At 38.6% G+C, this 72,089-nt stretch overlaps 1 protein-coding gene across 1 annotated transcript; it reads right to left on the minus strand.

Annotated features, from left to right (window-relative positions):
* Nucleotides 1-18,075: 18,075 nt before the first annotated feature.
* LOC122015819 (protein NRT1/ PTR FAMILY 5.10-like) lies at nt 18,076-20,344 on the minus strand. Its single transcript, XM_042572875.1, has 4 exons — nt 20,099-20,344; nt 19,796-20,013; nt 18,970-19,478; nt 18,076-18,890 (listed from the first exon to the last, which is right to left on the minus strand). The coding sequence occupies exons 1-4, from the start codon at nt 20,226-20,228 to the stop codon at nt 18,125-18,127; spliced, it is 1,623 nt and encodes a 540-aa protein (XP_042428809.1). The 5' UTR covers nt 20,229-20,344; the 3' UTR covers nt 18,076-18,124.
* Nucleotides 20,345-72,089: the final 51,745 nt, after the last annotated feature.

Consider the following 72,089-nt stretch of genomic DNA (forward strand, 5'->3'; position numbering starts at 1 on the left):
TGTATTAATTTTATTTTATAAGGATAAATTGGTTTTGTAGGAACTTGGGTTCAATCAATCAAAAGATTGGTTCGGTAAACCAAACAATTTGGGCGATTGAATAATGGTATCAGATCGAATAAATACTGACATAGCACAACAGATTTGAGTTAGTCTAGAAAGGTGACATGACAATTGACGTGGGCTATGATATGATTTGGATAAGCTCCAAGATGTTGATGTGCTACAAATAAGAATCGATATGATGATGTGGAAACTGAGGTATCAAGGATAATGTTTTAGAATATTGACGGGGCAAGAGGTAGATTTTGGAATGCTGATGTGACAACTGCTCATTTAGAGATAAGTTCTGAAATGCTGATGTAGGAGGATTTGTTGGAATTTTTTATTATTTTTTAGTAAATGATTCTTTTTTGTAATTTTTTTTATTTTTTTTTGAGTATTTTAGGTATTTTGTTTTTTTTTATATTTTAGGTATTTTTGATTTTCTACTTTCTATTAGGACTTTTTCTTTTTATTAGAATTTTTTCTTTCCGTTAAGATTTTTTTTTTCTCGTGAGTCTTAGGGTTTTAGGCTTTTTTAAACAATTATCTGGATTGATATTAGAGTGTAGTTTTTCTAGATTAATAAAATTTTTGGCAATGTTATTTATTTTTTTATTTTCTTGTATTGCTCTTCGAATCAATAGGTTGTAGAAGATTGCTTATGTTATTTATGCATGAATTAACGGATTCAATAGCTCGCAGGATAATCGTTATCCTGCCTGGCGTCAGTTGGTATCAAATCTCTAAATCCCATGGATGATCATTGTTGTCGTGATCATGGTCGTGACAAGTAGGTTCTAGCTAAGGAAGCCTCACACCCAAATGAGCTCGAGGAGAAGGCCGTAGTTGGGTCTAGGTGAACTCAACTTTAGAAGGCCGAAGAATTACCCAAGCGACCGGACAAGTTAACTACTGAGTTAACTTTGTCTAGGCACCTAGACCAAGTCCAGGTGCCGGAACTCCAGGAGTCCAAATCAGGTCTAGGCGCCCGAACTCCAGGTGTCCAGACTAGGTCCAGGCGCTCGGGATGTCTCGACCAAGTCAGCGAGACGTTGTAGCGAGGATTAGCACTAGCGTGCACGTCAGCCGACTCCATGCGCTTGGGAAGCCTTGATCCCTTGGAAAGAAGTCATTATGGAGTGGACCGAGTCGACAGATTCCAGGTGCCCGGAGCGGGTCCAAGCGCCCAGGAATCGCCACATCAGCAAACGACTAGTTGCGACCAGTGATCTATAAATAAAGCTCTGGTACTCGAAGTCTAATACAACACACTATGTACTCGAATTCTTTTTAATTTTTAAGTCTACACTTTCAACGATTGCAAGAGGCTACTCCGCCTTTGTAAAAGGAGATATTTTAGTTGAGCTTTTCAACTATCTTGGATTAATAACCACCCTAGTTATAACCAAGTAAACTCCTTGTCTCATACTTTATTTTATGAATTTATTTTATTTTAATTAACATGTGTTTTATCCTTGCTAAGTTCAAATAGCAAGAGAATTGTTCTAATTTTAATTGCAGTCTATTCACCAACCCCTCTAGCCAACTTCACTAGACTTGTAATTATGGCCATATTTTCCAATTGGTGGCCAATCAGATGCAGTCCATTGAGGAAATCCTTGATCCTTGCGTGAAGTTGGTTTGTCATTTCTCCGTCCTGCATTTTTATGTTAAATAAACTATTTAATAGTAAATCTTATTTAGTTACCTTGGAGTCCTTTGTGCCTTCGTATAGCTCAATTAGTTTATCCCAAAGGCCCTTTGGATTCTCGAATGGTCCAACATGTTTGAGTTCTTCCTTCATCAGTCTACATTGGAGAGTGTTTATTGCTTTGGAATATATTTGTGTTTTTTTCTTCTCTTCTGGGTCCATTTTTCTAGGTCAAGGAGTGCACCGGATATGTTATCTATCGGAGTTGTGTATCCTCGTTGAGTGCTTAGCCATTGTTAATGTCTGTCTTCAGATACACCTCCATTCTCCTCTTCTAGTATAGAAAATCATTTTCATTAAAGAGTGGGGGTGATCGGTGCTATATCTCTCACTTTGGGCCATGAAAAAAAAACTGCACATGACAAAAAGAAAGAGAAAAAATATGTCTCAAGACTAGGTCTTAGATTAGTAGTGTAGGAGAGAATAAAGAGAAAAAGTGACTCAAGAAACTTAAACTTAAACAAAAAAGCTTATTCGAAGAGATAATTGCACCAATTTAGACTAGTCAAAAAGCTCAAAACTAGAAAAAAGAAATGAGACAAAAAATAATAAGAAGAAACCCCTTGTTCGAATGATGGTTGCACTAATTCAGAGCGAATAAGGCTCTGATACCACTTGTAGGATCATGTGCATGTGGCGGGGGGAGATGAGGGGGAATCACATGTATTTTAAAAATATTTCTTTTCTTTTGAAAGTGAGTGCGTAGCAAAAAAAAACTAAGTGAGAAAGAGAAAATATGAGAAAGCGGAACACAAGCGTTTTACTTGATTCGGAGCCTTCGACGACTCCTACTCCAAGACCCAGTCCCTTTGAACCTTTTTGACAGGTAATTCACTAATATCAATCAAATAATTATAAGGAGATAGAAAGTTAAAGTGCAAGTAATTTAATTACTTGTTTACCGATGACTTTGTGTTGAAGCTCGGGTGTAGTCATCGGAGGAGCGTTTCGGTGTCATAGAGCAGTTTTCAGAGTAGCACTTGAATATGAAAGTTGTAACGAATGATGTTCTGATGTTGCTGGTCAAAGTTTCTTTTATAGGCCTTTCCAGGTGCCTCGACCACTCTAGGACTCCTCCACTAAAGCATATTCGATCCTGCTTCGACGTTGAGTTATCCAACTCCGGGCACCTGGACCACCCCCGGGCGCTTGGACTACTGACGTGGTTGCACCTCAACGAAGCACTATCCACTCCCGAGTGCTTAGACAAGTCTCAGGTGCTTGGACCATTCCCGGGTGTTTGGATTTTGACGTGTGCTGACCAATTAGAGTGCGCCAACTCAATTGTACGCATGGCTGGGTTCGGCCCAATCCAAGCAACTGGACATAGTTGAGGTGCCCGGACCTCCGGGCGCCTGGACCTCCGAGCGCTTGAACCTCTGGGCGCCTAGACCTAGGAGTCCTTTTTCTAGCCAACTTGCAGTTTCGATTTCCTGCACCACAAAGTTAGCACAACAAGCATAATATGAAAAAATAAGTATTAATTAGATCTTGTCATATCAAGACTAGGATCTAGTTTTAGTGTCAACTTTAATTTCTAAAATGGATCTAAGTTGGACCAGCGCCTACAACGCGACTAGGGCTCATCCTCACTGGATCTCTCTCCTCCAATGCTTAACTCACTTACCAATTACATACTTACTCAACTCTTGTCCCACCAGGTCTTCCTACTAGATGCCCCATCTGGACTTTAGTCAGTTGTCAGGTTATACAGATCCAACTGGACCTTCTAGGAAATATCAACCTATCTAGGATTCCTACTAGTTATCAGGTCCTCCAAATTCTATAATTTTTTATTATTAGTAACATTTACTTTATAGTTCTTGTACCCAAATTTTGTAATTTTTTATGAACTAATATATAGTGATTGCCCAACGAAAATACTCACCAAGTGCGATCCTTGGAGTATGAGTCGTCAAAAGCTCCAAACCAAGTAAAAATTACTTGTGTTCTTTGTTCTTTCTCCTTTCTCTTTTCCATTGTGTTTGTTTTAACTCATTATAATTGAAAAGGCGACAAATACTATTCATCCCCTAAACATCTTTTCGATCCTATATCTATGCAATCATTTTGGTAAGGCAGCAAAGCATAAACAACATCTCCATGATCTATCTCATCTAAAAACCTAGATATAGAAAGCAGATTAGTAGTTTTGGCTACCTAAATTAGAGTGATTCGTTCTCACCATGGCACCAATGCAATCTTCTTTCCTTTGATGTGAAGGGTATAAGTATTCTTCCATCCTTCGTGGATAATATTGTGATCATATTGCCAAGGTCTCTCTAATAATACATGACATGTATCTATGATCACCACATCACACTAAGCACTATCAAAATATTTGTTGCCAATTAAAAAAGGTATAAGGTGTAAGTACCCTAGGTTTGTTTTCATTTGGTCAATCGAGTTAAGTTAGGTTTTGTGGATTTGATGCCTTGTGTTAAAGTGTGCAAGAACTTAGTAATATAAGAAGTCAAGAGGAAGACACAATGAGAGAGAAGGATGACATAGGAATGGAGTCAACGGATTTGTTGCATCCGAGAGATGAGGAGTTGTGGAAGAGTACACCGGTGGACAAGAAGGACGCGCATGGCATACTAGAGGAACAAGAAGCCAGAGAAGAAGCCTGCTCGAGGAGAAGGCCAGAGTTGAGCTCGGGTGAACTCAACTCTGGAAGACCGGAACATCACCTAATCGATCGGACCGGAGAATGGTCAACTTTTGAGTTGACCATTCCAAGCGCCTGGATCCATTCTAGGTGCCTGGATCCATTCCAGGCACTCGGATTCCAAGCGCCTGGATCCATTCCAAACACCCAGGAAGGGCATCCATGTTAGCAGAGCCGTTGTCGAAGCGGATCAACATGGTGTCCATGACAGCAAACTCCACGCGCCTAAATCCCTTCCAGGTGCTCGGGGAGACCAGGACCATTGGAGAGACCCGTTGCCAAGTGGATTGACTCAACCGAGTCCAGACACCTAGGAAGTGTCACGTTAGCAAATGGTCATTTTGACCAATAGGCTATAAATAGATGTCTTGTCCTCTAAGTTAGTAGAACACACTTTATATTCAATCTTGTATTTCGATTTGACCTTTTAATTATTGTAAGGGGCTTCTCTTCCTTCGACATTTCTCTAAGAAGGAGTTTTCTAAGTGCACTTTCACTGCCTTTGATTAACAACGTCCCCGACTGTAAACCAAGTATATCTTTTGAGTCCCTATTTATTTTATGTCATTTATTTTAATTAATTAATGTATGTATCCTTGCTAAATTAGAAGAAAGAGAGTTTTAATTTGATTTGTAAGCTATTCACCCCTAGTCAGTCTAACTGATCCAACACAATGCATCGCCGGTTTACTGTTACCTTACTGTCTTTGTTCAGCCATGACAATTTATACGACTTAGGATGACATTTCACCTTCAACTGTAATTTTTGGACAACCTCTTTGAATATCACATTCTCACAATTACCGCTGTCGATGATAATCTTGCAAACTTTATCCGCGATGGTGCAGGTAGTGTGAAAAATATTAGTTCTCAATCACTCATCCCTTGAATCGCCCTTGGGAGTCAGAAGACTCTTGCAAATGACTAACGTCTCATGTCCATCACCATAAAACACATCGTCATATTTATACATCGGTTTACTAATTATTGTTGTTTCCTCTTTCACATCTCCCTTGATTAATAAATTTTTGTCTTTCTGATCAGCAGGAGTAGATTTCTTGCATTGGTTTATCTTATGTCCCTGTTCACCACAATGATAACACTTGATCGGGGCCTTAGAATTAACCTATAGTGGCTGCTATTATGAAGGATGAGAATCCTGAGGGCAAACTGGTCGGATGTTTTGGTCGCCTCTAACTATTGGTTTTCGATTCTATTGTTTTTCAACAACAGTGCATGCTGTCTCGTGAGCGCTGGAACTACTCCCACCATACTGATGCTCGACCCTTGAGACTGATCGCAATCATCTTCATATTCATCCAATCCGGAACTTACTTATAGTCAAAGATCAGCTCTACTTCGTTGGTCCAATCAACGAAGCCCTCTACTTGTAACATACCAAAAAATTTGGACAGATCAATAAAAAAATTGAGGTTACCATAAGGCTCCTCCCGACCTTGATGTTCCTAGTATATAGCCTGATGGTGATCTGAGTTCTCAAAGGTAGACTTTGATCCACAATCTTAGATCTCACGATCTTTAAGATTTCGCAGCACTTCTGCTAGATGCTGGGTTAAATCTGTGACTTGCTTCTATAAATGCTCAATCGTCATCATGTCCTAAACGCTACGATCATGGTGCTTGACTTCCTCAATTGAAATCTGTCTGTTGTTGTGACCATGACCATGACAACCTTCCATTGGATCTGATCGAGTCTAATGCTAATTGACACCGAGTAGGATAATGATTATCTGCGAGTTGACAGGAAGGAGATTTAAGGAGAAGGAAAGAAGAGAAATAGTTGAAAATACAGATATATCTACCATTTTTTAGGTTTCCCCCCCAAAAAATTTATTCAATATGTTCAATACAGAGAATAATTTCTCAAACAGCTAAACGTGATGATTATATAGACAAATCCTAAACTATAAATATCTATAATACCAAAAATACTTTAAATATCATAAACTAAAAATTACTAAAAAAAGTAAAAAAAATATTCGGTGACTTAAAAAGGTACTAAACGGTATTTTTTGAATCCAAAACTTAATAGTTACGAGTTCAGCCGGTAATAAATATAAATCTTTAAAAGAGGTATATGTAAGTATAAATAAATTCTCAATCTGATATCTGAATAAAAATTTTATGACCTGTTAAGTAGAACTAAGATTCCTTGAACATAATCAAGTTGGTCATTATATGTTTGGTTTATAGATGATCCTGTCTGAAAGCGGGCGAACCGAAAGCTGGGATGTGGTGACTTCGTTGACCGAATGTGGACTCCGACCCTGTAACACCCACGAAATTATAAGATAAGTATATGGATAGTATTTTCTTTAGAGCATGAAAGTAAGAGGAATAAAAAAGAAATAATAGAAATAAGAAGAGGTGAGGTCAAGGTTTGAACCTCCCACAAATAATGAAGATAAATTGATGTATGATAACCACTAGGATAATGAATAATATTTGGATAGGAAGGAATAAAAAATTTAGTTAAAGGTGAGGAGAAAATAAAAGAAAACTAAGAAAAGAGCAAGAGAAAACCAAGTGGCTTACCTCCTCTTCCTCTTGGTTAAGAGAAGAAGCAAGCAAAAGGTGAATTGCCTTCCTCTCCTCTCTCCCTTCTCATTTTCGTGGGAATTAAAGAGAATTTAAAGGGGGGGGGGGGGGGGATGAATGGGGACAAGAATCCTTCCCATGATGAATAAAAAGGATTAGAGGAGAAAAGAGAAAGGGAAATTCTAAATCTTCTTCTTCCTCATCCTCTTTCCCTTCTCCACCGAGAACTAGAGCTCTCCTCTCTCATCTCCAAAAGCCAAGTTTAGGTTTTCTCTCTAAGGGAAAACAAATACTAGCAAGGAGTCTCAAGGTCTACCTCATACAAGAAGAAGAAAAACAAAAAGGGAAACTAGGAAGAGAAACTTCTCCTCCCTCCTCACAAGGGTACCACTTCCTTAAGGATCAACAAGCGAAAACTATGTAAGCTTCCCCTCACCTGTGGTACAATAGCTCATGTGGTTTTCATGAAGATAGATTGCTTAAAAAAAACCTAGGGTTGCTTCATGGAAATTTCGGCCAAGACAAAAAAAAAGAAGAATCTAAGAAATTTTAAGAGCTAACTAGATATGCTCATTATATTTCTTGTGACATGTATCTTATGGTAGGAGGTTAACCTAATATTTCTATACTAGAATGTTTAGTTAGAACTTAGATTCATGATCCTAGACTCTCGGCCAAGCATGAACAAAAGAACTAGGTAAGCTTAAGACTCAAACTAAACATGCTTCCTTGTTCTTATGATATGTGCCCTATGTATCTTATGGTAGGAGGTTAACCTAATGTTTCTATACTAGAATGTTTAGTTAGAACTTAGATTCATGATCCTAGACTCTCGGCCAAGCATGAACAAAAGAACTAGGTAAGCTTAAGACTCAAACTAAACATGCTCCCTTGTTCTTATGATATGTGCCCTATGATAATGGTGTTGTTAACATTTTCTCCTACTCGTATGTTGATTGGAACTTCATTTTCATGCTCATGAACATTCGGCCATGGTAGAACTAAGGGCCTAGGAGAGCTTTAAACCTAAAACTAAGCATGCCATGATTTCCTTAAGATAAGATATGAAGCTAATATGATATGCCCATGATTGTATGTTGATTTGAACTCTATTTCATGTTTATGAAGATTCGGCCATGTTAAGATTTGAGGCCTAGGAAAGTTTAAAACAAGTCTAAGATGCTCATGACCTTCTTGATGAAATGATATGAAACTAACTTGATGTTCTTATGCTTGTTTGTTGCATAGAAATTTGGTTACATGCTCTATAACTTTCGGCCACACAAGGTTTTAAGACCTAGGATGCTTAGAACTTAAACTAAGTTTGCTCATGTTGTTCCTTGTAATAAATGCCATGAAATTTGTGTAGGGTTTCCATGCTTTTATGTCACATGAAAACTAGTCTATGTCTTACATGTTTCGGCCACCATTAGTTTAAAGGCCTAGGAAACTTAGAACCCAATTTAGATATGCTCATGATGTTTCTTGTAATAAATGCTATGAAATTTGTTTATGGTTTCCATGCTCTTATGCCACTAGAAACCTAGTTTCCATGCTTAACAAGTTTCGGCCACCTTAGATTAAAGGGCTTAGGAAGTTTGGAATTTAAACTAAATGTGCTTATGATGTTCCTCATGATATGTGTTATGATATTGGTTTAAGGTTCAACACTTTCATGCTATTGTAACCTAGAATCATGCTTGCTAGGGTTCGGCCATGATAAGGTTAAAATCTTAGAGAACTTAGAATCCAAACTAAACATGCTCAAGTTGTTCCTTATGATATATGATATGACATTAGTTTAGGGTCTACATATTTGTATGTTGCTTATAACCTAATTTGATGCTTGATGAGTTTCGGCCATGATATAAGTAAAGACCTAGGAAGCTTAGAACCCAAACTAAACATGCTCAAGGTGTTTCTTATGATATAGGATATGATAAAGGTTTAGGGTTCACATGCTTTTATGTTGCTTGCTAACCTAGGCTACAACTACATGTTTCGGCCACTGCATGATATTAGGGTTAGAGACCTAATTATGATTTCCCATGTGCCTCACATGCAAAGCTTTATGATATGATAAGAATATGTCATGCTGCTATACTCATTTATGTATGCTTATGATCTATGCATGATGATGTGCTATGTGCCCAAATTTATGATGTGCTATGTGCCCAAATTTATGATATGCTATGTGCCCAAGTTCATGATGTGCTGTGTGCCCAATTATGCATGTGATCATGATGTGCTGTGTGCCCAAATTCATGATGTGTTGTGTGCCCAATTATACATGCTTTATGTTATGCCTAAGAGTTGCTTCCCTATCAGTTGGGACTAGGAGCACTCTTCATGATATGAATATGACATGAATGATAGGTTAAGAATTATGATATGTATGACATGCTACTTTACTTTTAAGGCTTGTACCAAGGGTGGGCTCCATAAGCGCCCCGGGGTCGATGGACTAAGAAACGGGTCTCGTTAGGGATGGGCTCCTAAGTGCCCCTAGGTCGATGGACTAAGAAACGGGCCTAGTATGTATGCCTTGTAGGGTTCAAGACTTGCTACCTTGGACCTACATAGGACGCGCGAATTTATGTATGTGATACAAGCCGGGGCCCCCCCTTATGTTGAGATTATGTTTAAGTATGTATATTATAAGTTTTCAAAAGACATGTTGCATATGTTTTCATGATACATGTTTAGAAATTCGCCTTGCATATACCTTATGATTATGCCATGATATTGATGATGATGTTATGATATGTCAGGGTGCATTTGATGATCATGTTATGTTATGCCATGATACCTTACGATTATGTTACGATATGTCATGATATGCTGCATGATATGATGAAATTGTCTCCACGCGTTATGTCTTGTGATTTCGATATGCTATACGATTTTTGTGAGTAGAAAAGGAACTTACTGAGCCATGAGCGCTCACAGCTTACTTTTTTGTACCACAGATAAAGGCAAGAAATGGATGAATTAGGGGAGCAGCAGGAGGGGCTAGAAGAATGTGTGTGGTAGTGGCTTGGCTAAAGGAGAAAGACCTACTTTTGTTTAATAAGAACTATGCCTAGTTTATGTTACTGCTTTATGACTCCATGACATTTAATTATGTGTTTGGGTATTATGACTTAAAAATCATGTTAAGTATGCAATGTGGTTTTATATGTCCAGGTGATTAGTCATGGTGATTTAAAAGAAAAGAAAAGTTTTTAATTTCTATAAATAAGACTTGCGCTGTAGTAAATAGGTATGTATGTGTAAAGTAACCCCCGTCGCCTTAGCAGGAGGGGCGGGGCGTTACAGGTTGGTATCAGAGCCAAGTTAGCCTTTTCACTACACACATGTCAAACCTCCATCCTACCGCTCCAAGTAAGAATCTATATACTTAATTTAATTTATTTTATGATGCTTTAATATTATGCATGTTTACTTATTCTTTTGATTTAGTTTTGGTATGCATGATGGTAGGATAGGAATAGTAATAACCTTATGACAGCCGAATAGGAATAACGATAATTTTTTGTTATTTAATGAAGATAAGCATGGCTAGGAGACGAACTACCCGAGCAGACAAGACAGTAACTCCACCAGATCTGACTCAGGTAGTTACCGACCTCCAACGTCAGATCACAGAACAACAACAGCTGATCACGACTTTGATGGGTCAACAAGGAACTCCTGCCACCCCGCCAGTAAATCAGAATGCAGTGCCCGTCGTGCCAATAGTTGCACCAGTACCACCAGTAGCCCCTGTCCCAGTGGTTCGACAGGAGACCTACTTGATACAGTGGCTGAGGCTGAAGCCGGAGAACTTCTCGGGTACTTGCGAGCCATGGGATGCCCAGGCCTGGTTCAAGACAGTAGAAAGCATAGTGGAACTACTGCACTAGCCCGAATCGGAGAAGATCAAATGCGTATCTTTCTGCTTTTCCGGAGACGCGGGAATGTGGTGGGAAAGAGTTAAAGCTAAGAGACAAATTAATCTGATTAATTGGATGGACTTCGAGACAGAGTTCTTCGAAGAGTTCTTCTATATGCAAGTGACGAACCGGCATTACGATGAGTTCACCGAGTTCCGGCAAGGTGACTTATCAGTGAACGAAGCAGTAAAGCGCTTCAACCGTCTAGCACGCCTTTGTCCAGAATTGATCAGCACAGAAAGAGAAAGGGTCAGACTGATGCTGAAAATGCTCCGACTTGAGATAACACTGAATGTGGCCGGCGAAATTAATAGGCCGCAGACTACAGAGGAACTGGTCAGCATTGCCCTAATTACAGAACACTATTAGAAAGCGATGAACGAGAATAAGAATCAGGCACGAGTAGAAGGACAGAGACCTCAGAATAACCAGAACAGGAGTGCCCCTTCACAGCTACACCAGATGCAAACTGCTATAGAAGGAACTTCGATCAGCCAAGGGAGATTGGAAGCCCAGCCAGCGACGACGAACGCCAGGGTTTTCGCGCTTACCAGAGAAGATGTGGCGAATGCCTCTACTATCGTCACAGGTCAGCCGCCTATTTCTAGCCAATATGCTAAAGTTTTAGTTAATACTGAAGGCAAACCAGTGGTCGAATCTATCGGGAAACCGAGAAACATTTCGTGTCATGGGGTCGAGATTATGTCCGGGCAACTCTCCACCCTGACCATAGCACCCACCCTATTCGACAATATATTAGAGAAGCAAATCAGTGACCAAAGCCTCCAAAGGATTAAACAAGAGATCTTAGAAGGAAAGAATGACGGATTCCGTATCGCGGACAGTGGAATATTATACCTCAGGGATCGATTATGTATTCCCGAGGATCCCGAGTTGCGAGGGAAGATATTAGAAGAAGCTCATTCAACGCCCTATGCAATGCATCCGGGATCCACCAAAATGTACCAGAATTTGAAAAAGAAATTCTGGTGGTCCGGTATGAAAAGAGATGTGGCTCAGTACGTCAGTGCCTGCCTGACCTGTCAGAGGGTTAAAGCAGAACACCAGAGGCCGGGAGGATTACTGCAGCCTGTCCAAATTCCAGAATGGAAATGGGAAGATATCTCTATGGACTTTATTTCAGGATTACCCAAGACATCAAACGGCTATGACGCTATATGGGTAATCGTGGATAGATTAACCAAATCCGCCCATTTTCTAGCAATTAAGATGACTCATTCAATTGAGCAACTGACTCAATTATATGTCAAGGAAATTATTAGACTACACGGGACCCCTAAGACCATCATCTCCGACAGAGATGGTCGCTTTGTTTCGCATTTTTGGGAATGTGTTCAGAAGGCTCTTGGCACAAAGCTATTATTCAGTACTGCCTTCCACCCTCAAACCGACGGACAGACAGAGAGGATGAACCAAGTGCTAGAAGACATGCTACGGGCTTGCGCCTTAGACTTCAAAGGAAGCTGATGCCGATATTTATGCTTAGCAGAATTCGCTTACAACAATAGCTACCAGGCTACTATTGGGATGACGCCCTACGAGGCTCTATATGGTAGAAAATGTAGATCTCCTATATGTTGGTATGAAGGTGGTGAAAAGAAAGAGATGGGATTTCAAACGGAGCTTATCGATAACACCACCCGTGTTATATAGAATATCCGCCAAAGAATAGAAACTGCTCAGAGTCGACAGAAGAATTATGCGGATAAGAGACGAAGGCCATTGGAGTTTAGTGTCAGAGACTCAGTATTCCTCAAGGTAGCTCCTATGAAAGGAGTAATGAGGTTCAGTAAGAAGGGAAAGCTAAGCCCGCGCTATGTGGGACCATACCAGGTTCTGAAAAGAATCGGCAAAGTAGCTTATGAAATAGAGTTACCTCAAGAGATGTCAGCCATTCACAACTTGTTCCACGTTTCGATGCTAAAGAAATGTATTCCGAGCACGGACCAAGTGGTCAAACCATGGACAGTACAAGTGCAAGAGGACCTAACCTACGAGAGCCGACCAATTCAGATATTGGATCGAGACGTCAAAAGACTAAGGAACAAAGAAGTACCCATAGTAAAGGTCCTGTGGCAAAATCAACAGTATGAGGAAGCCACGTGGGAACGAGAAGATGATATGAAACAAAAGTATCCGGAGTTATTTTAAGTTCGAGGACGAACTTTCTATGAGGTATGGGGTACTATAACACCCACGAAATTATAAGATAAGTATATGGATAATATTTTCTTTAGAGCATGAAAGTAGGAGGAATCAAAAAGAAATAATAGAAATAAGAAGAGGTGAGGTCAAGGTTTGAATCTTGAACCTCCCACAAATAATGAAGATAAATTGATGTATGATAACCACTAGGATAATGAATAATATTTAGATAGGAAGGAATGAAAAATTTAGTTAAAGGTGAGGAGAAAATAAAAGAAAACTAAGAAAAGAGTAAGAGAAAACTAAGTGGCTTACCTCCTCTTCCTCTTGGTTAAGAGAAGAAGCAAGCAAAAGGTGAATTGCCTTCCTCTCCTCTCTCCCTTCTCATTTTCGTGGGAATTAAAGAGAAGTTAAAGGGGGGGGGGGATGAATGGGGACAAGAATCCTTCCCATGATAAATAAAAAGGATTAGAGGAGAAAAGAGAAAGGGAAATTCTAAATCTTCTTCTTCCTCATCCTCTTTCCCTTCTCCACCGAGAACTAGAGCTCTCCTCCCTCATCTCCAAAAGCCAAGTTTAGGTTTTCTCTCTAAGGGAAAACAAATACTAGCAAGGAGTCTCAAGGTCTACCTCATACAAGAAGAAGAAAAACAAAAAGGGAAACTAGGAAGAGAAACTTCTCCTCCCTCCTCACAAGGGTACCACTTCCTTAAGGATCAACAAGCGAAAACTATGTAAGCTTCCCCTCACCTATGGTACAATAGCTCATGTGGTACAATAGCTCATGTGGTTTTCATGAAGATAGATTGCTTAAAAAAAACCTAGGGTTGCTTCATGAAAATTTCGGCCAAGACAAAAAAAAGAAGAATCTAAGAAATTTTAAGACCTAACTAGATATGCTCATTATATTTCTTGCGACATGTATCTTATGGTAGGAGGTTAACCTAATGTTTCTATACTAGAATGTTTAGTTAGAACTTAGATTCATGATCCTAGACTCTCGGCCAAGCATGAACAAAAGAACTAGGTAAGCTTAAGACTCAAACTAAACATGCTTCCTTGTTCTTATGATATGTGCCCTATGATAATGATGTTGTTAACATTTTCTCCTACTCGTATGTTGATTGGAACTTCATTTTCATGCTCATGAACATTCGGCCATGGTAGAACTAAGGGCCTAGGAGAGCATTAAACCTAAAACTAAGCATGCCATGATTTCCTTAAGATAAGATATGAAGCTAATATGATATGCCCATGATTGTATGTTGATTTGAACTCTATTTCATGTTTATGAAGATTCGGCCATGTTAAGATTTGAGGCCTAGGAAAGTTTAAAACAAGTCTAAGATGCTCATGACCTTCTTGATGAAATGATATGAAACTAACTTGATGTTCTTATGCTTGTTTGTTGCATAGAAATTTGGTTACATGCTCTATAACTTTCGTCCACACAAGGTTTTAAGACCTAGGATGTTAGAACTTAAACTAAGTTTGCTCATGTTGTTCCTTGTAATAAATGCCATGAAATTTGTGTAGGGTTTCCATGCTTTTATGTCACATGAAAACTAGTCTATGTCTTACATGTTTCGGCCACCATTAGTTTAAAGGCCTAGGAAACTTAGAACCCAACTTAGATATGCTCATGATGTTTCTTGTAATAAATGCTATGAAATTTGTTTATGGTTTCCATGCTCTTATGCCACTAGAAACCTAGTTTCCATGCTTAACAAGTTTCGGCCACCTTAGATTAAAGGGCTTAGGAAGTTTGGAATTTAAACTAAATGTGCTTATGATGTTCCTCATGATATGTGTTATGATATTGGTTTAAGGTTCAACACTTTCATGCTACTTGTAACCTAGAATCATGCTTGCTAGGGTTCGGCCATGATAAGGTTAAAAGCTTAGAGAACTTAGAACCCAAACTAAACATGCTCAAGTTGTTCCTTATGATATATGATATGACATTAGTTTAGGGTCTACATGTTTGTATGTTGCTTATAACCTAATTTGATGCTTGATGAGTTTCGACCATGATATAAGTAAAGACCTAGGAAGCTTAGAACCCAAACTAAACATGCTCAAGGTGTTTCTTATGATATAGGATATGATAAAGGTTTAGGGTTCACATGCTTTTATGTTGCTTGCTAACCTAGGCTACAACTACATATTTCGGCCACTACATGATATTAGGGTTAGAGACCTAATTATGATTTCCCATGTGTCTCACATGCAAAGCTTTATGATATGATAAGAATATGCCATGCTGCTATACTCATTTATGTATGCTTATGATCTATGCATGATGATGTGCTATGTGCCCAAATTTATGATGTGTTATGTGCCCAAATTTATGATATGCTATGTGCCCAAGTTCATGATGTGTTGTGTGCCCAATTATGCATGTGATCATGATGTGCTGTGTGCCCAAATTCATGATGTGCTGTGTGTCCAATTATACATGCTTTATGTTATGCCTAAGAGTTGCTTCCCTATCAGTTGGGACTAGGAGCACTCTTCATGATATGAATATGACATGAATGATAGGTTAAGAATTATGATATGTATGACATGCTACTTTACTTTTAAGGCTTGTACCAAGGGTGGGCTCCATAAACGCCCCGGTGTTGATGGACTAAGAAACGACCCTCGTTAGGGATGGGCTCCTAAGTGCCCCTAGGTCGATGGACTAAGAAACAGACCTAGTATGTATGCCTTGTAGGGTTCAAGACTTGCTACCTTGGACCTACATAGGACGTGCGCATTTATGTATGTGGTACAAGCCGGGGCCCCCCTTATGTTGAGATTATGTTTAAGTATGTATATTATAAGTTTTCAAAAGACATGTTGCATATGTTTTCATGATACATGTTTAGAAATTCGCCTTGCATATACCTTATGATTATGCCATGATATTGATGATGATGTTATGATATGTCAGGGTGCATTTGATGATCATGTTATGTTATGCCATGATACCTTACGATTATGTTACGATATGCCATGATATGCTGCATGATATGATGAAATTGTCTCCACGCATTATGTCTTGTGATTTCGATATGCTATACGGTTTTTGTGAGTAGGAAAGGAACTTACTGAGTCATGAGTGCTCACAGCTTACTTTCTTGTACCACAGATAAAGGCAAGGAATGGATGAATTATGGGAGCAGCAGGAGGGGCTAGAAGGATGTGTGTGGTAGTGGCTTGGCTAAAGGAGAAAGACCTGCTTTTGTTTAATAAGAACTATGCCCAGTTTATGTTACTGCTTTATGACTCCATGACATTTAATTATGTGTTTGGGTATTATGACTTAAAAATCATGTTAAGTATGCTATGTGGTTTTATATGTCCAGGTGATTAGTCATGGTGATTTAAAAGAAAAGAAAAGTTTTTAATTTCTATAAATAAGACTTGCGCTGTAGTAAGTAGGTATGTATGTGTAAAGTAACCCCCGTCGCCTTAGCAGGAGGGGTGGGGCGTTACAACCCCACTCTATAAAACAGATGACGTCAGTGTCGAGCCAGGGAAAGGGTCCCCGATGTTGACCCTCCGACGCTCAAGTAGTCACCGGAATGTGAAGTCAAACAGTAAATCACACGTACCTCCGCCGGTGATGGATCCCCCTTTATATAGAGCTCTGGTGGATGACGTACACACTCTTTGAGGCATGAGCACGTTCTCCGATATGTTCATGGCCACGTTCTCTAATATGTTTGTGGCCATGTTCTCCACTATGCCCTATGAAAGGATGTCGAGCGGATCGGCCGCTCGGCCAGGACTTCGCTATGTCCACGATTAGGTCCTGTTGCTTGGCCGAACGGGTAGCCGCTCAACCGGGAGTCATCCGCTCTGTCCACTTCAGTGGCTCTTCCGTGCGGTGTCTATGTAGTAACCTACCTCTCTCCGTTTGGACAAACTATCCGGTCTCCCTCAACTTCTTTATAATTTGACTCAAGCGTCTGTCTATGATATTCTCCCGATTCGAAAGGATTGTTCACTCGGACATATCTCTCATCGATTGAGACCTATTTGTCTCGACCGGTCATTACATTTATCCTCCATTCGGCCCTCTGACACTTGGGCATTGACCATCTTGACTTTGACATTTATTCTGGTGGTTGACTCCGTACTAGGTGGACCTTCTCCTATCACCGTATAAATAGAATTGAGTGAGAGACGAATTTTATAAAAAAATAAGAAAATTTTTTTTGTATATGATGACTAATTTTAATTTCCTAATTTACAAATAGTGGATTTTATCTTTTACGGATCAAAATGGAAGTAAGAAACGGGAGCTCTCGATGATACTACAGAACGGGACGTAAGAGCATCCACATCAATTTCTCTATTACTATATCTAAAATTTAGGGTAAATGACTTACTTTATTAAATTTAGATAATCACTTTTCACTACACATTACATCAATTACCCTAAAATTTCCATCATCCTTAATTTTTTATTATTATCTTCTCTTTTTTCTATTGTTTTTATTATTATATTTATGGAATGAGTGGAAGAAGAGAAATTGAAAATATTGAGTGGAAGGAAAAATTAAAAAGAAATATTATTTTATTTTTAGGATAGAGATTTCATTCCCTAAATTTAGAGAATCACTATTTATCAAATTTAAATTTAGAAAATGAATAGGGTAACTAATACAAAAAAATTTTAATCATCTTATTTAAAATTTAAAGTAAAATTTTTAGATAGGATAATTAATATGGATACTTTAGCACAGACAATTGGTGGCGCACGAAAAGAGTGGTCCGGGGTCGGCGTTCAAGGCGTGGCGAGCTGCGAAATGGAATGAGAATTAAGTAGAACTAAACTCTGGGCTTTAATAATAGTGGTTCAAATCATTAAAAAAAAAAAAAAATCGGGAATTCTAGAGAACTTTTAAAGTTTTTTAAAAAATATATAAAATCTAAATTTTAATTAAAATTAGCAACCGTTTTACTTAAAATTACTATGTATATGAATGAACTCTACAATGCCAATTCAAATTTAAGATTTTACTAAAAAAAATAGATTACTACTATTTCAAGGCTGTAGGACGACAGAGGCTTTTTTCTGATAGACATAGGCTCGTGCAAAGTAAACGAAGAGAAGCAATTCGACGGCGCTGAGCCCGGCGAGGAGGAGGTAGAAGTAATCAAGATGGGCACGGTTGAGATTGTTGGAAAACCAGCTATCGCCTCCTTTCCTCGTAGTCTTATCGATCACTGATATCAGAAATCCACTTATGAAGCTACCAACTCCGAAGATGCTCAAGTAGAAAGCAAGGCCCAGGCTTCTCAACGCTTCAGGGACTTGATCGTAGAAGAACTCCTGCAGCCCAACCATGGTGAACACGTCCGCAATCCCGGTTAGAACGTACTGGGGAACCAGCCACCACAGGCTCATCGGAATCATGGCTTTGGGTTGATCCACCAGCCCGAATTCTCGAGCGGTGCGGAGCCTCTTCATCTCCACCACAGCCGCTATGGCCATGGAGAGTAAGGAAATTACCATCCCGGCGCCGATCCTTTGGAGCATTGTGATTCCCGACGGGAGCTTTGAGAATTTCCGAGCTGCGGGGACTAGAATTCGATCGTAGATGGGGATGAAGGCGATGATGGAGACACTAATGAAGCTCTGCAAAGCAGCCGGCGGCACCACAAATTTTGAGCCTATTCTCCGGTCCATGGTGCTGCCTTGCTTGGTGAACAGGGTCGACCACTGGGCGAATACGACGGCATAGAATAAGCACGTCGCCCATATGGGGAACAGCCGAAGCAACCCCTTCGCTTCAGCTAAATGCTCAGCGCTGCCCACAAAATCAGTCACACTTCAAATTTCATCGCGAAATTAAGATTTCGAATCCATGTACAGATCAAGGCACTCACTTGACCGCCTCATGCCGCTCACTTGAATCGCTCCACCTGTTTCTGGCGACGGCGGTGAGTGCTTTGGCTGTGCGAGCGAAAGGGCTCTGCTCTTTGAAGGGGTAGAAGCGATACGTCGTGGTTCCCATCAGGAGCAAGGCAAGGGCGCAGAGCATGACGGCGCATGGAATGCCAAAGCCGAGAGCCCAGCCGAGGTTGTCCTGGATGTAGTTGAGGATAGTGACGGTGGCGAGGGTGCCAAAGCACAAGCCGAAGTACCACCAGTTGAAGAAAGCACTCCTGGCGACGCTTTCCTGAGGGTCATTCTCGTCGAACTGGTCGGCGCCGAAAGCCTGGACGCACGGCTTGTGGCCCCCTTGGGCGACGGCCATTAGATACAAGGAGAAGTAGAAGATCGCGACTTTGAGAGCAGAAGGTGGGCAGCTTGACGACGTATCGACGGCGTCGACCCCACAGTCTGGTGGATGGAGGGATGGCAACGCAGCCGAGAAGGTTAACATGCCTAAACTCTGGAAGGAAGATTACATACAATATTAAAATCTATGATTTCCAATCATGAAACAACTACACTCATGGATCCAGACAGCATACTCTCGCACAAGCACGATAGAAGTAGAAAAGTCTCCGAAAAATTGCCAAGTATATTTTGCCGAAGAAAATAAAGTACTGAATGAAAAAGTTTGTCTGTTATTGATCGAATCAATCATGGATTTAGCAGTGAATGAGTGGGCAAGCAGAATTGTGATCGGCAGCGGGACGATTAATTGGATCGCTGGTTGCAAAAGGATATTTCTAATGTGGGAAAAGATGGAAGTGAGAATGGTACCAGTATGTAAAGAAGGGAGGCAACGACGACGGTTCGGTAGCGGCCCATGTAGGAGTCGGCAACGAAAGCGCCAAGGAGAGGTAGCATCGATGCGACGCCGCTCCACACGTTGACGGAGGCTGCTGCCGTCGCCGTCGACTCATGGAGAGGCCCCGTGAGGAAGGAGATCAGGTTTGCGGACACCCCGTAGTAGGCGAACCGCTCTGCGATCTCCACCCCTGTGCCATCGGCAGATCCAAAATAAGGGGAAACAGATCAAGATTGGGAAGAAGAGTGGAGGATCCGGAAGCAGAGAACGTGTACCTATTATGAAGAGGACGGAGGACCAGCCGCCGGAGGCAGATCTGGAGGCGGGACGGCCGCGGTAGTCAACGACGCCTTCCATTGGCTCGAGGAGCCGGCCTTGGGAGCTTAGGAGAGGATCCGTTGCCATCGCCGCCGGTTTGCGATATTAAACAGCTCCGCTCCGCTCCGCTCCCGCCCCTCTGCTCCGATCTGCCCCTTTTTACTTGACACGCTTCGCTCGTCCAGCGCCGCCTCCGGACATATTCTAGTAGGAATATCACCAGAGGGATACAGATCATGTGCATTGAGGAAAACAGGCAACACAATAAAAACTGTTAGAAAAGGGCCATTTGTTCTAATGATTTGTTGATGAAACCTCACTTACCTGCCTGCTGTTTACTGAATCATATGCGATCCCAGCGGAGTCTGTGATGATGATTTCTTTCAACTTGTTTAGTTCTTTAGTTTAAATTTTAATTATTTTAATTTTAAAAAAAATCATAAAATATATAATAGATTTTATACTCTTTTATATTTCTACATAGCCCTTTATTTATGATATTATCCATTTACCATGAGTAATACTCTGAGTTGGCATCCTTCCCTGCAAGGAAAATGGGTGAGAATGCAACTAATTCCAAAATTTTACAATGACTCAAATCACATCCATTTATCGAGATCGAATCCGTTCGTCCACTTTTTAATGAACTCAGAAATAATTCATAATATAATGATTGAATTATGATCATGATTCAATCGTAATTGGTTACGATCTTTTCATAAATTTATCTCTCATTCATATTATAATTTAGATTGAGATAGAAGACCGAAGATCATCTGAAAGTCGCCCTCCACTCGATATCCAATAACCCGATCATTTATTCACCGTCAACCCATCATCCACAATGATTAATTCCTCTAATTACTTCAAATTGTTATAGTACAACTATAATAATTTTGTCAGAACTATTCCTTTTGACTTTTCTATACTAGTCGACTGATTATAAAGTCAAATATTTTATTTATTAGCTACTTTGTCAACTCATACCTTTAGGGGGCGTTTGGTTCTTTCCTAGGAATAGGAATCGGAATGAGAATCATTGAATTGTGGAATGAGAATGAGTATGAGCATGGATATCACTCTTAAAAGCAATGTTTGGTTAGTTGTATATCTTCTATCGGAATAAATCAAAGTTTCGTTTTTTACCCTTAAAGGAAAATAAGAGAAAAAATTAGATGTGAGAGAAAGATGAATGTGAGAGAAAAATATGATGAAAGAGAATTATGAGAGAGAAAGTGTGATAAGAAAGAATGAAGAGAGAGAAAGTGTGATAAGAGAAAATGAAAAAAGAGAGTGTGATTGGAGAGAGCATGATGAGAGACAATATGATGTGAGAGAAAGTATGATAAGAGAGGATGAAGAGGGAGAAAATATAGTGAGAAAAAATGAGGAGAGAGAGTGTGATGAGAGAGATTGAGGAGAGAGAAAGTATGGTGAGAGAAAAAAGAACAGTGAATATGATGGGAGAGATTGAGGAGAGAGAAAGTATGATGAGAGAGAAAGTGTGTTGAGGAAAAAATGAGTAAGTGTGATAAGAGAGATTGAGGAGAGAGAAAGTATGATGAGAGAGAAAGTGTGATGAGAAAAAAGAGAAAAGAGAGTGTGATGGGAGAGAGAGAAAGTGTGATGAGAGAGATTAAGGAGAGAGAAAGTGTGTGATAAAATGATGAGAGAGAAACTATGATGAGAGAAAAAATATAATGAGAGAGAATAAGGAGAGATAAGTGATATGAAAGAAAAAATAAATAAATAAATTTTGATATTTGATATTAATGGAGAAAATTTTAGTTTTAAGTCAAGGGTATTTTTGGAATAAGGGAATATTTTGATTGATGAAAATAGGATAATGACTCATTGAAGGAGAGGTACATGGGAATGAGTCATTACCCAATTTCAAGGATTCATTCCCTTATTTGTATTCCTATTCCTATAATCCAAACATTAACAATGGGAATCAATGATTCCCATTCCTATTCCCCACTTCTATTACCCTAAACCAAACGCCCCCTTAGTTAATTAGACTCCGTTCTAGTCAACTATCCTAATTATTATCGTCTCAATGATCAAGTCTCCTTTAAGTTGAAGACTAACCTCACTCTAGAATATAAGTCTCTTAATTCTTTCAGCCCATAAAAAATTACTTTTGTAGATTGACTTTTCTACATGATAGCTTCTCGTCAAATTTCTCATTACTCGGATGCACCAAACTCTTATCTTACGACACTTGTCATTCTTTACACTTTACATATGAAGTATGCCTTAGCTAGATGTCATTAGCATCCTCGTTGATGCTCCTCATCCTATAGCCTGTCAGTTTTATTTTTCTAATCTTATTTGGGATCCAAAACCTATTAGTCTCAATTAGGTGTCACTAGGGACAACTTCCATTACCTTTCTAATCTTTCTAGTCCTAGAAACTTTAGTTTGTAACCCAAACTATTTTTGTTATAGGTTGTTCTTTGCCTTCCTGATATTAAATTCAAATTTCTAGATCCATGAGTAAACTTCTATAAGGTCATTCTCTAATTCTAATCCCCTAACCTTAGTGCTCTCATGCTTATGATGTATATGTCTAGAATTACCCATATAAAAACTTATTTTTCTAGTTTCATAATAAAATTAGAAGTTGGAGATATTACATAATACCTTACTTTAGGAGCATCTCCTTGACTAGAACTTCCTTTGTTGATTTTTTTTAGCTTCCTTTGTGGCCACTATCATTACATGTGTAACATATAAATGTAATCCTTAGTTTTATGGCTTGAGTAACTTTCTTGGGCTTCTTCTTTATTCTTCCGTTGGATTTTTTTTTTATTTTATCTTTCTGCATGTAAGGGCATTTATTCTTATGTTTTTCTCTACATCAGAAAAATATAATGTAATCTTTAATTTGAAATTTAGATATGCAGAGGACATGATGCTTGAAGGAATTGTCACTCGTTCTCCTAGAGGGTTGGAAGAGGTCAAGGGCTCATTACTCTATAATTCATATGTAGAAATTTAACTCTCTTAATCTTTCGGTCTTGATGGTCTTTCATCTTCAATTGTGATAAAAGGTGATCCATTCGTCTTCAGCATCTTTGTCAATCTGTCCCTAGATTAATACGGAGGAGATAAATCACAGGGGTTACTAGCCAGGACAATGACTAATATATAAGGGAGGGTAGGAACCCGACTACTAGTCGGGATTTGACCCCCAGATCTTATTATGGTAACACCCCATGCACTAACCACTAGTCCATCCCGAGAGGACTGGTCTTTCATCCTCAATGTGGCAAAAAAGGTGATTCGCTCGCCCCCAGTGCCCCCGCCAATCCGTCCCTAGGCCAACACGGAGGAGGTAAATCACGGGGGGACTACTAGCCATTAGTGCAAATGGTCAAGACATGGGAAAGGTCATGCTCGGTCACGTCGAGTTTCGACCCCAAAACTTCATGTAACAACACCCCATATTTTAATCATCGCACCATCCCGAGGGGACGTCTTTCATCCTCAATGTACTTACATGAGGTAGATGCATCCATGAATTTGGCTTTGAATTCAGATAATATCTCTCTTCCTGATATTGTGCGGGCTTGGATGATGGTTAACTTTTGTCAATCATTAAATTCTTCTGTTGATGAGAGATTCATGTGGAGGCTAACTACTTTGTCTTGCAATTCTTTTGTATTTTTGTATCCACCAATTTTGTAAAGACATGATTAAGAAAAACATTAACCAAAAGATTGGTTTAAATGTTTACCTTGAATCTTTGCATTTACTCTTTAGTCCACTTCTTTTTCTAAAATTCTTCCCTCCTTGTCCTTTGGAGGTTTGAAACTCTTCCAATCCGCATAGAATAATCCATCCTTAAATTTAAATATGAGAAGTTTGTCATGTCAAAAAGGGTGGAGTGAAGATGCCAAAACCAAATCCTATTACTACTTTAATGAGTGAAAGTTCTCAATTTGCAATTGATGCTCCACTTTCTTCTCTAGTTTTGTGCTCAATTCGTGATTAAGTCCTTCAAAAGCATCCATGCTCTAGTACCAATTATAGGGCTGATATAGCGGTTAGAGAGGATGAATAGTCGTGACTTGAAATTACAATCTCTCAACTCAAGTAATCACTTATGATGGGGTGATAAAGGCATTTTTTTTTTTTTTTGATAGGATCGATTTACTTAGTTGTTAGTTGCATAGGAAATACCTAAACAAGCAACAACACAAAAGAGACATGGCTAACACTTCTATTTTATAGGGTTAGAATCTCGCATTTTCTACTCCGTGGCCAAAGATTGTCGAGTGAGTCACTTCTCAAATCCTATCCTATTTCTCCATGTCCTACACTTTTTTTTTTGTTTTTGCTTATAATAAGAACCAAAAAAACTAAAACATATAAGTAGAATAATAACAATAGAATAAAGAAAGAAATATGTGTATAAAATTCTTCTAAGCATTTTTTACTTCATTCATTTTCACTTATAAGCTCTTTTTTTTTCAAGTCCAACTTGCAATTTACTATTCTGCTTTAGTACAGTTGAATAGATGGTTTGCAAAGTTACATAAGCTTTTATATGAATCATAAATACAAATTGTACTTATAATATACCTAATGACAATTTTCTCTTAATTCTAAGGATGATCTAATATTCGACTCGGGAGGAGAATATGAAGATTTTTTTTTAAAATCTGATTAAATAATCAGATAATCAAATATGAGTATTTGAATAATGGAGGTGAGTCTAGTAGAATCATATATATATATATATATATATATATATATATATATATATATATATATATACGGGGGCGTAGTTAGGATTTTCGATTAGGAGGGGCAATTTTCAAAAATTCATGAAACGAGAAAGGAATAACTTATAATTCTTGGAAGATCATTGCTTTTGAGAAAAATAGAGAGGAAGAAGTAAAAAAAGAAGAACTTTACTTTCTTCGTTGACAACCTTGCCTAGTTTCGGTGAGCTCGATAATAACACAAAGAGAGCAAGGTAAGATAAAACATGACTATTTTGTTGTGCCAATAAAATCCTAAAAAATACCAGAAGAGGAAGAAGATAGGGGGGTTGATGGCTGCTTGATCTTGTTGTTAGAAGAGGGCAGCAACTGGTGTTGTATTTCTTGTTTGCTGGAGAAGAGAAAGGAGAAGAAAAAAACTCGTGTGCTCTAGAAGAAGAGAGGAAAAAATTGTAGGTTTACTAACATTGGAGAAGAGAAGCAGAAGAAGCAAATGAGGAAGAAAAAAAAATAAAAGAGAGGAATGAGTGAAAGGTTGACATATGGTACGTTGGGGGAGAGAAAAAAATGAAAGGTTTCATTAAAAATATCCTAATTCTTTTTAAATCGTTCGAACTCATTTAAACATTAAACTTGGTTCGATCATAATTCAACTTCAAATCAATTTCAATTAGAACTAACATAATTCTTATCTCCATATCTACCCATTGAATTTAGTTCAAACTCGATTCAATTTTAATTTAGCTTCCTTACTTTGTACCATACGATTTATTTCATCTATTTATTATTATATATTTTATTTTTAAAATTCAATACTTAATATTTCAAATCGTGATATTTCCTCATAGAAGTGGTACTAATGGATAACTTAGATAATGAACTTTCAAAATATATGATCAATTTTAATTTTAGACATTGAATGGTGAATGACGATAAGGACTTCCACATATATATATATATATATATATATATATATATATATATTTTGATGTTTAATCTGTTTTTAATGAATATGGTTAAATTAAAGTAGACTATATAGATATTTAATATGAATTATATGTTTTTTTTGATATAATATAAATTCTAATATGTTTTTTTGTTAATATTGAAAGTTGAATGGAATGAAAAAAACTATTAGTATAGAGGATATTTGATTCTAGGCTTAGTAAAAATTTAGATAAATTGGATAAATCAATTGAATTGACTGAATTTAAAAATTCAGATATGCTAATTCGGTATTTCGATTTTTCATAAAAAATCAAATTTTCAACTAATTCGGATAGGTTTTTGTTTTAAAATTCATTTAACTGAATAAATTAAAATAAAAAAATAAACCGGTAAATCTCCCTATGGTTTCATTATTGTAAAAAAAAAAAAATCAATTTCAATTAAATTTCCCATTATTCCAAAAATTTTAGTTAATTAAATTTTTGACCGAATTAATCGATATTTTATCGGTTCAATTTTTTTTTGTTTTTATTGGAAAATTTAATTGATTTGGTTAGTTCAAAAGACTTAGGTTAATTTGGTTTCGGTTAATTCAATTTGGTTCGATGCTGATTCGATTTTAACCAATACTCACCTTTAGATTCGAGCAATATTTGTAATTTAACGTCGTTAAAATCTATGTTAAATGTTAATCTATTGGGCAATATATAGGTGATTCATATTAGTTGCAGCAAATATTTATTATATATCTTGCCTTCACTAATAACATTTATTTGTTTGAAAGTGAGATTTAGCAAATCTGCCGAGATCATGGAAGACATGTCCTTGCATGTAGGGAGGAAAAATGACAATTTTAAACTATAACTCTTTTTGTGCTACTGATTTTTAGGGTGACACCATTTAAATGAATCTTATTTTTTCCTGGAGTTTTAACTCAAAAACAAAACTTTTTTCTCTTCAAATGGTAAGAGCTTGAAAATAGAAATTACAACAAGATACTTATTTTTTTTTGATAATTGTATGATATTCAATCTCTTTTATATATAGTTATGATAGAACTTTTCTATTATACAAGTTTTTTTATTTATTTATAGTCATACAATTATATTGTGATGATTTAGATAGAAGATTACAGATTTATCCAATTATAACATACCTTGTTACTTATTATTAGCTTCTTAATTTTGGGATTGTAAATACATTTTCTTTTGATTTGAAACTAAAATATCATTAATTCTTTACTAAATTTTACAATATTAATTATTCCCAACGAGGTCTAAAACTGATCTTGACACTGAATGAAGGATATAATGACTATTTGAGTATTATTGGGGCTAGGGTAAAAGTGAGTAAAAATTCGATTAAATTGAACGAACTGTTCGAATTTAAAAATCAAGAATTTAAAATTTTTATTTTGTTAATTTGAAATTTTAATTTTTCACTAAAATTATTTTTTTTAGTTAATTTAGTTTGAGTTCAGTTTCAAAATTCCTTATTAGGTTAAATCGGATAAATAAAAAATAAATTGATAAATCTCCCATGATTCCATTATTATTAAAAAAAATCGGTTTCAGTTTCAATTAGATCTTTCATTATTCTAGAATTTTGATTAATCTGATTTTCAACCGAATTAATTAATATTTTATTGATTGGTCAATTTTTATTAGAAAATTTGATAGTTCAGTTATTTGGAAAAAATTCAATTAATTCATTTTTAATTAGTTCAATTCGATTTTAACAAAATATTCACCCTTAGATCTGACAATATTTGTAATTTAATGTCATTATAATGTATGTTAAAAATGTATGTTAAATGTTAATCTAGGACCAATATATAAGTGATTCATATTAATTGTAACAAATGTTTGTAATATATCTTACATTCACTAATAATATTTATTTGTTTGACAGTGAGATTTAGCAAATCCACCGAGATAGTGAAAAACATAACCTGATAAGAGGTAGTGGAGAAAAAATGACAATTTTAACTCTTTTGTGGTGCTGTTTTTTAGGGTTTACATTATTTAAATGAATCTTATTTTTCTTTTTTGTTAATCGTATGATATTCACTCCCTTTTATATATAGTCATTAAATAACTTTTCTATTATACTAAAAAAAGTTTATTTATTTATTTATTCATGGTCAGTATTATGATAGAAGATTAGAGATCCTGTTATAGCATACAAGGTAATTGCTTGTTACTTATTATATAATACTAACTCATTTTTTTTGTTTTTGCCATATCACCAACTTTATCACCGAGTTAAGGAATTAAAAAGACAAATTTACAATATTAATTACTCCCAGCAGGTAACATGTCTGAAACTACTGACAAAGATACATAATTTTTTTGAGAATTATTAGGACTTGGAAGGATGAATAAAAATTCGATGAACAAATTGACTAAACTTATCAAAATTTTAAATTCAGTTATGCTAATTCGGTATTTTAATTTTTTTCTCCCAAAAATCAATTGTTTCAATTAATTTGGTTCAATTAAAATTCTTTATTCAATTAACTGAATAAATTGAAATAAAAAAATTGAACCGATAAATCTCTCATTATTCTATTATTATTAAAAAAATCGATTTCTATTAAATATCCCATTATTTAAAAAGATTAGTTAATTTAGTTTTTAACCGAATTAGTCAATATTTTATTGATTCCGTTTATCGATTTTTATTGAAACATTCAATCAATTCAATCAATTCGAAAAAAATTAATTAATTTAGTTTCGATTAATTCAATTGAATTTGATTTTAACCGAATATATATGAGTACAAGATGAAAATTGAAAACGGATTGAGGATGATGGGAAAACAGATTGAGGATGACCCATCTTCATCCCTAATCTAGGTTATAAGGTAAATTTGATATCAAGATTCTAAATTTGCGAGACAGTAAAGATGCAATTTAAGATTAAATTTTATCTACATTTTAAAAATTTAGGATTGAACTTTTGATATCTATAAGGAACCACCTGACTCCTCTCCCTTTAGAGAAAACAATAAGTAATATTGCATTTCAATTAACCTCTCAAGGTTGTCCAATTAGTAAACATGCTCTAACTTAAACATAATAATTTATATTTAAGCCAGATTAGCTTATTACTGATCACGTAACTTGCTCAATTAGTGAAAACATGATCAAAGTCGATGGCGACCTATTACCTATGACCATAGCCAAATGACTCAATAACTGTAGATTAAAAAAATTATTGAGTCCTAGATGCACATTCTTCGGATTAGGTGATGGGAGCTCAATCACAAGTTTATATTCGACTGTCAAATGGTTAGAAGATGGGAAAAAGTTTTTTCTAGGAGACTTTCATCCCAGGATCCCCTCGTAGTCCATCCTTAAATTATATAAAGAGAAGTAAATTATAGAGTCAGCTTATAGCCGACCGTCAAATGACTAGAGGTTGAGAAAAGATTTTCCAAGGACATGTATCTATCGAGAATTGATCCCTGCTATATTATAATAAATCTATCATCCTCTATCCAACTGAACACCCTCGACACCAAATGACTCAACAATTATAGCAAAAGAAAAATAATTGTGCTCACCGTAGACCTCCCTCACAGTCTATCCTCAAGTTATATGAAGGGAGATAAATCACATAATCAACTTATAGCCGATCGCCAAATTAACTACATGATTGGAAGAATTTTTGTATATATATATATATATGGACGAGCGAATCGTCTTTTGCCACACGTCTTAGTTAAAAGTTTATAGATTTTTTTAATCGATATATATATATATTTTATTTTTTGATATATATATATATATATATATATATATATTTTGCCACACGAGCGAATCCTTAAATTTTATTTTTTGATCTAGATACATGTACATTCCTTCGAGGAATATAGGATCGAAAAATGTAAAATTCTATTTATGTCGCGGATCGAGTCTTGCAAGGCGTGGAACCTTTTAAGGACCAGAGGCGCAGCGGAACAAGGAGCAAGATGGATGCGACAACTAGACCCGGTGGCAGTGGCCAAAGACACGGAGGACAGCAATAGATAAAAGCCATAATAGTTGAAAATTAGTTTTTCTATTTATTATTTTTTATGCTGTGTTGTGTGTGCTTGTTAGTATGCATATTTAGTAGGCTAGCATAGTTAAAATTCCTCATTTATAAATAACTAAGTGGGAGAGGGATTTTTAAGTAAATCCCATGGTCTCCATTACTGGTTTGTAAGTGATGCAAACAAGCTTGCGCGTTGGCTCTGAGTGCCTTCCTCCATAACGGATGAGCTTGTTTGTGGATCACTAGAACATACTTCCATTTTTGGATGACTATAGGAAGTTAATTAAGAGCGTGTGATCTTCCCCAACGGAAGGGGCATAATCTTATTAATGGACTTAGTGTCAAGTAATGGTATACACTTAGACACATTTAATAGTATCCTCCCCAACGGAGTCACTACTATCACTTGTGTGACCAAAAGGAAATCAACTATTGATTTGTCATAAAACTAGATTGACAATATAATAAAATTAATAAACCCCTCTTACAAATGTTTGAATTTGTATACGTCCACACTAACGTGGCATACACGATTCATGGTGTTTGAGGTAATTTTATTTGTCAAAAAGTTATATTGACAAGATAGTCAATGGGTAAAACCCTCCTCTTACAAATGATGAATTTGTATACGTCCACACTAACGTGGCATGCAAAATTCACGGTGTTTGAGGTGTTGGTAAATTTAAATAATATTGTTTGAGGAATCAATGTTATTTTAAATTCAAAGAGTTTTGACCAAATATTTGATCAAAGACAGATCAACTATTAATTTTATTCGTTATAAAGTAAAGTTGACGAGATAATAAAATTAATGAATAAAATCTCCTCTTCGATTTTGTATACACAAAATTCATGGAGTTTTTAAGGAGTTGATCTTGACCAAATATTTTTGAGATTCTTAGGATGTTTGTCAATCCCTAGTAGTCATACTATAGAAAAGACTTAGTAGTCCCAATTGTAATGATTGGAAATAGGACTTGGACATTAAGGTAGACTGTCTTCTTAGAACTAAGAACAATTTAGGTGTATTTAATTCATTAGTTGAAACATGCCTAGTGGTGTTATCTACCAGAACCTGGAGTGTAGATACAAGATGCCATTAATCATGTCTGCAATGTTGGAGTGTATACTGAAAGCCTAAGCTTTGTAAACATTCATTATGAATAAAGAATCACATTTGGTCAAATTGTCTACATTTGTTTATAGTTGTTCATATAAATTATATTGTAGATAACATAGTATGTGGTGTCACATGCAGAAGATGGTGTTATCAGTACCTTATAAATTATAAACAGTAGCTCACGACTAAAATGGAAAGGAACAAACCATTAGAAGGTCGTAGTGTAATTATGTATTAGTTTATCTTGACTATATAATTACACTAGTACACTCAGAGTGTATTGAGTAGGACCATTAGAGGTCGTTTCTTTTATACTGACTTTATAAAGGAACAACGACCTCAGTTATTATGGAAGTGTGTGCTCTTAATCCTAATATAATAACAAGCACATATGTTTGATATTTATTTCTTTAATTTATCAATGGGTGAGATTTAGTTCGATGAATCAATAAACCCGATAAGTTGGGAAATGGTATCACTTATAGTGTGTGTTGTTGATTATAGAAGGAAACTGTGTCCTAGAGATACTAGGTTGATAATGTCCTCAAGAGGAGCTCATAAAGATTGTCATGTTAAACCCTGCAGGTGGACTTAGTCCGACATGATAATAAGGTTGAGTGGTACTACTCTTGGATTTAGATATTAATTAAATGAGTTGTCAGTAACTCACTTAATTAGTGGACATTCGATATCTTAAACACAGGGAGACTAACACACTCATAATAAGAAGGAGCCCAAAATGTAATTTGGGATTGGTGCGGTAGTTCAATAATAGTTCTCTAGTGGAATGAATTATTATTGATAAAATTAAGTTGTGTGTTCGGGGCGAACACGGGATGCTTAATTTTATCGGGAGACCAAAACCAATTCCTCCTCTCGGTCCCTATCGTAGCCTCTTATTTATAGAGTTCTATACCCACCTATACCCACCTTCTATACCCACCCAATAGGGGCCGGCCAAGCTAGCTTGGGAACAAGCTAGGGCCGGCCTAGGTATAAGATTGGGTGGCCGGCCCTAGCTTGAACCCAAGCTAGTAGGGCCGGCCAAAATAAATTAAAAAGAATTTTAATTTTAATTTTTATTATGTGGAAGAAATAATTTATTAAAGAGAATTTGAATTAAATTATCTCTCTTGTAAAATTTACAAAAGATTAAAGAAAGAGATTAGATCTCTTTCCTTATTTGTAGATTGGTGAGATATTTTATTTTCTCTTTAAAAATTATTCACATGTTGTAAAATTAAAATTATGGAAATTTCTTTTTATTAACCATGAAGAGATTTTTGAAGAGAAATTTTATTTTTAAAATTTCCGGAAACAAATAAGGAAAGTTTTAATTGTTGATTAAAACTTGTCCAATTTGCTTCCCATTGATGTGGCCGGCCATTAGAGATTAATTGGGGAAATATTATTTTATTTTTCTCAATTAAATCATGTCAAGGGAATTAAGGAAATTTTATTGTAATTAAATTTCCTAATTTGCCTAGGCCAAGGAATATAAAAGAAGGGTGAGGTGCCTTCACAAGACACAACCTCTATTGTTTTCTCTCCCTCTTTGTTCCTTGGTGTGGCCGGCCATCCTCTTTCTCTTCCTCTTGTGGTGGCCGAATCTCCTTCTTCCATTGGAGCTCTTGTGGTGGCCGGATACTACTCGGAGAAGAAGAAGAAGAAGGAGAGAAAGCTAGCATCTCTTGGAGCTTGGTTAGTATTTTGGTTTTTCTCCTTGGTGAAGTTTTCCTTTGTGGCAGAACCTTGCTTGGAGGAGAAGAAGGTGGTTGGTGGTTTCTCATCTTGGTAGATCGTTGCCCACACAACGTCCGAGGTTAGAAGAGGAATACGGTAGAAGATCAAGAGGTTTTTCTACAAGGTATAACTAGTAATTTTTCTTTCCGCATCATGTTAGTTATTTATGGAAATAATACCAAATACAAGAGGCTTACGTTCTAGAATTTCGAATATGTTTTTCGAAGTTGTGTTCTTTTGTTTTTTTCTTTTCCTTGGGATTTGATTGTTCTCTTTGGTTAACCTAAAGTTATTTTAGGAAATTAAATATTATCTTTCTATAAAAGGTTTTGTCTAGTCGGTGGTGGTTGCTCCCATATCAAAGAAGGCCACGTGCCTCGCCACGTCAGTACTGGGAACCAATTATGGAAATTAATATTTAATGGAATTAATAACTTAAGGAGACTTGGGTCGAACGTGTTAAGTTCCACTGGAGATCCAAGTCAAAACCTAAAAGAACAAATAGATTAAGTTTTGGATCAAACGTGTTAAGTTCCGCAGGCGATCCAAAATTTAATTTAAAAGAACACATGGTAGCTAGGAAAAGGTTCAGACCTTTGTACAAAATTTTTGTACAGTGGAACCTATAGGTTTTCCGAGTAGCAACCAACAATTGGTATCAGAGCTAGGGTTTTGCCTCTGTGTATTTGGTATTTAGTTTAATTATGCACATGTCATACATAATTTAGGCAGGTTGATAGTAGGATGTGCTAACTTTGTGAATGCAGGATCCAACTATTATGACTTTTAGTTATTATGTGTGTGATTGGACCCTTGGACATGTCAAGGGCATTTATATGTGTGTGCATGATTGTATTAAAATACAGCAGGAGCTGTATTTAGTTTTATTAGGATTTTATTTTTGATCTAGATAAATGTACATTCCTTTTATGGAATATAGGATCAAAATGTAAAATTCTATTTATGTCGCGGATCGAATATTGCAAAGCATGGAACCTTCTAGGAACCAGAGGCGCAGCGGAACTAAGGGCAAGATGGATGCGACAGCTAGACCCGGTGGCGGTGGCCAAATATGGCAGCAGCTTGGGATGACAACACACGGAGAACAACTAGAGATAAAAGCCATAATAGTTGAAAATTAAATTTTCTATTTATTGCTTTTATATTGTGCTGTGTGTGCATGTTAGTTTACAAGTTTAGTAGGCTAGCATAGTTAAAATTCCTCATTTATAAATAACTAAGTGGGAGAGGGATTTTAAATAAATCCCATGGTCTCCATTACTGGTTTGTAAGTGATACAAACAAGTTTGCGCGTTGGCTCTGAGTGCCTTCCTCCATAACGGATGAACTTGTTTGTGGATCACTAGACCAGACTTCCATTTTTGGATGACTATAGGAAATTAATTAAGAGCGTGTGATCTTCCCCAACGGAAGGGGCATAATCTTATTAATGGACTTAGTGTCAAGTAATGGTATACACTTAGACACATCTAATAGTATCCTCCCCAACGGAGTCACTACTATTATTTGTGTGACCAAATAATACCAACTATTAATTTTATTTGTCAAAAAGTTAGGTTGACAAGATAATAAAATTAATGGGTTAAAACCCTCCTTTACAAATGTTGAATTTGTATACGTCCACACTAACGTGACATACAAAATTCACGGTGATATGAGGTGTTGGTTAATTTAAAATAGTATTGTTTGAGGAATCAATATTATTCTAAATTTAGAGTTCTGACCAAAAGTTATTTGTGATTCTTAGGATGACTTTCAACCCACTATCCATCATACTTCAACAAAATAGACTTATCGGACCTAATTACATAGATTGGAAAAGGAACCCGGACATTGTTCTTACTGAAAGCTATAAATTTATCTGACCGAACCTTGTCCCGATGCACCCATCGTGAATCTACCCAAGAGGAGATTGAATATCATAAGAGATGGGTAAAGGCGGATGAGATGGCGCGGTGTTACATTTGGCTTCAATGTCAAATGTATTGCAACATCAAGATTTACCAACGACTTATGATATTATGAACAATCTCAAGGAACTCTTTGGTCATCGTGATAGGGCTTCTAGACAAGAAGCTATGAGAAAGATAATGACGACCACCATGCAAGAGGGTACTCCTGTAAGGATCATATCCTAAAGATGATGGCTTATCGAACGAGATACTGATCCTTGGAGGAGAAATTGATGGGAAATCCAGATCGATATGATCCTCCAACGCTACCTAGAAGTTTTGAGCGGTCCGAACTATAATATGAATAAGAGGATTTATTCATTAGGGAACCACTGACGGAACTCAAGCGCAGAATGATTATTTCGTCACAATTCTCAAATTCACTATGTTGAAAATGGTTCTACTTCTAAACCGAGAGGAAAGAAGAAGAAGAAACAAGTTGGTTCAGAAAGAAAGTGAATAAATCTCAGAGTACGGATTTAAAGATGAAGAAGCCGAAGGGCAAGTGCTTCATCTGCAAGCAGGCAGGACATTGGAAGGCGGATTGTCCTCGTAAGAACCAAAACAAAGGTATATCTCATGCTCTAGTTGTTGAAACATGTTTAGCGGTGTTATCTACAAGCACCGTGTGTAGATACGGAGCCATGATCATGTCTCGCATTCCTTGCGGGGTTCCAGAAACCGACGACTATCTCAAGGGAGATTACCGCTTACATGGGCAATGCTACTAAGGTGGCGGTTATTGCTGGGAGGCGTCTACTTATCTTTTAGTAGAAATAAAATTTGGTTTTAAGAAATTGTCTTTATGTACCCAGCTTTTAGAAAGAATTTAATTTCAATTTCTAAACTGCTTTTAGATGGATATTCAGTTTCTTTCAAGAACGATGTAGTTATTAAAAGAAATAAAGTGATTATCTGTTCCGGTGCATTAGTTGGCAATTTGTATACTTTAAATCCAATTTCTTCCACAAAGCAAAACATGAAAATTTATAATTCATCTTCTAACTCAAATAAGAGAAAAGAACCTTAAATGAACCAAGCATATCTTTGGCATCTAAGGCTTGGTCATATTAACTTAAGTAGGATTCAGAGGCTTATAGCCGATGGACTTTGGTTCATTAGAGTTGGAAAATTTTCCAACTTGTGAATCTTGCTTGAAGGTAAAATGACCAAGAGGCCTTTAAGGCCAAGGGGTATAGAGCCAAAGAAGTGTTAGAATTGGTTCACTCGATTTGTGTGGTCCTATGTCCGTCCATGCAAGAGGAGGTTTTGAATATTTTGTCTCTTTCATGACGATTATTCAAGATACGGATATATTTACCTAATGCGCGCAAGTCCGAGTGCTTTGAAAAGTTCAAAGAATACAAGGTGATGTGGAAAACGATTAGGTAAAAGTATCAAGACACTACGATCCTGATCGTGGTGGCGAATACCTCTTAGGAGAGTTTAGGAATTACTTATCGGTCGATTCAATCCCAATTGTCGCACGGAACACCCCAATGAATGGTGTAGCGACGAAGGAATAGGACTCTTATGGAGATGGTTAGATCGATGATGAGTTATTTAGAATTACCAAATTCATTTTGGGGATATGCTCTGGAAAAGCAGTGTATGTTCTGAACTTAGTACCTTCTAAATCAGTTTCTTCTACTCCCATAGAATTGTGGAATGGGCGAAACCCCAGTCTAAGACATATTCGGATTTGGGGTGCTGAAACCAGATCTTGATAAGTTAGAATCTCGTCATGAGTTCGCGTGTTTGTAGGATATCCCAAAGGAACGAAAGGTGGTTTATTTTATAGTCCTAAAGACCGAAGGTCATTGTTAGCACCAATGCCCGCTTTTAGAAGAAGACTATATAATGGATCACAAGCCCAAGAGTAAAGTTGTTTTAGAAGAACTTAGAGGACATGTCTACTTCAGTCAACAGGACAAGATGAAGTACCACAAGAGACCGCAACACGTGTCACACATGATACACAACCACGGATGCCTCGTCGTAGTGGGAGGTTGTAAGGCAACTGAAAGATTCATGTTTTTGGGAGAGTCTTGGACTTGATCCCTAATCATGAACCTGATCCATGAACATATGACGAAGCACTCCAAGATATAGATGCAGCATCTTGGCAAAAGGCAATGAATTCTGAAATAGAGTCTATGTACTCTAATAAGGTCTGGGAGCTTGTAGAACCACCTGATGGTGTAAAAGCCGTTGGATGCAAATGGATCTACAAAAGGAAAAGAGGGACAGACGGGAAGGTAGAAACCTTCAAAGCTAGGCTTGTTGCGAAAGGGTACACTCAGAAAGAGGGAATCGATTATGAGGAAACCTTTTCACCGGTAGCCATGCTTAAGTCTATCCGGATACTCTTATCCATTGCTGCTCATATGGATTATGAGATTTGGCAAATGGATGTCAAGACAGCTTTCCTTAATGGAAGTCTTGAAGAGAACATCCATATGAAGCAACCAGAAGGGTTCATTGAAAAAGGAAAAGAGCATCTAGTGTGCAAGCTCAATCGGTCCATTTATGGATTAAAGCAAGCTTCAAGATCTTGGAACATCCAGTTTAATGAAGTAATCCAGTCATATGGATTTATTCAAAGTCCGGATGAGTCTTGTGTATATAGAAGTGTAACGTATACGTAGATGATATTTTGTTAATTGGCAACAATGTCAAGGTATTATCAGACGTAAGGGTATGGTTGTCCAAACAATTTGATATGAAGGACTTAGGAGATTGTGCACACATTCTTGGGATCAAAGTTATAAGGGATCGTAAGAAAAGAATGTTGTGTCTATCCCAAGCTTCATATATAGATACAATCCTTGCTCGTTTTAGCATGCAGGATTCCAAGAAAGGTTTCTTACCTTTTAGACATGGAGTAACTCTATCTAAAGAGATGTCTCCAAAGACATCGAAAGAGATAGAGGACATGAAAGCAGTTCCTTATGCTTCGGCTGTAGGAAGCCTAATGTATGCAATGCTATGTACGAGACCTGATATCTGTTTTGCCGTGGGCATGGTCAGCAGATATCAGAGTAACCCTGGACAAGGACATTGGACTGCGGTAAAGCATATATTAAAGTACCTGAGAAGGACTAGAGATTATATGCTAGTTTACCAAGCAGACGATCTGCTCCCTGTGGGTTACACGGATTCAGATTTTCAATCAGATAGGGATAACAGTAAGTCTACATCAGGCTATGTGTTTACTTTAGGAGGTGGAGCCATTTCATGGAGAAGTGTTAAGCAGAAATGCATTTCGGACTCAACCATGGAAGCTGAGTATGTAGCAGCCTCTGAGGCAGCTAAAGAAGCAGTATGGCTCAGGAACTTTCTAATGGACTTAGATGTGATTCCTGGTTTGCCCAAAATCATCACAATTTATTGTGATAATAGTGGTGCAGTTGCAAACTCGAAGGAACCACGAGCCCATAAGGCAAGTAAACATATAGAGCGCAAGTACCACCTGATACGAGATATTGTGAAGCGAGGAGAAGTTGTCATCGCCAAGATTGCATCAGCGGATAACCTGGCAGATCCTTTCACTAAGGCCCTTCTGGCGAAAGCTTTCGATCGGCATGTGGAGGGAATGGGAATCAGATGTATGGTAGAAGATATGACAGCTTAGTCATTAGTATAAGTGGGAGATTGTTGGAGTGTATACTGAAAGCCTAAGCTTTGTAAACATTCATTATGAATAAAGAATCACATTTGGTCAAATTGTCTACATTTGTTTATAGTTGTTCATATAAATTATATTGTAGATAACATAGTATGTGGTGTCACATGCAGAAGATGGTGTTATCAGTACCTTATAAATTATAAACAGTAGCTCACGACTAAAATGGAAAGGAACAAACCATTAGAAGGTCGTAGTGTAATTAGGTATTAGTTTATCTTGACTATATAATTACACTAGTACACTCAGAGTGTATTGAGTAGGACCATTAGAGGTCGTTTCTTTTATACTGACTTTATAAAGGAACAAAGACCTCAGTTATTATGGAAGTGTGTGCTTTTAATCCTAATATAATAACAAGCACATATGTTTGATATTTATTTCTTTAATTTATCAATGGGTGAGATTTAGTTCGATGAATCAATAAACCCGATAAGTTGGGAAATGGTATCACTTATAGTGTGTGTTGTTGATTATAGAAGGAAGCGTGTCCTAGAGATACTAGGTTGATAATGTCCTCAAGAGGAGCTCATAAAGATTGTCATGTTAAACCCTGCAGGTGGACTTAGTCCGACATGATAATAAGGTTGAGTGGTACTACTCTTGGATTTAGATATTAATTAAATGAGTTGTCAGTAACTCACTTAATTAGTGGACATTCGATATCTTAAACACAGGGAGACTAACACACTCATAATAAGAAGGAGCCCAAAAATGTAAGTTGGGATTGGTGCGGTAGTTCAATGATAGTTCTCTAGTGGAATGAATTATCATTGATAAAATTAAGTTGTGTGTTCGGGGCGAACACGGGATGCTTAATTTTATCGGGAGACCAAAACCAATTCCTCCTCTCGGTCCCTATCGTAGCCTCTTATTTATAGAGTTCTATACCCACCTATACTCACCTTCTATACTCACCCAATAGGGGCCGGCCAAGCTAGCTTGGGAACAAGCTAGGGCCGGCCTAGGTATAAGATTGGGTGGCCGGCCCTAGCTTGAACCCAAGCTAGTAGGGCCGGCCAAAATAAATTAAAAAGAATTTTAATTTTAATTTTTATTATGTGGAAGAAATAATTTATTAAAGAGAATTTGAATTAAATTATCTCTCTTGTAAAATTTACAAAAGATTAAAGAAATAGATTAGATCTCTTTCCTTATTTGTAGATTGGTGAGATATTTTATTTTCTCTTTAAAAATTATTCACATGTTGTAAAATTAAAATTATGGAAATTTCTTTTTATTAACCATGAAGAGATTTTTGAAGAGAAATTTTATTTTTTTAAAATTTCCGGAAACAAATAAGGAAAGTTTTAATTGTTGATTAAAACTTGCCCAATTTGCTTCCCATTGATGTGGCCGGCCATTAGAGATTAATTGGGGAAATATTATTTTATTTTTCTCAATTAAATCATGTCAAGGGAATTAAGGAAATTTTATTGTAATTAAATTTCCTAATTTGCCTAGGTCAAGGAATATAAAAGAAGGGGTGAGGGTGCCTTCACAAGACACAACCTCTATTGTTTTCTCTCCCTCTTTTGTTCCTTGGTGTGGCCGGCCATCCTCTCTTTCTCTTCCTCTTGTGGTGGCCGAATCTCCTTCTTCCATTGGAGCTCTTGTGGTGGCCGGATACTACTCGGAGAAGAAGAAGAAGAAGGAGAGAAAGCTAGCATCTCTTGGAGCTTGGTTAGTATTTTGGTTTTTCTCCTTGGTGAAGTTTTCCTTTGTGGCCGAACCTTGCTTGGAGGAGAAGAAGGTGGTTGGTGGTTTCTCATCTTGGTAGATCGTTGCCCACACAACGCCCGAGGTTAGAACAGGAATACGGTAGAAGATCAAGAGGTTTTTCTACAAGGTATAACTAGTAATTTTTCTTTCCGCATCATGTTAGTTATTTATAGAAATAATACCAAATACAAGAGGCTTACGTTCTAGAATTTCGAATATGTTTTTCGAAGTTGTGTTCTTTTGTTTTTTTCTTTTCCTTGTGATTTGATTGTTCTCTTTGGTTAACCTAAAGTTATTTTAGGAAATTAAATATTATCATTCTATAAAAGGTTTTGTCTAGTCGGTGGTGGTTGCTCCCATATCAAAGAAGGCCATGTGCCTCGCCACGTCAGTACTGGGAACCAATTATGGAAATTAATATTTAATGAAATTAATAACTTAAGGAGACTTGGGTCGAACGTGTTAAGTTTCGCAGGAGATCCAAGTCAAAACCTAAAAGAACAAATAGATTAAGTTTTGGATCAAACGTGTTAAGTTCTGCAGGCGATCCAAAATTTAATTTAAAAGAACACATGGTAGCTAGGAAAAGGTTCAGACATTTGTACAAAATTTTTGTACAGTGGAACCTATAGGTTTTCCGAGTAGCAACCAACATGCAATTCATTGCAGGGTTCCAGGAAACCCGACAACTAAATGAAAGGTAAATCACCGTCCACATGGGCACTACTGTAAAAGTGGTAGCTGTAAAATACCAGAAATATGCGAATATTAATAAGGGAATTTTCCAGAATTTTTGGATATTTTTTCGGAAATTTTCTGGAGCTCGTACAGACGAGTTAATGGGGATAAAAATGGGGTCCGGAAAAGCCTGGTTAGGCTACCCTGTTTTAGTGAGGAAAAGTTGATTTATTTATTTTTCTCTTTTTCCTTTTTCTGTTCTTCTTCCCTCACCCGATGCCGTGCCTATTTCTCCCGCGACGCCGTCTCTTTCCCTAACCGCTCCCAATCGGCGCCGCAAAACCCCTCTCCTCTTCCCCTTTTTGCTTCCGCGACGATGAAGCCCTCTCTGCCGCCCCTCTCGCGCGCCGACAAGCCAAGGAAAAGCCCTATCGCCGACCGCCATGCCCTAGCCGGGCCAACATGTGAGAGCCGGCAGCCGGTCTCCTCTCCTTTTCCGAGTACCAGCCATCAGCCCAGGGAAGCCCTCTACCCTAGCTGTCTCCACCACCACCCGACTCCCTCTCGCCACTGGCTATTGCCGCTGTTGATCGGCAGGCACAGCAGACGAGCCCTTGCCGATCTCCCAGACTCTAGCCTCTGCCTATCTCACGGTAGATCGTCGATTGTCACCGCTCTACTGTCTCCTCTGCCCGAGCACCACAGTTGACGATCCTCTGCTTTCCCTTTTCCCTAGCACCGGCAGCCGATCTCACCCGTTCCCTAGTTGAGATTTTGGAGGGCTGTGAAGAGGGTTTCCAGCAGCAAGGTTCACCAGTGGTGAATCAATGAGGGAGCATCTAAGATTTGGGTGAGTTTGTTTGGATATGGTTGCTTGATTTCTAGGTTTGATATCTATGAGACTAAGCTGTTGCTGAGGTGTGATATCCGATCATGGTTCAAAAAAAAATTCAGGTGAGCTTATTTCTGTGATCTCTCTTTGAATTCCTATTGAGGATGATATGTTCATTACATATTTCCATTTAGGTTATTAGTTTACTTCTATATTAATTCAATTGGAGTATGTGATAGAATGATGACATTTGATTTAGTGATTTATTTGAGAAAGTTAAGGAATTGTTCGATGGATTAAGGATGGATTAATTATCTAATTTGATTTGGATTGTTAGGTGGAATTAAATGAGAATACCTAACCGAATTAGGATTGAGTTTTGAGTTTAGCTAGTCGTTGCTTATAAGATTAGCTAAACTGTACATTAAATGATATACAGGACTTTAACGCGAGACGAGCATCTCGACGTCGGATTTGGATCGGATTGGACCCTTCTATTGGAGGCGGGTACCTCTTGACTTATTTTTATGATATCGTCATTTGGATATGCATAGTACTTTATAGCTGCAAACAATGAACGTGTTTGTCTTTGGTATGTCACTGTTTGATATCCATAGCATGTTGGGTTTGTCGCTTGTTATGTATCCGTGCTTATATCTCGTGATTTATTACCATGAGTATCTTATTGCCATGAGTACTTTATTACCATGAGTACCTTAGTTCCTAGAGTGACATACCATGCTCTACTGAGGTTAGGACTAGGTTCTGGATTTTATTTCTGGCAGGTGTATCTAGATTATCTGATACCTAGGTTTTTATACCATACCTGACTTGTGTACCTCTATTTGTATATCATATATGATTCGTGTACCTAGACTCTGATTCTTTGATCTGTGTATATTGTTGGTACATATGTTATGGAAGGAGGATATGTTTAGGATCTAGGTTGTTATACCATAGAGGATCTGTATACCCTAGATTCGTGTATTTGACTCACTGATACTGTGGTACCCATATTATACATATATGGATATGATTATGCTGATCAGTTTATGACTATGCTTAGTGTCATGTATCATGATTGCATGCTGCGCGATTGTCAGCTCCACTATAGTTGAGCACATCGCCAGTTACATGTACTGCACACACCACCACTCATGGATTAGTGGTATATCAGACAGGTGTGTGGCGGTTCTGTTTGCTCAGTTGGTGCGAGGACTCGTGGTAGCCGTGACAGCCTTTGGCTCGGCATTTAGTGTAGCAGTAGCCGCAGACGGTGGACTATGTTTGGCTCCGTTGGTCCAGTTACTCAGTGGTGGCAGAGATACCTCCCGTCATCGTGTACCGGGAGATGAGAGCATTGAGCTCCCCATTTATGATTTGGGGTCACGGGACAGGAGTAGATGAAAGATCCCGTCCACTCGGTCACTCATCGGGAGCAGTGACGACAGGTGCACGGTTGTCACAACCCTACCCACTCGGTCTCACCATTTGTGTGAGATGGTAGATGGCGTCGGGTGACCAGACGCATCATTAGCATCATATGCATTTATATTCTTATGATTGTGTTTGTTGCATTTGGTTGCATTTTGGTTGGATGCATACCTTTGACCTGCATCATGATTATTGACACTTTCGGTTTGTCGACCCCCTCTTGTCCGGATAGGAGTTCCTGGTGAGTAACTTCCTCGATTACCTTTCAGTTTTGCATATTCCTATATATGATTAGGAAGTTTTCATTTATTGTTGTTAGATATATCTTACTACTCATGTCCATTGGTATTAGTGAGTTGTTGAACTCACCCGTTGACACTATCTTTTCAGTACCAGGTTATTTAAGGTGTCGCTTGGAGCATCCTGTCTGCTGGTCCCCACGCCACATCGAAGACTTATCGGTTTCACGTATGTTTTGTTTGTTTTATGTATCGGTTTGTTTAGCTCTACTCCGGTTTTATTTTGGAGTGTTGACGTTGTTATGTGGTATTTTGTATTTATGTTATTGGTTGTGTAAGTCTAGCCTGCTAGTTTTGTGTTTTGGTTTTGGTGCAGCCGAGTGGGTTGCTTTATTAATGCGTGGTTGTGTCACCAGAGGTGAATTTGATATTAACTGCGTGGTGTTTGTTTTCTTTATTGTTATTATTCCACCGCATGTGACCGAGGTATATAGTGCTTGTAGAAAAGTTTCGATTGTCCGGGGAGATCTTTCGAAATTTCTTGGACGGAGACTCCTCGGGCGTGACAAGTGGTATCGAGCGGTATACGATACTTGCTATGTGTTTTGGATTTTCGAGATTTATCTGATATCAATTTATTTGGTATCAGAGATCGGCTTACGAGTCTTATTTTCCCGGTGTTTCGCATTTTCTGTTTTGGTCTTCTCGATGTGACTTTTCGGGTTTTTGGACCTGGCAGCAGCAGGACATCTCCAAGCTATAGGAGGTATGTTGGTATACTGTTATCCTACATTTTTTGTTAGTATATGCACTGTTGACTATTACTGTTTATGACCTGTATTAGCACTCTTTACTGGTACCTGTCTAGTTGATATAACATATATTTTAGGTATTAGGTTAGCCACTGATCTTGATTGACCTTAATAGAGATTAAGGGTTACAGTTTCTGGTGATTTATCATATCATACACCAGTAGTTTTTAGCTTATGTTATTACCAGTTGGTTAGCAGATTGAGGCACATACCGGCCTCTGCTTTTATTAGCTGGGTAGTGGATAGTATTTATATCTTTATGATGACCTAGCCAGTAGTATACCATGTTATCTTAGTTAATTTCATCCGTAGATAATTGATTTACTCTTGTTAGATCGGTCAGTAGAAGACTGATCTACGTTTGTCGACTTGGGTAGTCGTGGATGGATATACCTTAGTGATTGCCGAGGATTAGCGAACACTGGTTAGATTTGGATAGTCGATTACTGATTCATTGTTTTGGTTGGTCCAATCAGTAGGGGATCGACTTACGCTATTTTATAAAAAAAAATACTGATCTTTGGGTGATTCGTGTTTAGTTGGATATCTTAAGTATATTGGGTACATGACTTGTACTGACAGGGAAAGGACTGAATTAGCCATATACTATTGTCGGTTTGGTCAGTTGATAGAGGATCGATGTATCCTATTCCATGGGTACTGTAATTTTAGATTGTTTGTACCTAATTGGATAACTTCGAAGATGGCATAGGGTTGATGTGATAGATTGGATTAAATATGCTGATTAGGCATATCTATGAAGTGTACATATGATTGTTATGAGTTAAAGGAGTTCTATGATGGATAGTTCATTTGTGGATAGTGAGGGTATTCCCATCTAGATATGGTTATTGTAGGTTTCTTGTGGATTATAGCTAATTAGTTAGCTATACGTGCTTGATTGACATATTGGAGGTGTCTTATCGATTTAAATCTGTGTTGTGGTATGTGCACATGGGTGTGAATGTCATGTTGGAAGTATCTTGTCGACAACATCGGTGTTGTGATATATACATATGTGTTTGGTGTGGTATCTGAGGTATCTTGTTGATTATGTGTGATTTGTGAATGCACCTGGGTTTTAGTATGCCTTATTGGAAGTATATGTTGATTATACTCTTGGCATATGTGTATATTTGTCATGTGAGTATTGTTTGAGGGGTATTGTTGATTTTACCTACGATGATATATGCACACGGGTTCGGTATACATTGTTGGAGGTATCACGGTGATTTATACCTATGATGTGAGTATTTTTGGTGTGTACTAATTGAAGGATTATGTCGATCATACATATGTTGTGTGTGCACGTGTGTCAGATGTATGGTTGGTAGCATCATGATGATTTTACCTATGTTAAATGTAGAATGTTAAATGTCTACAATGTGATATTGGATGTTTTACGCTGTCAACTAATTCTCCCATTAGTGGGTGACCGACCCACTAGGAGGATGATAGAGTTGACTATGGATTTGATTTGCTTACTGGGTGGTTATACCCTAGGCTACCCACAGTGATCTGTGGTAGAGAGATCTCGTGCAATCTCTAGCTAGATAGTTAGGTGCTTTAGGCCCTTATGTATTGTTGTGGTAGAGCGTAGCTCCCACATGTTATGGATCGTTTGTGGTAGAGCGTAGTTTCCACATATTCTGGATTCCCACATATTTAGGGATTGTTTTGTAGTGGAGCGTTGCTCCTACATATTGCGGATTGTTTGTAGCGGAGCATTGCTCCCATATTTATTGTGGATACATATTTTGGATTATTTATGGTGGAGCGTTGCTCCCACATATGGAGGATTTCTTGTGGTAGAGCGTTGCTCCCACATATGTGGTATTTCGTGTGATAGAGCATTGCTCTCACACTGGAGGTTCTATTCTTTGTTGATTATATATCGTTGGTGATCAGATCTGTTTATTGTTGGGGATCTTATTGTTAGGAATGTCTGTGATACGGACATTATGTGTCTTGGTTTTACCATTAGTGCTTGCGGTGCCCTAGATGTTATTATGGACTCGATGATTTGGGTATCCCTAGAATGTTTGGATTAGTTTCCATTGTCTTTGTTGACGATGTTGTGATCTATTTCGGATCCGCGGTGAGTCACGTACACCACCTTTGCTTAGATCTAGAGATGTTTCGACGAGAACATCTATATGTGATGATCAGTAGTGCTTATTTGGATTGTCTTATGTGATGATGATTTGGACACACGGTCACCAGTAGGAGTATACCGTGGTTCCACAGGAGATCGAGGTTGTTACCGTTGGGAGTAGACGGAGTCGATATAAGAGGCTCGCAACTTCCTTTGTTTGGCTCGATATTTCCGGAGATACGTTGAGGGTTTCTCACGGATTGTTATGCTACTTACATGCCTGATCAGGAAAGGCGTGAAGTTCACTTGGACTGAGGTTTGCAAGACCAGCTTTTAGGAGCTGAAGCGGAGTTTAGTGTCGGCTCCGATTTTTGGTTTTACCTTCTGGAGAGGACGAATTTGTGCTCTTTACCGATGCATCTCTACCGGGTTTGGACGCTGTTTTGATGCAGCACGATAGAGTAGTCTCCTATGCTTCTCGTCGGTTGAAGAAGCATGAGAAGAACTACCCTGTACATGATCTGGAGCTAGTCGCCATTATTTTTGCCATGAAGATTTGGCGACATTATTTATATGACGTTACATTTGAGATTCTCACTGACCATAAGAGTCTCAAATATCTGTTTTACTTAGAAGGAACCTAATCTCTGACAGATTGGTATCACCATTATACCATTAGCTATCACCTAGGAAAAGCTAATGTGGTTGTCGACACACTTAGCCGGAAGTCTAGAGTGACTTTGGCTTGCCACCGAGTTGTGGTCACAGACTGGTTACCATGGTTGCTCAGTCGTCGATCAGGACGAGGATCCGAGAGCCCTAGGGTTATTTGCAGCCAGATAGCTTCCGGGTAGCAGACCGAGTTCACACGAGACGAGGAGGGTGTTATACACTTCCGAGGCAGATTATTGCGTACATCAGTCTCATCCGGTCTTATAGGAGTTACTTCCGGAGGCTCATCGTTCATGATTTGCTGTCCACCCAGGCGGTACTCGTGTGTACTAAGATTTGAGGTGTTTCTATTGGTAGAACGACATGAATGGAGACATCGCGGATTTTGTAGCTAGATGTCTTGTCTGTCAGCAAGAGAAGGCCGAGCACCAAAGATCTGTCGGTTTATTTCAGCGGATTCCTATTCCCGAGTGGAAATGGGAATATATTACTATGGACTTTGTGGTGAGTTTGCCGAGGACATGACGAGACCATGACGCGATTTGGGTAATCTTTGATCAATTACCCAAATCCGCGCATGTTTTGGCTAATCGGAGAACAGATTTCCTGGATCGATTGGTAGATCTGTTTTGCCGGGAGATCATCAGATCACGTGGTGTTTCGTTGATTATTATTTCGGATAGAGACCCCGATTCACGTCTCGTTTTTGACAGAGTCTGCAGCAGACCTTGGCACGCAGCTCTATTTCAGTACAGTTTTCCATCCTCAGACAGATGGATAGTTACAGCGGACCATTTAGACTCTAGAAGGTTTGCTGAGGTCTTGTGTATTTGATTTTGGAAACAGTTGGGAGGACTATTTGTCATTGGTAGAGTTTGCCAGAAGAGTTATGCTGACCGAAGTCGGAGACTTTTAGAGTTCTCCATTTGCGACCATGCATTTCTGTGAGTTTCACCCACGAAAGGGGTGAAGAGATTGGCCTCCGAGGTAAGCTAGCCTGCGATACAATGAACCTTTCCAGATCTTGGAAAGAGTTGGAGCGGTAGCTTATCGTTTAGCGCTACCACCAGCTTTGGCGGGCGTTCACGACGTATTCTATGTGTCTATGCTGATGAGGTATATATCCGACTCGACATATGTTTTGACAGATATCTCAGTTCTAGTTCAGCCTGACGTCACTTATGAGGAGATTCCGGTACGGATTCTAGACCGGAAAGAGCGTCAGTTGCGGAACAAGACTATCCGGCTGGTTAAAGTCGGATGGCAGCATCATTCGGATGAGGAGGCTACTTGGGAGCTCGAGGATATTATCTGAGCTCGATATCCTCATCTTTTTACGTGAGGTATGTGATTCAGTTTACCGTTCAGCATTTATACTTTCTATATCTGTTGTTAGTACTTGCTGATGGTAGATAATGAAATTTGGGGACCAAATTTTTATTAGTGGGGGAGAATGTAAAATACCAGAAATATGCGAATATTAATAAGGGAATTTTCCAGAATTTTTGGATATTTTTCGGAAATTTTCCGGAGCTCGTACAGACGAGTTAATGGGGATAAAAACGGGGTCCGGAAAATCCTGGTTAGGCTACCCTGTTTTAGTGAGGAAAAGTTGATTTATTTATTTTTCTCTTTTTCCTTTTTCTGTTCTTCTTCCCTCACCCGACGCCGTGCCTATTTCTCCCGCGACGCCGTCTCTTGCCCTAACCGCTCCCAATCGGCGCCGCAAAACCCCTCTCCTCTTCCCCTTTTTGCTTCCGCGACGATGAAGCCCTCTCTGCCGCCCCTCTCGCGCGCCGACAAGCCAAGGAAAAGCCCTATCGCCGACCTCCATGCCCTAGCCGGGCCAACATGTGAGAGCCGGCAGCCGGTCTCCTCTCCTTTCCCGAGTACCAGCCATCAGCCCAGGGAAGCCCTCTACCCTAGCTGTCTCCACCACCACCCGACTCCCTCTCGCCACTGGCTATTGCCGCTGTTGATCGGCCGGCACAGCCTAGAACCGCCGACACCTCCTGGCGCAGACGAGCCCTTGCCGATCTCCCAGACTCTAGCCTCTGCCTATCTCACGGTAGATCGTCGATTGTCACCGCTCTACTGTCTCCTCTGCCCGAGCACCACAGTTGACGATCCTCCGCTTTCCCTTTTCCCTAGCACCGGCAGCCGATCTCACTCGTTCCCTAGTTGAGATTTTGGAGGGCTATGAAGAGGGTTTCCAGCAGCAAGGTTCACCAGTGGTGAATCAATGAGGGAGCATCTAAGATTTGGGTGAGTTTGTTTGGTTATGGTTGCTTGATTTCTAGGTTTGATATTAATGAGACTAAGCTGTTGCTGAGGTGTGATATCCGATCATGGTTCAAAAAATTCAGGTGAGCTTATTTCTGTGATCTCTCTTTGAATTCCTATTGAGGATGATATGTTCATTACATATTTCCATTTGGGTTATTAGTTTACTTCTATATTAATTCAATTGGAGTATGTGATAGAATGATGACATTTGATTTAGTGATTTATTTGAGAAAGTTAAGGAATTGTTCGATGGATTAAGGATGGATTAATTATCTAATTTGATTTGGATTGTTAGGTGGAATTAAATGAGAATACCTAACCGAATTAGGATTGAGTTTTGAGTTTAGCTAGTCGTTGCTTATAAGATTAGCTAAACTGTACATTAAATGATATACAGGACTTTAATGCGAGACGAGCATCTCGACGTCGGATTTGGATCGGATTGGACCCTTCTATTGGAGGCGGGTACCTCTTGACTTATCTTTTATGATATCGTCATTTGGATATGCATAGTACTTTATAGCTGCAAACAATGAACATGTTTGTCTTTGGTATGTCACTGTTTGATATCCATAGCATGTTGGGTTTGTCGCTTGTTATGTATCCGTGCTTATATCTCGTGATTTATTACCATGAGTATCTTATTGCCATGAGTACTTTATTACCATGAGTACCTTAGTTCCTAGAGTGACATACCATGCTCTACTGAGGTTAGGACTAGGTTCTGTATTTTATTTCTGGCAGGTGTATCTAGATTATCTGATACCAAGGTTTTTATACCATACCTGACTTGTGTACCTCTATTTGTATATCATATATGATTCGTGTACCTAGACTCTGATTCTTTGATCTGTGTATATTGTTGGTACATATGTTATGGAAGGAGGATATGTTTAGGATCTAGGTTGTTATACCATAGAGGATCTGTATACCCTGGATTCGTGGATTTGACTCACTGATACTGTGGTACCCATATTATACATATATGGATATGGTTATGCTGATCAGTTTATGACTATGCTTAGTGTCATGCATCATGATTGCATGCTGCGCGATTGTCGGCTCCACTATTGTTGAGCACATCGCCAGTTACATGTACTGCACACACCACTGTTAGAGTGTATACTAAAAGCCTAGCTTTTGGTATAAACATTTATCTAGAAATAAGAATCACATTGGTCAAATATCTACATTTATGATAAATGTAGTTGTTCAATTAATTTATATTGTAGATAACATGGTGTGTGGTGTCACACACAGAGGATCATGTTATCAGTACCTTATAAATTATAAACAGTAGCTCACGATCATAATGGAAAGGAACAAACCATTGGAAGGTCGTAGTGTAATTAGGTATTAGTTTATCTTAACTATATAATTACACTAGTACACTTAGAGTGTATTGAGTAGGACCATTAGAGGTCGTTTCTTTTATACTGACTTTATAAAGAAACAAAGACCTCAGTTATTATGGAAGTGTGTGCTCTTAATCCTAATATAATAACAAGCACATATGTTTGATATTTATTTCTTTAATTTATCAATGGGTGAGATTTAGTTCGATGAATCAATAAACCCGATAAGTTGGGAAATGATATCACTTATAGTGTGTGTTGTTGATTATAGAAGGAAACTGTCCTAGAGATACTAGGTTGATAATGTCCCCAAGAGGAGCTCATAAGGATTGTCATGTTAAACCATGTAGGTAGTCCGACATGACGATAAGGTTGAGTGGTACTACTCTTGGACCTAGATATTAATTAAATGAGTTGTCGTAACTCACTTAATTAGTGGACATTCGATATCTTAAACACAGGATGTTTAACACCCTCGTGGGTTGACCTGGTTAACCAAGCCGAGTCTTGGTTTGGGTTTAGATGTTTGACAATAAGATATTGATCAAGAAGAGTCAAGTAGGTCAAGGTTGATGGATACTTGAATCCTAAGTGGCATGTTAGGCGGATGGAAAACCCTAGTGAGTGAAGCTAGGTGAAAATCACGGTGAGTGAGGCGGTGAAAGTCCTAGTGAGTGAAGCTAGCGGATGGAAAACCCTAGTGAGTGAAGCTAGGTGAAAGTCCCGGTGAGTGAAGCCGGTGAAAGTTCCTAGTGAGTGAAGCTAGGCGGAAGGAAATCCTAGTGAGTGAAGCTAGGGAAGGAAATCCTGGTGGAAGCCGGTGAAAGTCCTAGTGGTGAAGCTAGGGAGAACCTGAGTGTGAAGCTAGGTGAAAGTCCCAGTGAGTGAGGCGGTGAAAGTCCTAGTGAGTGAAGCTAGGCGGATGGAAACCCTAGTGAGTGAAGCTAGGCAGGAAGGAAGTCCGATGGGTCAAGGTTGACGGACATCGGTGGAAGTCCAAGTAGGTCAATGGAGGATGCTTGGCACAGTAAAGTCCAAGTGGGTCAAATTGACGGACACTTGGTGGGGAGTCCTGGCAGTCAAGGGAGTGACCGGATGCGAGGCATGATGTACCAACAGGTCAAGGTTGACCGGATGTTGGTTAGAGGTTTGGGACTTGGTTTGGGCAAAAATTGCGTCGGATCGATCCGTGGATCGATTCAGCCGTGGATCGTCGGTGGATCGATCATTCTTCCGAGCAGAAGCTTGGATCGATCCGTGGATCGATTCAGAGGTCCCGATCGATCAGCGACGAGGCTGCTTCGCGCGATAAGCTGGATCGATCCGTGGATCGATCCGTGGACGCGAGACGCTCGGATCGATCCGTGGATCGATCCAAGCCTCCGATCGATCGGAACATTCGATCGATGGGATCCGACCGTGCGTCGGGTTTAAAGCCATAGCGGCGTGGTCTTCGACATCTCTTTACGAGCTCTTCTCAGATTCATTCCAGCTCCTCCAGAGCTTCTCCACAGGTGATCGCCAGTTCTTGAAGGTTCTTGGAGGCTTTCCAATCAAGCGGATCTATTGCAAGAGGAAGAAGTTAGGGTTAGGGTTTTTCTGCACATCTTGTAAGCTTTTGCTTAACTTGTTTTCCTTTCTTCTTCTTGTATTGAGAGTGTTGTAGGGCTTCTCCGCCTTTTGTAGTTACCATAAAGGAGTGTTATTCATAGTGGAGGGTGTGTGCGTTGGTGTGGATCCTTGGATTAGTCACCTCTTGTGAGGTGGATACCAAGTAAAATCCTAGTGTTAGCGTGCTTGTGTTTGTTTCTGTATTTTCCGCTGCACATCCAAGAAGAAACAAGCAACGCCCAGCAACGAAGCGCACCGAGCGAACACGACGAGCTATTCACCCCTAACAAGTGGTATCGAGCAAGGCCGCTCTTCACCGGAATCATCGCCGGAAGGGTCAAGCATATCAAGAAAAGCTAGAGGGTGAAGAAGTTGGAGCAAATTCTTCAAGTTCAAGACTTTATCAAGCTCAACTTCAAGATGCAATTCCAAGATGGACTTGGATTTGACACAAGGGTGGCTCCACCATACACTTCTACGAGTTTCGATTCTTGGAAATCAAGAATCGAAAATTTTCTTATGATGGAGATAGAGCAATGGTTTGCTCTAATGGAAGGCTTCAAGGCTCCAAGAAATTCAAAGGGTAAAGTTCTCAAGAGGAGCAAGTGGAGCCAAGAGCAAGTCCAAAGGTGCGAGGCTAATGACAAAGTGACCAAGCTTTTGGTCAATTTATTGCCAAGCACCATCCTTTGCAAAATTGGAGAATTTGAAGATGCAAAGGAATTATGGAGCAAATTGGACAAGCTTCATGAAGAGATCCCCTCCACTGTACAAGATCATGAAGAATCCAGAGAGGGTGACTCTTTGGAGCAAGACCAAGAGGAGGACTCCGAGGTTGAGAGATGCTCAACCTCCGAAGAAGAGGAAATCCAAGAAGCTTCATCCTCAAGGGAATGCAACGAAGGGAACAAGGAGGGAGCATACTCCTTGTTTCATGTTCAAGATGATGAAGCCTCCACCTCTAGGATTGAGGGGGAGCAATCCTTGGTGACGCCGGATCAAGAAGAAGGAGAAGCTTCTACATCCGGGTCAAGTGAAGAAGAAGAAGATGGTGCCACCTCCGAAATTCAAGAAATATCAAATGGAGGAGCAAGTGCCATCCCTACACAAGAAGGTATAAACATTTCAATTAATAATAAAAATCATATCATATGTTTTGAGTGTAGGGAAAGTGGGCACTACAAGAGCAAGTGTCCCAACTTGGCCAAGAAAAAGGGTCAAGTGGCAAAGGGCAAGGAGAAGCCCGAGGAGACCATTCCGGAACAAAGAAGAGCAAGGAGCATATAATATGCTTCTCTTGCAATCAAAAGGGCATTATCGTCAATGCCTAAGGGAAGAAGATGGTCAAGGCTCAAGGAGGAAGCTCAAGTCAAGGGCCTCTAAGGTAAAAGGAAGGTAACATTTATTGAGCCTACCTTTACATTATGGTAAAAGCATGATAGTTCTAACTTTTATCATTTTAATGCAATTTACCATAAGAATAGGAAGCATGAGGGCTTTAAGGAAAAGCATGTGGCCCTACATGCCAAAACTACTACACCTAAGGCTAGGAATGTAGGTAAAAGTCTAGGCAAGAACTCTAAGGATTTTAGATACAAGCCTAGAAACCAAAATGCTCATGGACTTAATGAAAAACCAAATTCTAAGGATTTAATGATAGAAAATCAAGTCTTGAGATCAAGACTTGATAAAATGGAAAAGACCCTAAAAAGGATGGAAAATATCCTAAAAGGGCAAAGTGAGCAAAACCTAGGGCTAGGAAAGTCAAAGCCATCAAATAGCCATAGAGGTTTGGGATACAACCCAAAGGCTAAGAAGGATGTGCCTAGTTATCATAGGGTTCCATATAGTAATGGAACAAACCCTAGGTTTAGTGGTCAAGTCAAGAATACTAGGGAAGTCATCCCTAAGAGTATGTTTGCAACCAAAGTGACTAAGACTTCTAAGAAGTCTAAGAAAGTCACTAACAAGGTCACAAGGGAGGCTATCCCTAGGGTTGACCTAGAAAATGTGACCAAGGCTTCTAAGAAGCCCAACAAGGTCACTAGGAAGGTATCTAGGGAAGTTATCTCTAGTGAGTACCTAGAGAATCCAAGGAGCACCAATAGGTGTTGGGTTCCTAGGAGCATCTTCTCTACCCCATAAATGGGTTAGAGAGTGTCAACTCCAATTAGAAGGGTAGTTAACACAACTTTGAGGAAATTGACACTCAAGGAGCATTTTCAAGGTTTTTGTTAACCTTTGAAAATGAAATGGAACTATTATTTACTCCTTGAAAGAGTAAAATGTGCCTAGTGGTGAAAAGTTGATTTTAATCTTAAAAGGCACATATTGGGAAATTCATAAGAGCTACCAAGTTGGGATTTTGGTATGTTCTTAGGAAATTTAAGGCAATCCGGGCCTTAACTTTAAAGTGCTACTCTTGTGGAAAAATGAAATATGCCAACATTTGAGGAATATGCTTAATTTCAATTGGCATAAATTAATCAAGGGAATTAGAAATGCCAATTTAGGTTTTGGCGTTTTCTTGACGCACTTAAGGGCAATCTAGGTTTAAGTTGTAAGTTTAGCTAAGGTTTTAAGGATACTTAGATAGTTAATCTAGGTATATTTTATTTATGCTAAATCTTGCCATGATTGTTTGCCCATCATATGTCATGACATCCTGTCCATTTTTGCGTTCATGTTTTATTATGAAAAATCCAAAAAAAAAAAAAACATGTCATGACATTCATACATCATGAAATTATAGGATATTTTCTTTTGAAAATTATTTCTTTTTGATGTATGTCATAACATTATCATGCATGAAGTTTAATTCCTTGTAATTAAGGACAAAAGGCATTTAACAACACTTATTAACAAGTGACATCCTAGGTGGGTGTCTAATATCTCCAAAATGCCTAGATAGATATGCATGATCCCTAGATTAGGGCAAAACCAAAATCTACATCTCACAAAGACCTATAAGATGACTTGTATGTGTTTTAGTGCACATTAGATACAAGTGAGATGTTAGGATGATGAACAAAACTCAAGATGTTGATTTAGTGCATTCTTTTGAGTTTTAGTTTCATCAAAACACATAGATATGTGTTTTCCCATCATTGGGAAAGCTAATGTACAAGTCATGTGCATTAAGCCCAAGGAATATGGTGGGATATTGGTTTTGAAAAAGTTTTTAAAATGATTTTGGAAAACCTTGGTGAAGGCTATCTTTTGATAGTAATCACCATTGAATAGTTAGACACAAACTTGAAGAAAACACTAAAGTTTTGCAAGTTTTCAAGTTTGTGTCAATCTTTGAAAATATGATGTATTTTCATGAAAACTATTTTTCCTTGATAATATATGCCCTAAACAATCTACACGAAATTTCATAATTTTTGGATTTTGTAGAATTTTCTAGGGTTTCAGTTGACTGAAATGGAATTTCAGCAACTATCGAGTTCCGATCGATCCATGGATCGATTGGTGCTGAATCGATCCATGGATCGATTCGGAGAAGCCAAATCACGGGGACTTGGATCGATCGGCCGATCGATTGGGTAGTCTGAATCGATCGGTGGATCGATTCGGGAAAGATTCAATCGATTGGAACCCAACTCCAATCGATCCAAGTTCTTGATTTTAGTTGGAAAAGCTATTTCAGCACTTTGAACCTATTTTTAGTCTAGGTACTCATTCCAAACCCTTAAAATACATTTGTATGCATAAAAGGGTGTTTTCGTGTTGAAAACAAGGATGGAATGGTAAAGGAAGCTAAGTTGAAGTTTAGGTTGAGGTTTGTTTCAAATTTTGAACATTTGAACCTCAAAACTTCTAAATCGGGTTTCCTAAAGGTTTAGGGATTCAAGTCATTGTTGGTGCAATGAGAAGTTTCCACCATGTCTTTAAGGGAGGGACTCTAAGACATGAAAAAATTTTCATGAACCTTGGAAGGTGGTTAACCTACTTGTGAACTTGCTCAAGGTTGAGCATTTAAACTTGAAATGGGGATAAATGGGGAGTGGATATCCTCATCATTTCAAGTGGCAACTCAAGTGGTTGAAAATGCTCAAGGTTGGGTATTTGTCAACATTGAGGGAGAAGTTAAGGATAATGAAGGATATGGGACCTTCGATATTAAGTTGATCACAATGAGTGAAATTGTGATCACGATGAGCAACTCTTCGGAGAGTCTTCAACAAATGGAGTTGTTGAAGTGTGCCCAAAATTGGAGCATAGGTTGATGTGTGTCCAAAGGACGGGTTGATGTGTTTTATTAGTAGGAGGTTGATGTGTGCCAATAGGGGAGAATGAAAGGAAGTAAGTTAGGTTTTCATTACCAGAGAGTTTGCCCTCTTAGGGGAGAATGAAAAGCTTAATTTATGGGTTCATTACCTAGTGGCATGAAGAAGGAGGCTATAGGATTAGCCTAACTTACATGTGGGATTGTTGTTGTGGTATTGTCAAACATCAAAAGGGAGATTGTTGGTGCAACATCCCCGGTCAAGGTTGACCTGGTTAACCAAGGTGAGTCTTGGTTTGGGTTTAGTTTGACAATAAGATATTGATCGAAGAAGAGTCAAGTAGGTCAAGGTTGACCGGATGCTTGGCGGGAAGTCCTAAGCGGCATGTTAGGCAAATGGAAAACCCTAGTGAGTGAAGCTGGGTGAAAATCCGGTGAGAGGCGGTGAAAGTCCTAGTGAGTGAAGCTAGGCGGATGGAAAACCCTAGTGAGGTTGGCTGGTGAAAGTCACGGTGAGTGAAGCCGGTGAAAGTTCCTAGTGAGTGAAGCTGGAAGGAAATCCTAGTGAGTGAAGCTGGGCAGAAGGGAAATCACGGTGAGTGAAGCCGGTGAAAGTCCTAGTGAGTGAAGCTAGGCGGATGGAAAACCCTAGTGAGTGAAGCTAGGTGAAAGTCACAGTGAGTGAAGCTGAGATCCTAGTGAGTGAAGCTGGCGGATGGAAAACCCTAGTGGTGAAGCTAGGCAAGGAAGGAAGTCGAGATGGGTCAAGGTTGACGGACATCGGTGGAAGTCAAGTAGGTCAATGGAGTGCCGGATGCTTGCACTGACGAGTAAAAGTCAAGTGGGTCAAAGATTGGCCGGACACTTGGTGGGGAGTCTGGCAGGTCAAGGGTGACGGATGCGAGGCATGATGTACCACCAGGTTGGCCGGATGTTGGTTAGGAGGTTTGGGACTTGGTTTTGGGCAAAACCAAGTCTTGGATCGATCCGTGGATCGATCCAGCCGTGGATCGATCGGTGGATCGATCCAGTTCTTCCAGTGACGAGCCTTGGATCGATCCGTGGATCGATCGAGGTCGATCGATCGATCGATGGAGTCGATCGGGACGATCTTGCCAGCGATAGCGTGGATCGATCCGTGGATCGATCCGGTATTCCTGACAGGCGCTCGGATCGATCCGTGGATCGATCAAGCCTCCGTCGATTCGGAACATTCGAATCGATCGGGATCCGACCGTTGCGTCGGGTTTAAAGCCGCAGGCGAGCGTGGTCTTCGACATCTCTTTACGAGCTCTTCTCAGATTCATTCCAGCTCCTCCACAGCTCTCTACAAGCACGTGATCGCCAGTTCTTGAAGGTTCTTGGAGGCTTTCCAAGTCAAGAGGCGGATCTATTGCAAGAGGAAGAAGTTAGGGTTAGGGTTTTTACTGCACATCTTGTAAGCTTTTGCTTAACTTGTATTTCCCTTTCTTCTTCTTGTATTGAGAGTGTTGTAGGGCTTCTCCGCCTTTGGTAGTTACCATAAAGGAGTGTTATTCATAGTGGAGGGTGTGTGCGTTGGTGTGGATCCTTGGATTAGTCACCTCTTGTGAGGTGGATACCAAGTAAAATCCTAGTGTTAGCGTGCTTGTGTTTGTTTCTGTATTTTCCGCTGCACATCCAAGAAGCAACAAGCAACGCCAAGCAACGAACGAGCACGCGATCCCCACCCCCCTCTAGCTACTTTTGGTCCTAACAAGGGAGACTAACATGCTCATAATAAGAAGGAGCCCAAAATGTAATTTGGGATTGGTGCGGTAGTTCAATAATAGTTCTTTAGTGGAATGAATTATTATTGATGAAATTAAGTTGTGTGTTCGGGGCGAACACGGGATGCTTAATTTTATCGAGAGACCAAAACCAATTCCTCCTCTCGGTCCCTATCGTAGCCTCTAGTATATAGAGATTTATACCCACCGCATACCCACCTTCTTACCCATCCAATGGGGCCGGCCAAGCTAGCTTGGAACCCAACCTAGGGCCGGCCAAGACCAAGTGGATGAGTCATGTAGGGTGGCCGGCCAAACTTGGGTCCCAAGCTTGGGTGGCCGACCAGAATTAAAAAGGATTTTATTAAAATTATTTCTTATGTGGATATCATGATTTTAAAGAGTTTAAAAATTAAAAATTTCCTTTTATAACTTTCTACAAAGATTAAGAGAAGAGATTAATCTCTTTCCTTATTTGTAGATTAAAAGGATGGTTTAATTTTGGTAAAACTTTCCTTATTTGTAAATCATCTACATGTTTAAAGAGAGTTTAAAATTTGAAATCTTTCCTTATTTGTTGATTAAAGGAAGATTTTAAATTTTAAGAAAACTTTCCTTTTTAACTATGTTCATGATTTAAAAAAGTTTAAAATTAATAATTCTCTTTTATTAGTTTCTACAAAGATTGAGAAAAGATTTGATATCTTTCCTTATTTGTAGATTAAAAGAGATTTTAATTTTTAGAGATAACTTTCTTTTATCCACATGTTTAAAGAAAGATTTTAATTTATTAAATTTCCTTTTATAAACCAATCATGAAGGATTAAATTATTGGAGAAATTTTATAAATTTCTGGAGACAAATTAGGAAGTTTTAATTAATTAAAACTCTCCTTGTTTATAACTTGATGGTGGCCGGCCATGTAAATTGAGAAAAGGAAAATTGTTTTTAATTAAATAAATTTTTCCTTTTCATAAAAGAATTAAGGAAGTTTTAATTAAATTTCCTTATTTGCCAAGACCAAGGATTATAAAGAGGGGTAGAGAAGGCTAGTGAACAACCTCTATTTCTCTCCCTCTTTTCCTTGGTGTTGTGGCAACCAACCTCTCTTCCTTTCTTCCTCTTGGTGGTGGCCGAACCTTCTCTATTGGCTTGGAGCTCTTGTGGTGGCCGGATACTACTTGGAGAAGAAGAAGAAGAAGGAGAGAAAGCTTGTATCCCTTGGAGCTTGGTTGGTGGAAAAAGATCTTCATCTTTTGGAAGCTTTGTGCTTGGCCGAAACTTGAAGAAAGGAGAAGAAGGTGCTTTGGTGGATTCTCATCTCGGAAGATCATTGCCCACACAATGTCCGAGATTAGAAGAGGAATACGGTAGAAGATCAAGAGGTTTTTCTACAAGGTATAACTAGTAATTTTTCTTTCCGCATCATGCTAGTTATTTATGGAAATAATACCAAATACAAGAGGCTTACGTTCTAGAATTTTGAATATGTTTTTCGATGTTGTGTTCTTTTGTTTTTTCTTTTCCTTGTGATTTGATTGTTCTTTTTGGTTAACCTAAAGTTATTTTAGGAAATTAAATATTAGATTTCTATAAAAGGTTTTGTCTAGTCGGTGGTGGTTGCTCCCATATCCAAGAAGGCCATGTGCCTCGCCACGTCAGTACTGGAAACCAATTATGGAAATTAATATTTAATGGAATTAATAACTTAAGGTGATTTGGGTCGAACGTGTTAAGTTCCGCAGGAGATCCAAGTCAAAACCAAAATGAACAAATAAATTAAGTTTTGGATCAAACGTGTTAAGTTCCGCAGGCGATCCAAAATTTAATTTAAAAGAACACATGGTAGCTAGGAAAAGGTTTAGACCTTTGTACAAAATTTTTGTACAGTGGAACCTCTAGGTTTTCCGAGTAGCAACCAACAATTGGTATCAGAGCTAGGGTTTTGCCTCTGTGTATTTGGTATTAGTTTAATTATGCACATGTCATACATAATTTAGGCAGGATAATAGTAGGATGTGCTAACTTTGTGGATGCAGGATCCAACTATTATGGCTTATAGTTATTATGTGTGTAATTGGACCCTTGGACATGTCAAGGGCATTTTATTGTGTGTGCATGATTGTATTATAAAATACAGCAGGAGCTGTATTTAGTTTTATTAGGATTTTATTTTTGATCTAGATACATGTACATTCCTTTTATGGAATATAGGATCAAAAATGTAAAATTCTATTTATGTCGCGGATCTAATCTTGCAAAGCGTGGAACCTTCTGAGGACCAGAGGCGCTAGGAGCAAGATGGATGCGACACTAGACCCGATAGCGGTGGCCAAATATGGCGTGACTTGGGATGACAACACACGGAGGACAACTAGAGATAAAAGCCATAATAGTTGAAAATTAGATTTTCTATTTATTGCTTTTATATTGTGCTGTGTGTGCATGTTGGTTTACATATTTAGTAGGCTAGCATAGTTAAAATTCCTCATTTATAAATAACTAAGTGGAAGAGGAATTTTTAAGTAAATCTCATGGTCTCCATTACTGGTTTGTAAGTGATGCAAACAAGCTTGCGCGTTGGCTCTGAGTGCCTTCCTCCATAACGGATGAGCTTGTTTGTGGATCACTAGAACAAACTTCCATTTTTGGATGACTATAGGAAGTTAATTAAGAGCGTGTGATCTTCCCCAACGGAAGGGGCATAATCTTATTAATGGACTTAGTGTCAAGTAATGGTATACACTTAGACATATCTAATAGTATCCTCCCCATCGGAGTCACTGCTATTATTTGTGTGACCAAATGAAACCAACTATTAATTTGTCATAAAACTAGGTTGACAAGATAATAAAATTAAAGGGTTAAAACCCCTCTTACAAATGATTGATTTTGTATACGTCCACACTAACGTGGCATACAAAATTAACGGTGTTTGAGATAATTTTATTTGTCATAAAGATACGTTGACAAGATAGTTAATGGGTAAAACCCTCCTTTTACAAATGTTGAATTTGTATACGTCCATACTAACGTGGCATGCAAAATTCACGGTGTTTGAGGTGTTGGTAAATTTAAATATATTGTTTGAGGAATCAATGTTATTTTAAATTCAAAGAGTTTTGACCAAATATTTGATCAAAGACAGATCAACTATTAATTTTATTCGTCATAAAGTAAAGTTGACGAGATAATAAAATTAATGAATAAAATCTCCTCTTCGATTTTGTATACACAAAATTCATGGAGATTTTAAGGAGTTGATCTTGACCAAATGTTTTTGTGATTCTTAGGATGTTTGTCAATCCCTAGTAGTCATACTATAGAAAAAGACTTAGTAGTCCCAATTGTAATGATTGGAAATAGGACTTGGACATTAAGGTAGACTGTCTTCTTAGAACTAAGAACAATTTAGGTGTATTTAATTCATTAGTTGAAACATGTCTAGTGGTGTTATCTACCAGAACCTGGAGTGTAGATACAAGATGCCATTAATCATGTCTGCAATTCATTGCAGGGGAAACCCGACAACTAAATGAAAGGTAAATCACCGTCCACATGGGCACTATTGTAAAAGTGGTAGCTGTTGTAGTGGGAGATGTTTATCCTTTGATAAGAATAAAATATGGATTTTAAGTAATTGTCTTTCGTACCAAGTTTAGAAAGAACTGATTTCGGTTTCTAAACTATTATAGATATTATGTCTATTTTGATAACAAAGTTGTTATCAAGAAAATAGGAAAGTTATCTATTCCGGTATGATGGTTGACAATTTATAATCAATAAACTCCCACGATGCAACAAATGAAATTAGTAAACATCTTCTAATTTTAAGGGAAAGCAACCTTGAAATGAACCAATTATATCCTTGGCATCTAAAGCTAGGTTATACTTGAGTAGGATTCATTGGTAGCTGATGAACTTTTGGGTGCATTGGTAGTGGAAATCGTTCCAACCTCCGACTCTTACTCGGAACGAAAATAACCAAGAAGCTTTTAAGTCCAAGGGGTATGGAGTTAAAGATATGTTGAAAACGGTTCATTCGATTTGTGTGATCCTATGACTATCGAGACAAAGAGTTAGTATTGAATATTTTGTCTATTTAATAGACAACTATTCAAGATACAAATAAATTTACTTAATGTACCATAAGACTAAGTACTTTGATTAGTTCAAAAGTACAAGGTTGATGCGGAGAATGTTAAAGTAAAAGTCACTATGGAAGATCGTAGTGGCAAGTACCTCTTGAGAGATTTTAGGAGTCACTTATCGAGTTGGATTTCAATCCCAACTAACTGCATCTGGTACACCCCAACGGAATGGTGTAGTAGAAAGAAGGTAAATGACTCTTATGGAATAATTAGATAGATGATGAGTTATTCAGAAAATTACCAAATTTATTTTAAGGATAAACTCTGAAAATGAAAGTGAACATAGTACCTTCCAAGTTAGAACTTTCTACTCATATAGAATTGCTGAATAGGTAAAAACCTATTTTGAAGCATATTCGGATTCGTAATCCAGCACATATGAGAGACAATGATAAGTTGGATAGGAGTTCACTTGTTTGTAAGTTATCCTAGATAAACAAAAGTAGGTTTATAGTCTTAAAAATCAGAAGGTCATTGTTAGCATCAATGACTGATTTTTAGAAAAGGATTATATAATGAACCAAGTGCTCATAAGTAAATTTGTTCTTAAGGAAATAATAAAGGACATGTCTAACCTAGTACCAACTGTATAAGATGAGATATCACAAGAAAACTGCAACACGTATCACAAATGATACACAATTGCATAAAGTGTCTTGTCATAGTGGGAGGTTGTTAGGCAACCTAAATAGGTTCATGTTTTGGGAGAGTTTTGGACTCGATCCCTGAAGGACATAAACCTGATCTCCGGACATATGACGAAGCACTCCAAGATAAATATCAACATCTTGGCAAAGAATGAATAATAGAATTAGAATATATGTATTCTAATAAAATCTGAAGCTTATAGAACCACCAAGTGGTGTAAAAGCCTTTGGGTGTAAAAGGTCTATAATAGGAAAGAGGGATAGACGGAAGGTTGAAACCTTGAAAGCAAGGCTTGATGAAAAGGAAACTTTTCGGTAGCCATGCTTAAGTCTATCCAGTTCTTTATCTATTTGGCAAGTGGATGTCAAGACAGGCATTCCTTAATGGAAGTCTTGAAGAAAGCATCCATATAAAGCAACGAAGGGTTCATTGCAAAGGGCTAAGAGCATCTTGTGTAAGCTCAATCGTCTATGGGATGAGGCAAAGCTTCAAGGTCTTGGAACATCCGGTTTATCAAAGTAATTCAGACCTATGGATTTATTTAGTAGGATAAGTCTTGTGTATACAAAAGGTGTGATGGGCGTGGTGGTATTTCTTGTACTATACGTAGATAACATTTTTGGTAGTTGGAAATAATATCAAAATGTTGTCAGAAGTAAGGGTATGGTTGTCCAAACAATTAGATATAAAGGACTTGGGAGAATGTATATATTCTTGAGATCAAAGTAATAAGAGATCGCAAGAAAAGAATATTTTACTTATCCCAAGCTTCATACATCGGAAAAATCATTGCTCGTTTTAAAGCATGCAAAACTCCAAGAAAGGTTTCTTACCTTTTCAGGATGGAGTAACTTTATCTAAAGATATGTCTCTGTAGACATTAAAGGAGATAAAGGAAATAAAGGCAGTTCTTTATGCTTCGGCTGTCGGAAGCCTAATGAATGCTATGCACGAGATAAGAAATCTGTTTTGCCAAGGGCATAGTTGGCAGATATCAAAGTAACTCTGGACAAGGACAGTGGACTGCAGTAAAGCATATATTGAAGTACCTTAGATGCACTAGAGATTATATGCTAGCTTACAAGGCAGTTAATTTGGTCCTTGTGGGTTGCATAGATTTTGACTTCCAATTGGATAGGGACAATAATAAGTCAACCTCGGGGTTTTGTGTTTACTTTAGGAGGTAAAGTCATAACTATGGAAGAGTGATAAGCATAGGTGTTTTTCTGGACTCCACCATAGAAGTTTAGTATATGGCAAGCCTCTGAGGTAGCCATAAAAGCTGAATGACTCAATAACCTCAAGATAGACTTAGATATGATTTACGGTTTGTCAAGATTATTACAATTTATTGTAATAATATTGGTCGATAACAAACTCGAAGAAACCATAAGTCTATAAAGGCAAGTAAACACAATAGGGCACCACCAATACGAGAAATCGTATAAGCGAGGAGAAGTTGTTGTCTGCCTAGAATGCATCGGATGATGACCTATAGATTTTTCACTAAGGTCCTTAAGGCGAGAGCTTTTGATGGACATGTTGAAGGGTTGGGAATCGGATGTATGGCAGGATATGGCGACTTAGTCTTTTAGTATAAGTGGGAGATTGTTAAAGTGTATACTAAAAGTCTAGCTTTTGGTATAAACATTTATCTAGAAATAAGAATCACATTGGTCAAATGTCTACATTTATGATAAATGTAGTTGTTCAATTAATTTATATTGTAGATAACATGGTGTGTGGTGTCACACACAGAGGATCATGTTATCAGTACCTTATAAACAGTAACTCACGACCATAATGGAAAGGAACAAACCATTGGAAGGTCGTAGTGTAATTAGGTATTAGTTTATCTTAACTATATAATTACACTAGTACACTTAGAGTGTATTGAGTAGGACCATTAGAGGTCGTTTCTTTTATACTGACTTTATAAAGAAACAAAGACCTCAGTTATTATGGAAGTGTGTGCTCTTAATCCTAATATAATAACAAGCACATATGTTTGATATTTATTTCTTTAATTTATCAATGGGTGAGATTTAGTTCGATGAATCAATAAACCCGATAAGTTGGGAAATGATATCACTTATAGTGTGTGTTGTTGATTATAGAAGGAAACTGTGTCCTAGAGATACTAGGTTGATAATGTCCCCAAGAGGAGCTCATAAGGATTGTCATGTTAAACCCTGCAGGTGGACTTAGTCCGACATGACGATAAGGTTGAGTGGTACTACTCTTGGACCTAGATATTAATTAAATGAGTTGTCAGTAACTCACTTAATTAGTGGACATTCGATATCTTAAACACAGGGAGACTAACATGCTCATAATAAGAAGGAGCCCAAAATGTAATTTGGGATTGGTGCGATAGTTCAATAATAGTTCTTTAGTGGAATGAATTATTATTGATGAAATTAAGTTGTGTGTTAGGGCGAACACGGGATGTAATTTCATCGAGACCAAAACCAATTCCTCCTCTCGGTCCTATCGTAGCCTCTAGTATATAGAGATTTATACCCACATACCCACCTTCTTACCCATCCAATGGGGCCGTAAGCTAGCTTGGAACCCAAGCTAGGGCGGCCAAGACCAAGTGGATGAAAGTTGGTGGCCGGCCAAACTTGGGTCCCAAGCTTAGATGGCCGACCACTAGAATATTAAAAGGATTTTATTAAAATTATTTCTTATGTGGATATCATGATTTTAAAGAGAGTTTAAAATTAAAAATTTCCTTTTATAACTTTCTACAAAGATTAAGAGAAGAGATTAATCTCTTTCCTTATTTGTAGATTAAAAGGATGGTTTAATTTTTGGTAAAACTTTCCTTATTTGTAAATCATCTACATGTTTAAAGAGAGTTTAAAATTTGAAATCTTTCCTTATTTGTTGATTAAAGGAAGATTTTAAATTTTAAGAAAACTTTCCTTTTAACCATGTTCATGATTTAAAGAAAGTTTAAAATTAATAATTCTCTTTTATTAGTTTCTACAAAGATTGAGAAAAGATTTGATATCTTTCCTTATTTGTAGATTAAAAGAGATTTTAATTTTAGAGATAACTTTCTTTTATCCACATGTTTAAAGAAAGATTTTAATTTATTAAATTTCCTTTTATAAACCAATCATGAAGGATTAAATTATTGGAGAAATTTTATAAATTTCTGGAGACAAATTAGGAAGTTTTAATTAATTAAAACTCTCCTTGTTTATAGCTTGATGGTGGCCGGCCATGTAAATTGAGAAAAGGAAAATTGTTTTTAATTAAATAAATTTTTCCTTTTCATGGCAAAAGAATTAAGGAAGTTTTTAATTAAATTTCCTTATTTGCCAAGACCAAGGATTATAAAAGAGGGGGTAGAGAAGGCTTCATAGTGAACAACCTCTATTATTTCTCTCCCTCTTTTCCTTGGTTTTGTGGCCGGCCAACCTCTCTTCCTTTCTTCCTCTTGGTGGTGGCCGAACCTTCTCTATTGGCTTGGAGCTCTTGTGGTGGCCGGATACTACTTGGAGAAGAAGAAGAAGAAGGAGAGAAAGCTTGTATCCCTTAGAGCTTGGTTGGTGGAAAAAGATCTTCATCTTTTGGAAGCTTTGTGCTTGGCCGAAATTTGAAGAAAGGAGAAGAAGGTGCTTTGGTGGATTCTCATCTCGGAAGATCATTGCCCACACAATGTCCGAGATTAGAAGAGGAATACGGTAGAAGATCAAGAGGTTTTTCTACAAGGTATAACTAGTAATTTTTCTTTCCGCATCATGCTAGTTATTTATGGAAATAATACCAAATACAAGAGGCTTACGTTCTAGAATTTCGAATATGTTTTTCGATGTTGTGTTCTTTTGTTTTTTCTTTTCCTTGTGATTTGATTATTCTTTTTGGTTAACCTAAAGTTATTTTAGGAAATTAAATATTAGATTTCTATAAAAGGTTTTGTCTAGTCGGTGGTGGTTGCTCCCATATCCAAGAAGGCCATGTGTCTCGCCACGTCAGTACTGGGAACCAATTATGGAAATTAATATTTAATGGAATTAATAACTTAAGGTGATTTGGGTCGAACGTGTTAAGTTCCGCAGGAGATCCAAGTCAAAACCTAAAAGAACAAATAGATTAAGTTTTGGATCAAACATGTTAAGTTCCGCAGGCGATCCAAAATTTAATTTAAAAGAACACATGGTAGCTAGGAAAAGGTTCAGACCTTTGTACAAAATTTTTGTACATTGGAACCTCTAGGTTTTCCGAGTAGCAACCAACACCACTCATGGATTAGTGGTATATCAGACAGGTGTGTGGCGGTTCTGCTGTTTGGCTCCGTTGGTCTGAGGACTCAGCGTGGTAGCCGGCAGACAGTTCCGCTCTGTTTGGCTCCGCTGGCATTTAGTGTAGCAGTGTAGTAGCCGGCAGACTGTGGACTCTGTTTGGCTCCGTTGGTCAGGTGACTCAGCGTGGTAGCCGGCAGAGATACCTCCCCGTCATCGTGTACCGGGAGATGAGAGCATTGAGCTCCCCCATTTATGATTTGGGGTCACAGGACAGGAGTACTCCGACAGCATCCCGTCCACTCGGTCACTCATCGGGGGCAGTGACGTCACAGTTGTCATAGCCCTACCACTCGGTCTCACCATTTGTGTGTGAGATGGCTGAGCGTCGGGGTGACCGTATCATTAGCATCATATGCATTTATATTCTTATGATTGTGTTTGCTGCATTGGTTGTTGCATTTTGGTTGGATGCATACCTTTGACTGCATCTGTGATTATTGACACTTCGGTTTGTGACCCTCTTATGGATAGGAGTTCTGGTGATCTGACTTCCTCGTTACCTTTCGGTTTGCATATTCCTATATATGATTAGGAATTTGTATTTTATTGCTGTTAGATATATCTTACTACTCATGTCCATTGGTATTCGCTGAGTTGTTGAACTCACCCCCGTTGACACTATCTTTTCAGGTACCAGGTTATTTAAGGTGTCGCTTGGAGCATCCTGTCTGCTGGTCCCCACGTCACATCAGAAGACTTATCGGTTTCACGTATGTTTTGTTTGTTTTATGTATCAGTTTGTTTAGCTCTGTACTCTGGTTTTATTTTTGGAGTGTTGACGTTGTTATGTGGTATTTTGTATTTATGTTATTGGTTGTGTAAGTCTAGCCGGCTAGCAGTTTTGTGTTTTGGTTTTGGTACAGCCGAGTGGGCTGCTTTATTTTTAACTGCGTGGTTGTGTCAGCCAGAGGCTGAATTTGATATTAACTGCGTGGTGTTTATTTTCTTTTATTGTTATTATTCCAGCCGCATGTGGCTGAGGTATATAGTGCTTGTAGAAAAGTTTCAGATTGTCCGCCGTACAGGGGAGATGCTGCCGAAATTTCTTCGGACAGAGACTCCTCCGGGGCGTGACAATTTAGATATCAAAGTAAAGAAATAACACCTAGCACTAATCATGCATACAGTCTCCTGATAAAGATAAAGGTAACTACAAACCGAAGAAGACAGGAGAGAATCTGTACTAACCAGGACCCGGTAAAAGGACAAACAGTCCGAAAGGTATAGAAGACCTGTATGCATGTCAATCAAGGTATCCAAGCAATGTGCAGCATATAAGTGCAAAAAACACAAACACAAACAGTAAATGCATCATGCATATGATGCCAATGTCATGGTCACCCATGACCACAACAACGGTGGGACCGAGTGGGTAGGGTTGTGACCGTGCACTCTGCAATACTACTCCCGATGAGTGATAGAGTGGACGGATCTTGTCGGAGTACATACGTACTCTACCCCAAATCATAAATGGGGGCGCAATGCTCTCATCTCCGGTACACTATGGCGGAGGAATCTCTAACTTGCTTGCGTCACACTACCCATGGCGGATCAACGGAGCACGGAAGAGTCAACGGCGTGCTACCACGTTGTGTCGCTACCCATAAGCGTCTGGCGGAGCACGAACGATGATGGCGGCAAAGTGCTCGACAATAAAGGAGCAATCAATCACTCAAGATGCAATCATGCGAATGGTGCATGTCACTAAACATGGTAATATACTAAACCAATCTCTGGACATATCATAATGTGCACCAAAGCGAATGAATCATATCAAGGTATCTGATCATATAAGGTATCAAACCTAGGTCCTGACATGGTAAAATATGGTTATATCACTACCCATGAGCATGTGGAATCAGGTACATATCCATACAAGATGTAAACAAACAATCAATCAACAGGTAGCATGTATTGGCCAGTGATTAACCGAAACAAGTAAGAAACACAATTAATGCATCTTGTTAATTTAATTACTAAGCATATCAAAGACAATAAGCCAAAAGTACCCGCCTCCGAAAATAGAAAGGTCCAATCTGACTCCGAGATACTCGTCTCGCGTCAAGGTCCTGTGTAACAAAAATACATTTACTTTTATTTAGCTAGAATACAAACAAACAACTAAGTAAATCCTAAATAGAAATTTAGGGATAAACCCTAAACCATTTCCCTCGACCTTTCTAACAGTTAATTAGGGTTAATTACCTTAACCCCAAACAACCTTTTTGATAAAAATCCAAAAACCTAAATCCATATAACCTAATTATTCTACACAACCTAATGATGAATAAATTATCAATAGGTATCAAGATCATACCTAAACATGGATTAATCCAATATATTCCTAATCCAATACATGAATCTAACTCATCAACATGTAACAATTACTCTACTTCTTACCTTGATTCAAAGCCACTGGTTTATACTGAAATCCAAGAGTTGCTGGAATTCTTCACTGTTCAGATTTGATGAAATCAAGATCGACAGCAAATCAAGCAACAAATTCTAATCAACCACAGAAGTTTACCTCCAAGATCTGACTAGGGCATAGCTCTGAGTCGTCTTCGACACTGTCGAGCAAAACTCACACAGGACTCGGCAGTGTTGCTCCAAAATACATTTACTGCTGATATTTTGATTGATACTGGTAGTTCACATTCTTTTATATCCCGTACCTTTATGCGGGAGATTGGTAGATTACCTACTGTTAGGTTGCAGCGATTGACTGTCTCCCTACCGTCCAGTGATATTTTAGACGTCACCCAGGAGATCAGAGGTTGCCCGTTAGACTTTGGCAACATGATACTTACGGTAGATCTTCTAGTATTGGAGATGATCGAGTTTGATATCATTCTTGGCATGGATTGGCTGTCAGTTTATCATGCTACCGTTGATTGCCAGACGAGGGTGGTCACCTTCCAGCCTCCGAACCAACCCTCGTGGAGTTTCACTCGACGGTATCTCGATTATTTCGGCGATTTCTGCCTCACGACTGTCATGGTTTCTCTGTCATTGATCGATATTGAGGATAGTAGTTCGCACCTCTCGATGTTCCTGTAGTCGGGTACCGGATGTATTTCCGGAGCTGCGGGTTTGCCTCCCGAAGGCGGTGGAGTTTATTGGTGATTAGGGAACCGCGCCGACATCGAAAGCTCCGTATCGTATGGCACCAAAAGAGTTGAATGAGCTGAAGGTTCAACTCCAGGAGCTTTTAGACAGGGGATTTATTTGCCCTAGTGTTTCACCATGGGGTTCTCCAGTTCTGTTTGTCAAGAAAAAGGATGGTACTATGAGGTTGTGTATTGACTACAGGCAGCTGAATGCAGTTACCATCAGAAATAAATATCCATTACCGCGGATCGAGGATTTGTTTGATCAACTCAAAGGTACATCAGTGTATTCTAAGATTGATCTGCGATCCGGATATCATCAGTTGAGAGTCAGAGATTTTGATATCCAGAAGACAGCTTTCCGTACCAAATACGGTCATTATGAGTTTTTGGTAATGCCATTTGGGCTTACCAATGCTCCAGCGGTGTTTATGGATTTGATGAACCGCATCTTTCTGGAGTATCTGGATCAGTTTGTTATCGTTTTCATTGATGACATATTGGTCTACTCTCGTTCAGGAGGGCATACAGCATCTTCATACGGTCTTGGAGATTCTTGAAGACATTTTGTCTGTGAAGTTGACAAGTGTGCCGTTGGTTATCCTCGATCGGTTTTCGGGACACGTGGTTTCTAGGTATTTGATTGATCCTCGGAAGATCGAGGCATCACCGGTTGGGAGCGCGAAGTCGATTCGGAGATCCAGCTTTTACGATTGGCGGATATTACCGATGCTTTGTCGAGGGTTTCTCGTATTGCTATGCGGTGACACGTCTTACTAGGCGTGAAGTTCATGTAGAGGATTGCGAGACCACTTTCGAGTGAAGAGATTAGTGTCGGCTCCGTTTTGGTTTTACCTTACGGGAGGACGGTTGTACTTTACGATGCATCTCTTGAGGTTTGGGGTACATTTGCGACGCAGTAGTCTCTTATGCTTCTCTTCAGCTGAAGGAGCATGAGAAGAACTACCCAGTTCATGACCTAGAGTTAGATGCCATCATCTTTGCTCTGAAGCTATGGCGACATCATTTATACGGTATCACATTTGAGATTCTCACTGATCATAAGAGTCTCAAATACATTTTCACTCAGAAGGAGCTTAATCTCCGACAGAGGAGATGGATGGAGTTCCTGAAGGACTACGATTGTACCATTAGCTACCACCCGGGAAAAGCTAATGTGGTTGCAGATGCACTCAGCAGGAAGTCCAGAGGGACTTTGGCTTGCCACCGGACTTCAGTCACGGACTTGATTCAGAGTTTCTCGGAGTTAGATCTTGAGGAGCAGGGACCGACAGAGCAGGGTATTCTTGTTACCATGGTTGCTCAGTCGTCGATCAGGACAAGGATCCGAGAGGCACAGGCCAGTGATCAGCATTTGCAGTTTATTAGCAGTCAGATAGCTTCCGGGCAGCAGACCGAGTTTACACGAGACGAGGAGGGTGTTATATTCTTCCGAGGTAGATTATGCGTACCTCAGTCTCATCTGGTCTTACAGGAGTTATTACAGGAGGCACACCGTTCTCGATTTGCGATCCATCCAGGCGGGACCCGTATGTAGACTTGGCGTTCCGGTGGACGACATGAAGAAGGAACGCGGATTTCGTAGCTAGATGTCTTGTTTGTCAGCAGTGAAGGCTGAGCACCAAAGACCTGCAGGATTACTTCAGCGGATTCTGTTCCCGAGTGGAAGTGGGATCACATTACCATGGACTTTGTGGTAGGGTTGCGAGGACACGACGAGGCCATGCCGTGATTTGGGTAAT

This window comes from Zingiber officinale, chromosome 8B (assembly GCF_018446385.1).
Source record: "Zingiber officinale cultivar Zhangliang chromosome 8B, Zo_v1.1, whole genome shotgun sequence".
NCBI lineage: Eukaryota > Viridiplantae > Streptophyta > Magnoliopsida > Zingiberales > Zingiberaceae > Zingiber > Zingiber officinale.

Coding starts and splice junctions, on each gene's coding strand:
- LOC122015819 (XM_042572875.1), bottom strand. CDS start 20,228: ATGGCAACGGATCCTCTCCTAAGCTCCCAAGGCCGGCTCCTCGAGCCA. Junction 20,014..20,098: donor CTCCGTCCTCTTCATAATAG/GTACACGTTCTC, acceptor CCGATGGCACAG/GGGTGGAGATCGCAGAGCGG. Junction 19,479..19,795: donor CCTCCCTTCTTTACATACTG/GTACCATTCTCA, acceptor TCTTCCTTCCAG/AGTTTAGGCATGTTAACCTT.